The following is a 72,089-nucleotide window of genomic DNA, read 5'->3' on the forward strand; positions in this document are numbered from 1 at the left end:
ATTATCACAGTTGGTGGCTCCTCTCCAACTGTTCCAACAGCGTGGATGGACACACATGAGTGTGTAAAACAACCGCAAGGTTTGGCTAGATAAAGTCACTAAACTCACTAAAGTGAGCTTTAAGCACATGACTTAAAAGAGAGAGTCTGTGGTTTTCTGAAAACCACTTGCTGCTCTTTTAGGAAGACATGAGGGGAACTGTTCATTTAGTAGGTCCTCTACTGTCACGGACGAGGGAGATTTGTTTACAATCATTTACACTATGCAATTTGTAGTGTCAACTTTAAGTAAAACCGGATAACAGTCATACTTTTAAAGTTAAAAAACGAGTTAGTTTATTGATGTTGTTTCTACTTAGTACGAATCGGTCGATTTGATCACTAGATGATAATTTCAAACAGCAGAATGAATTCTAGATTACTGACCCTGTGGGAACACAAAAATTGATCAAATAGCAGAGCAAGTTAAGCCCAAGTCTCACCCACAGGATAAGAAGTTGATCCAAGCCTGGGGTTAAGGTTGTCAGACTATGGGTGGTTTTGGTGTCTAGGAAATTCCATCATAGCGCGGTGGTGGGCTGAAATGCCGCTGCCGGAGCAAGCATGCTGATTTCCACATCTTGCATGAACAAGTACCGGGTCTCCCCTTAATGAGGGGAAATCAAGTGGAAAGTATTCAATTTGGTGTATAATTGCAGTTTTGAGAGGTTTGAACACCGAAGTCTTACCCAAGGATTGTCTCTTAATATCATCTCCCAGAGGTGTTTAGAGGAAAGAAGGGAGAGAGGCATCCAGCTTAGTCACTGATGGACCAGCCGCTATATCTACTGGTGACTTCCCAGGGATTTAAACTTGCTTTGTTCAATTTCCATGAAATCCCATGCATAAAAGCAAATCATTAGAAAGCTAGAGAGAAGAGTGAGTTTACCATAAATTGAGTGAAGAGTGTAAATGTCAGGATAACGTACATACTGATGAGTCTTTAACTGTGAAATCACTTGCCAAATTGTCTTACATTGTTGCTGTACATCTCAGACACTAATCAGCAGAGTAGATACACCACAGGGAATTCAACACTTCCAGCACATTGTATGTAGTAAGGAATAATGTTCAACTTGTGTACTGTGTATACAATCGAAACAAATGTAATCATGTTCTGGACTCAAATTTATGGAAAGTAAAGCCATTCAAATTGTATTTGCTCAGCACATAGTTATAGCCAGAGACAAAAGTGCAGCACATTACATGGTAGTTTTTCCTTGTTGGTAAAAAAGTGCTAAGCAGGAGTTTCCTGAACTTCAATTCAAGAAATTGACGCTCTTAAAAAATGCTTTCTGAAATGGGCATTATTATTGTAAGATATTTGAGTAGACAAGAAACCTTGGACGGGGTGAAACTTCTTTCTTTTGACTCATGTGGCTCACCTATGGGGTGAGTGTCATTGCTGACAAACATCTGATACTAGGATATAAATAATAAGTTTCAACCATTGGTTTGAACCCCCTGGAGTTATATATTTCAAGGAGCTTTTAGGAAACATTATCCTCTGTGCTAAAACAAAGTTCACCAAAGAGCACGGTTCCTCACCTCACAACTGAAGAAAATAACAGCGACTTTTCGTCATCAGGCGGGCATAAAATGTCTCAATTCAGATAAAAAGTCTGAAATTTCTCATCACAGCAACCAGTAAATCATTGGTCTCCTTCTGTACAAACATAGAGTAAGGACCAGCAGGGTGTTTTTTTTCTTTTACAATCACTACACCTGCAGATAGCACTTTGTCCAAGCACCCAATAAATTAATTAAAGCATGGGAGGAGCATAAGGAGATTGAAGTTTTAGACAAGCCATTAATTTAACTAGCCCCTATCCAATTACAGAACTAATGTAGATGTGTAAACAACCAAAAAACCAAACAGTATAGCTTCAGGCTGTAACCTTGTTCACCAGGAAAGAAAATTCCTGGCATTCTGACAATAACTTGGTGTTATGGAGGTGTTCAAATTCTTACCAATTATTTCACACACACTCACACAAAAACCACACACTCACAAATGATCCATGGAAACTATAAAATGTCCCTCTATAAATTGCAGTATAAAAAGGTATTTTAAGCATCAAGTGCTTTACCCAGTATTCAATCATTAAGCTGACACACGTCTTATAGCTTGAATAAATTGCTTGAATCCCTCAACAGTCATAGAATAAGAAACTTCCAAGCGAATAAAAACTAGTGTTGAATTACTTCCTGAATAATTTATTTGCTTCGCAAATAAATTTCCAGGTGCAGTTACAAACAAAATAGTCTCAATTCTAACACAGAATATTTGCCTCAGATTTGGAGGTATGAATCTTTCGATGTTGCTATCCAAATGCAAAATTCAGTCTCTTCCAAACTATTGATATAGGCCTAGGTTAAACCACAGAGAAAGGGCCAACTATCCACCACATGCATTAGGTCTACGACCTACATTATAAAGGGGGTATGATATATGGGCACTTTAGGTCAAGCAGAAAATAAAAACCTCATGTTGCCTATTTTGGCTCTCACACTCTGTCCACATTTTCCCTCTTCTTCGTTAATGGGATTTTGGAACCTTTGACCTCTGCATTGACAAGGTGCATTTACAACCGATTAGAAAAACAGTAGTCTTTGATGTTACCATAGAGCAAGGTTACAAACGTAAAAAGTAAACCAGACAGAACAACTTGTTGATACAAAAATACAGTATCAAAAATATTTTCGGAAAATGAAAACTTTTTACCAAATAATGTTTGCTAATGTGTTTAAATGCACTTCGTTAAAAAGTTTTTACATTTTTCAGACAAATTTTTAATCTGATAAAACAAGTGAACGTATTTGCACCTGTAGTAACAAAGTCTTTGATCTATGGTTGATTGACCGTATTCTCGGATCCATATTAAGTTTTCACAATAGTCTACACCACTTCAAAGTCAATTTATGAAACGATAACTCGTTCTTTTTGTTTTTACATAGGTTCTTTGATCAAAGAATGAAGGGAAACATTTTCAGAAAAAACGAGAGGTGACGTAAGGTTAAGCTTCGGCAACCACCAGAGGGCTCAAGCCTACAGGTTTGTACTACTACCTAACATATGTTCTTTAAAATATATCTCTCTTATATAGAGAGAACAAAAAAAAGTCCTGGATATGAAAGTGTAACACGATAGCAAGGCTCTGCCCCAGGATCAAAGTCAAGTCATAATTTGTTTTATTACTAGTAAAAACAAAGGCTAGCATTCTTATTAAAATATGTCTGATGTCTGGTCCCTATCCCCAGGAGCGCCACCAGAAGCAAGTACTTACACGCATGAGCTGCAGAAGGGTCTCGCTATTTGATCTGGTATTCAACTCCTCAGATCTGAAACCAATCAAATAGTAGGGGTAGCGAGAGCGGTGTTCTTTCCCTTTCTCTTTGCACTTCTCTCTCCCTATAATGGTTACTACCGTCCCTGACGTTTCTAGGACAGGTCAATTGCACTCCCTGCACCAACCAATTCAGCCCCCCAGGCCACTAAAGTTTGGATCTACTCTAGTCTCCAGGAGAGAGCACAGAGAGAGAGAGAGAGCAACCCAGGCATCAGGCAATGAGAAATGAATTAAATTCCAGAGCGGTACTTTCTTCTGACCCACACTAGATTGGTGTCATTAGGATTTGCCTCCTTAAACCTGACGTGATTTGGCGGCGGAAGATACAAAAGTTACTTATTTTCCAGAAATTAAAAAACCAGCATAGCTGAGCAATAAGCAAATTAAACAGTCATTGAATGGGAAGCTATTCTGGAGTGATTAACACCTATGGGCTATGTGTAATTACGATCGCTCAAGGAGTAGACTGTACGAGCTATCACACGGCTCCTCACCAGCAAGGAAATTAACAAATTAAAACAGTCCTGCTTTGTCGCCTTACATCTCCCATATCAAGTGCAATCAATACAACGGTGCTCCGGGGCAAGATTCGGCCATCAAAAGCTATTGTGGTCCGCTGAGAAGCCTTTGAGATTATACCTCTAATTCCATCCTGAAATTGTTATGCCTCTTCAAAAACAACTGAGAGGCTCCAGTTTTTGGTTTAAAGCTGGAATTATTGTAGATTTGAGATCCATATTCAACAGTGTTTTTTGTCTTTAAATATCAAAATAACAAAAATCATTTACAACAAATAAATTGTTATAGACAAAATTATGGGTCTGAAGAAAAACTCAACGTTCTTGTTTAAATTTATTGTAAGGTACTTTTTGAAGTACTCAATATTTACCCGACCAACTGGACTTTCAAAGAAACCAATGACTTTTATTTGCTGTGGTTTTGATGTCAGAAACAAACGTGTGCTTTTATGACTGCATGTAACACACAAAAAAACACAATATAATTCCCACTCCTGCTTTTGCCTTGTCCCGGACTGGGTCGCCCAACAAAACGTGACTTAACAATCGCAGCCTCGCCTTTCACCTCTCGAGTTAAGTAGGCTCTGCAAACGCCACTTTTTTTTTCCTTTTTCCCCCCACACTCCCTTCTTTCTACTCTTTTCTCTTTCCCACCAGTACCCCCCTGATTGGGTATGCGGCCATAATTTCTCTTTTTGCGCTCCGGCAACGTTTACTCTTCACACTCTGCTATGAAAGAGAGATGCAGGCCGCCATAGAACCCGTCTGTTTTAACAGTGTTGCGTTGCCCCATCGTGTGCACTTTCCTCCGACTCGACCGGAAGTTATAGAAATGAACACATGCACCATTTGCAGCGGTACCACGGGTCCATATGAGAGGGATATCAGTTAGCTGGGTACTAGAGCACTGTGCGTGTTGGTTTCTAAAGGGGGGGCTGACTAAGACAGTGAAAAGCCCAGAGAAAAGGAGAATTAATTTCCCTCTTTGGTGCAATCGGGTAATCTTTCATCACTCATTCAGTAGAGGTGAGTGCTTTGTCAACATTGACTTAAGTGCATCACAATATAAGAACATGGCTGCGTGATAGCATATCGATGGCTTATTCTGAGGCTAGCTGTTCGATATGCAATCATCAACTCTAACAATCTAACGGAAACCTCCCCTCTCCTTCCCCTCTAGATGGTTTTCAATTCAACTCCTATTTTTACGATGCTGGTTATATTTTCTAAATTGATTTCACACGATTCGGGTCTTCATCATTTCCAATGTGGCGGGGTACCATTTGACTTTGTTCAACTTCAAGAAAAAGCTCTCTGGTTGAAGTCTTCTTCTTAACTTTCTTATTTTAAAGTAAAACTATGTTCATAATTCTGAAAGGAATATTTATTTCGTTGGTTATATTATAAAAAAATATGAGATTATTTTCACAGTTAACTGCAAAAGAAAAGAGAAATAGGAACCGAGATAGTGGGCCTAGTTAATCTGATATCATCAAACTCATTCAACAAAAACATTATCAGACTTCTTCTCTCAAACAAAGTAAAAGAAAAATTTTAACAGTAGAGTTACAGTGTAAACATTGTCTTATTCTGCGGCTCGACTTAAAAAAAAAAAGAGGGGAAAAAATACCCTGGATGGTGGTAAAATTATATCCAGTTATATTTTGATAAATCACAATTGTAAGAAATAAGAGGCTCTTCCGTTCATCCGAACTATTCAGCGACACAGTGCAAAAAGCGTTTCGGCGATAGTGGGGGAAGAAGGGGAAAATTGGCTCAGTTTTTACCCTACATAAACACTCGCCAAAAATAACAAATATCAAAATTGGTTATAAATGCCGGCCTAGACACGTTCGGGGGATTTGGGAACCGATTCTGCAACAGCCAGTTTGTGTCAACACATACTGATATCATATTCAACAAATGAAGTCCGCCATCTCTCCGCTAATGAAAAGGCTGTGAAGCGTGGATACCTTGTTTATTCAGAGCAAAGGATGCAAGCTACTTCTGCCTCACAATTTTTTTTTACTGATGGTGCAAGTCTTCTCTCTCACTCTCTCTCTCTCTCTCTCTACCTCATCGGAAGAGGTTTGAGAGACACAAATCATTTGTGATTCTTAGCATGTATCTCTGAGATGATTATTAATAGGCCGAGATCCAATCAAGGTCTTCCCAAAAACCAATCAATTGTGTTGTTATGATTGAATACACAATGGTTGCCCGGCTAGTTATTAAGAAAATTGTCTTGCAATGTTGGGACGTATTGCAACAACAAAATGTGTATTGTTATTGTTGCATTATTCCACAGGAGAACAAACAAAAATCTGCCGTGTACCTTCTTTGTTACACCTCAAATATGGATGCAAAAACAATTAGAATGCTTCAAGTGATTACACACACTACTTGGAAAGCATTTTCAAAGAACAAAACTAAACACCACAAAATTTATGTTTCCCGAACAACAACAAAATCTACACAGCCAATTTGCTGTCAACCCTAACCTAACAAACTTCACACTCGCTGAAAGGGCAATATTGATCCCGATGATGTGTCAATGAGCTGAATTGGCAGCCACCGTCTGTAAAGAACAGTTTTCCAAAACAAACAATCCCCAGTTGCTGGCATAATGCGGCTTTTGAGGGCTGGGTTGCCCCTCGCTGTACACCCCTTCAGCCCTCTGCAACGCGCCGCTGCCCACATCACAATACCCCAATTTCACAGGTGTGTGGCCACGTTGCATGACACTCTGCTAAAGTGGAAAGACATTCCTTAAAGCCTATTTTCTAAGGCTTTAAAGGAAAGGTACACCAATAACAGTAAAACCTACAGAAATGTCCATATTAGATTAATCAGGTAGTAAACTTATTACCTAAAATAAAAACAGTGCAAAAGATGACCACTTTAACCGATGCTAAAATGAAAAGCTTGTGTTAATAATTTAATAACACTTCTGTTGCCATGATTGCATGAGAGGCAATACTGAAATTCGCATAAAAGTGCATGAATCCATGGAAAAATAAAGCTGTGTTCACTCAAGAAAAAGTTACACGCCTTTGATTTTTGTTGAAATTGAGGAGGGAAGACAACTTTTTCGCAGACTATTTTTAAAACAAACAAAAAATATGCAACAGCTAAAAAAAAAACTTTTAAAAAGAACTGGGTCTTACATCAGGTATCCCCGTCTGTAAAAGTCAACAGCATCACAGGATTGGAGTAGGGCAATAAAGGATCAGGTCACAGGTGCCTGGTGGCATTGGACTTGCTAAATTAAAATGCCATCAGCGGCCATGGGGGTGACCTTACTGTACAACTAACCAAGGTTCCATCACACGTCCGTACACGGACAGCAATAGAATGAGCCCGAGATGAACACAGGCATCAACGCGGTGGACCCCGCAGCCATGAAATCTTGTCTGGCTCACACTAGCAGGTCGGCCAGCTTACAGTACTGCCTACAGCACAAGCGGTGTCAAAGTACACTCTTCGCTGTCTCCCGCATAGTTTTACAAGCTTCTGCAGCGTCCCAGCACCCCACAGAATGCCGAGATCAACAGTCCCTAAGATATCAAGGTGAACGTACAGGTATAATCACACACCAAAGCTAAAGGCAATCCCGGACTGAAGGAGAGAAAAAGAAAAAAAAACCTCGGACAACTCTGGAGCTCATGTATATAACTAATGATATCATGTAACTCCAACCAAATCATGAAGGTGCCGATGGTTCCCACTGTGGCACAATAAATGGCACCACTAGTCTACCCAAACCCCCGGGCGCAATTTGTGATAATTTCGCCCAGTCGAGAGTGATCACTTGTTAGGAGGCTGAGGTGTATCAAAAGTTTAATTTCTGGCTACATGGACTGGGGAGATAATCTGCAAGTAACTACAGCATTGGGAACGTTGACCTGAATATCTAGCTTATTGAATTATTGTGATTCATTCTTGGACACCACATAATACTGGCTGTCATAAAGAGAAACATCTGTAGTTAGTGTGACAGAGATTTGCTGGTGCTGTAGAAAGTCTGCCAACCAAACCAGAATAAAACATGTAGAACTTCAAACCTCAGTTTAATAGAAATTGAGATATATTCCACCAGGGAAACTGATTGTATCCCTCAAACTGCCAACCAAACCCACTAGCATCAGAAACATTTCAAAATAAAATGTGTAGTATTTCAAACCTAAGTTAACAAGAAACTAAATGCACCACAAGGGAAACTGACTGTATCCTTCCCAATGCCAACCAAACCCACTGGCATCAGAGACACTTCAAAACAAAAGATGTACAACTTCAAACCTAAACTTAAACAGATGAAGTAATACACCACAAGGGAAACTAAATTCCTCTCAATGTAACTTCCCGGGGTTGTGTCGTAAACTTGGGACCAGTTCCTAGTCACTTACAGTACATGGTAGCAGATATCAAATAAGTTGAGATTTCAGTAAGTAACACTTTACAATATGTATTACCTTTTTGGTACTAGGCCATTTCTCTTAATAATACTAATAATAACGAAGTCTTATATAGCGCACGTATCTACCAAACAAGGTACTCAAGGCGCTGAGTATATACAAACTTTCAGAAAGATAGTTATTGCAGTGATGAATTAACCAGATTTTCAATTGTCTCTCCATTTCTCCAATTTATTACAAACTACATATACTCCTCATCATTTCTCCATTGTGCATTTTGAGCTTTAAAGTAGCTTTCATATTGAACTGAATGAGATTTTAATCCAACCATGAGCTTGCTCCTAAGCAAAGTAGAAAGTATCTCAAATTGCCACTAAAATTAATTACCTCAGAACAATATCCTTACTTTTTAAACAAAACCGCTTATGAATACAATAGTCTCATGGAAGAAGGGCATTGTTTGTTTAATGGCTGTTGATGTTGAACCAGTGTTAATTGTGAGCTCAGGTGGTATGTCCCACATGGTACTGGCCGTGGCACGATCAACGAGCCATGCCGGGGCAATCTTCCTCATCGTCATTGACAACATCGACGATAGAGCTTCAAGCTTCAGTCTGAGTCACTGTGCCGTTCTGCCGCACTGATTTTGGTGTTTCATTTTTAATGGGGAAATAAATACAAAAATAGGTCATCTTGATGCAATATTTATCTAGCTTTGAGGGAGACGCTTGCCTCATCTAGATTGGGTATCAATAGCGGTTGTCTCTGAGATTAACATAAAATCTGGTTATAACATGAATCATTGCTTTTAATTGAAGGCAAAACAGATTGAGTCATGTTAGCAGTGAGAGGGTAAATCCTTTGAATTGAAAATAATTACTGCTTGGTGTGGTTTGGGAGTAAATGTGCAAAGTGCACAAGAAAACATTTACATTTTTAATGTGATTTCAAGTGACTTAAATAGGTTGACTATTAACACACTATTAGGTATACATGTAGGTTGACTACTGAACAATTGTTTGGTGTTTTCGGCACATCAGATAAATTGACTAGACCTACTTCAAAATAGAAATGTTATTAGCTTACATCAAAACACTTGATTTATTCCAGTTGTGCAATAAATGGCAGACATATCAGAAGCACTAACTGCTTGTCTTTTCTGTGAACTAAACATCAAACCTGGAAAATAGTTCATAAAGATGAATCTTTCAAAGGTTCAAGTAAAGATTAGTTTTAAAAAAGAAATTGTTTTTAAAATAGATTTCTCAGTATAAAGCTAAAGCTGGCCTGCTACTTTATTCTTATTAGGGGCAAGGTCGAAGCTGCGTTAATCATAATGCATGCTAGTAGGGGTGTGTCTGTGTGTCTTTTTGACACCCTGTTTTAAATTTGGACGCCCTGTTTCAGGTGTCAATTGTATTGTAATTGAACAATTTGGAGTCCAAGTTTTTCAATTTCCAGCGAATTTTTACACCCTTTCACCAAATCCAGGCTGGAATCGCGATCTAATGTCTGACATTGTGATGTGATGGGAGGCTCAGAAAGTCAATTATTATTTCAAACACTACTCCCACAAAAACAGTGTACATATAGACACCTAGACAAAATATATTGCAACACACAACCTCATAGAGTAAGGGCTCGCACTCGCAACATCAACACTATGTGAAAAGCATCAAAGTTCAGATGATGAAGTGTGATAGCAACGTCTGCTGCTGACCAACAGCCGACAACCTAATAGAACTGGGCCACAAAGATGACACCACCCGGCTTTCATCACTAGCCCAGCTTTCATCAACTCCAGATTCATTTTAGTTTTCAAGATTGATGACCAATATGGTGGCTGGCTGAATAACGCTACGTTAGAAATTAACCTTAAAGGTAATAACCCCCCAAAATCATGAACAATTTGTAATCATAACACTTCAAAAGCTTGATACCAACACCAAATATCGGCAGAAATATGCAAACATTTCCTCAAATTTCACCCCTACATGTATCAGAGTAGGGTTAGGTTCTTATTTTAGCCTTTGAGAAAGACTCTGCTAGGGTCAAAACATGAGGCCATGAAATTTTGTTAGCATTTATGCCTAGGTCATTTTGATAGGAAAGCAATCTTTGTTTTTTAGTGGTGCCGAAGTTGATACAAGTTTGAACAGGGAGAGGTGGTTTAATAAGAGGTAGGAGATTGGATTTGGTGTAGAAAAGTACTTCTTCAAGATCAAAAATTATTACACCTTTAAAGAGATGCTTATGATGTTACTGTTCAGACCTGCGGTTGGTCTATAGGTAAATATATAGATGTCTCAGATTTTGACATTTTTATTTTTTGACCGATAAAGATGAGTCAGAAGAATGAAGTGTGACACACACAGGAAGGACAAACGGTGAAGACTTGTCTGTCTGGTATTGTTCAAGAGAACAAAGTCAATCATGAGCCGCACCCATTGTTGACTCCAAGGGGGCGTCAAAAATTTCCACTGAATCACGAGTTATGTCCGAAATCAAATGGGTTAGGAATATAGTCACGCCTCCAAAGTGCTACATATGAAAGAAAATCTGGTTTGAAATTAAACAGAGTTAATAAATTTATTGACCTCCAATGTGCCACATTGAAATAAAATCTGCTTTAATATTCTGGGTAAAAAATTAACATATTTTCATCAAGAAACTCAAAACAAGTAAATGGGAAAAAAATATATTAACAAAAAAAGTATTTGAAATACTATTTTATTATGGCAAGTCAAATCATCAAGGTTTTTTTTTTTGATATTTCCAGACAACTGATGAAGTGGATATGATATATTCTCCCCTTGTGCTTTATTCCCTAACGATAGGGATGTCAACCCATGAAAATAGATATCATATCTACAGAAAGCCAATCTCTGGAATTACGGCAATTACTGCCAAATTAAAGATATCACCAGCGAGATAATGATCAACAAGGGAGTTCCCCAGTAAAGGGCTTGGGACTTCTGGCCACAGAAAATAAAACCATTAGTGAGAATACAAACATTATGACATTTCTTGGGCCAAGGGGAACACAGTACACAACCAAGTAAGATCGGTACACAACGATTTAATTTACGCGCTATCCATAAGTGCATACTGTGAGGATCGGGTGAGGAGGAGGAGGAAAAAAGGAGTGAGGAGTAAAAAATTCTTCATTGTGCAAGCAAGGATGTGAGACATGAAAGGGGGCTAGACCAACCACAAAAAAAAAGGAAGAAAAAATTGTGTATGCATTTTTAATGTCATTTCCATGATTGAAAATCCTGGCGCTAATCGTCTCCCCTGTGGGAACTCTAATGCAGCCTCCTGTTCATTAGGAAGATAGGAGTCTTGTTGTTCATGGCCCTAGCGCAATCTCTTCAGCTAGCAATTGAGAAAACCACTTCACACCTCTCCACAATGGTTGAGGGGTCATTTCTGAAGGAAACGGAGGGGGGGGGGAGGTGAGATGGATGTGAGGCTAACACTTTACCCGGTGTCCCCCACTGCATTTTGATTGGGGCTTTTTATGCTAAAAAAGGCGTGACAATTAACACTGGGGCAGCGGAGTCCCCAAGTCCACAAATCTTCATTCATTCGCGACGCAGCAGCAGCGAACGTTGTATGTTGAACAACGGGACAATGTGATGAGGTGCTAGGCTTTTGTGGATCGGCTGAATGCTTTAAGCGGATAAATCACACAAAATGTGTTCAGTAACATTCCCAGAATAACTGTCAAGAGTGTTTCGTAAAAAGACAAAGGTGGACGTGGTTCTGATATGGGGTGTGAATAATCATTATCAGGATAATGGATTGTGTTAACCAAATTAACATAAAAAAGTAAAAAATAGTGAATTGTTTCAACACCAAAACAAGAGTAAAGATGTTAGAAATTTTTGTAACCACACATTGTTAGATGTATCACTAATCTTTTAGGAAAATAACTAATCATCCATTTGTTCATTAGTACTATAGGAAAAACACTTTTGTTTTCTTTTTTGTTAAATTTCCACGTTTTTTCACCGTGCATTATCCATTAAACTAGTACAGTCTATGAAAGGTTAGTATGAACAAGAAAAGGTCTACCCAAAATTTAACTTAGTAATCTTTATTGCAGTGCTTACAAATCAACAGCTTCTTCAATTTTTCATTTTAGTGCAGGAAAATAAATGCAGCCTTTGGTCGAGTGCAACTCAAACTTAAAACATAACAATCTAGAAAATGAAGAAGAAATCTCCAACCAATAATTTTGTTTTTTAAATAGAACATAGAACATAGAGACAGGGCAAGTGAAGCAATGTTCCGATTTATGTGAGCGATATTACAAGTGTGTGTGTGTGTTCTGTACTCCAGCCAGCCGCCCCCCTCAAGTGCATTATCAACATCGCTGAGTGATTCTGGAGAATCGGAAAGGAACAGTTAACATCCAAGTCATTTCCTGCCCTTCTGACGCCCTAACATTAAGACAGTTTAGTAGAGCTCCAACAAAGCGTACGACCATCGAGCCTCAATATCCTGAACAAGTTAAGCGTGTCAATGTAGGCTTGCGTCTGCTCAATCAGCCTCTGTAGCCGTTCAGCTCACAACGTCGTCAGTCTCACAAGGCTCAATAGCATGACATTTACACTCAACACAACACTCATTTCATCCATAAAATCTAAAAATTGGTTATAGATTTCTGGGTGGGAGAAATAAAAATACAAACTCTACTGATGTGTGAAATAAATTAAAACGGTTTTGTCCTTTATCACCTGATTAATGGTAATTGTTTTTTATTTCTATTAAGCCAAACGACACAGAGGCAGTGAATTTGGAAAGCCAGGAACGATGGATGACAATCGGAGCTCGAGGCAACAAACAATTCTCATTCGGTTTCCCATTAGTGGCAAACTACTGCTCTCATCAATGTTTATCTTCATTTGCCTCATCAGCGGCGGAGGAAGTCAGCTAACATGATGCTATTTATCCACTTTATGATTTATCGCCGCACTTAAAAGCGTGATGGCACCATATCACAGCGGTTCCACTACCTTACGGTCCCGTACAAGCGAGGGAATGGTCGCGCTACATCCCTCTGCCATTAGCGGAGGGACATTGATAGTCCATCCAAACATCTCCCTGTGTGATTTGATACTGAGCTCATCACAGGCAATTCCAACAAGCAATAATGATGCACCGTTTATAACGACTTGGACAACTTGTAGAAACAGTGGAGTGGTGGGACAGAACCCCCAACAGCCCAAGGAAGCTGGTAATTTGTTTTCAGCGAATCAATAGAGGAGGAAAGAGATTGATATCTTAGTGTCAAGACAATGCAGTTTGGGATCAGTCAAAGACTAACTACTCAAACCTGTGCTGTAATAACGCTGTTGTAACATCGGGCAAAGAGGAGGAGGGGATCACAAAACAATGTTCAGTCCTTGCGAGACAGATGGTCACTATTTATATCTTCAGAAACTGATTTAAACAATATTGTAGATTTAGTAATAGTCCATTTATGCAAACTGGGATGACTAATGACTTGCAAAAACCGTTTTTTGAACCAGATATTTTGAATGGCCCCTTTATTGATTTTCAACAAAAATCAAAATAAAAACTGATTTTTTTTTTAATATAAATTTTTGTTTCAATGGAGGGGGAGGGGCAGTATTTTCTCAAACATAGCTGTATTTCTGAAGGAAATAACCTCAGGTGAGTGTTGTATGCAGAATGTAAGCTCTCAAAATATAAAAATAAATAATTGATTTGTTCTTCCCATTGATTATCACAGCTCTAGATTACCTTTAAGTGAGTGGAATAAAGGGTTCTCATTTAAAAACATGGTCATCCTTTGATCCGCATGACTTTGAAAAAAAAAAGAACTTTGCATATTTTTTTTCAGAAGGGAAAAAAAGCTGAAATTAGACAAAGGCATCTGCGAGTACTCAAAAGCCATACTTTTGGTGCATGTTATTATCACAGTAATCTCTTAGGATTGCTTCTTCTACATGGATGAACTGCAAGAGCATCTCACGTAGATCAAGCTTCTCAGATAAGACTTAATCAAAACACATGTGTATCAATCATCTCAATGGAATCCATTCAATGGATGTGTGCGCGTTTTTTGTTTCGGGAAACCATGAACACTGCAGCCACTATTTGCAGTGTTTATGTAGGGGTTTTGAATCTGAAATGTATAACTGAGATCTTTTTCAACCCTCTGGAACAAAAAGAATGTGTTGCCCTCTTTGCCCCATTGATGGAAAATCCATTGTGAGATGCGTCCATTATACACCTTGACAAATATAACACAAAGTAATCAAAGTATGTGCGATAAACTAAAAAATTCAGAGCAAAGTTCCATGACATTTCTTTTAATGATGCAAAATAATCTATTCCACATTAAGCAATAATTGTCTCTATCAGCAAAATTATTGTAACGAGGGGTTTTATTTGAAATTGTGAAGCCTTTTTATTAACAGTCTTCATACAGTGCATGAAGATTAAATTAATTCATTCAGGATCACAATACATGTTGTAAGTGAGCAAATGTAGAAGGACATTATTAATTAATCTCTCTATTTTTAACCTTTTCATATTACAAGATTTTGATTGCAAGTCAAACAATCAGATACAGGTTTTATTCAGTGAGCAATAATGGCATGTACCACTAACAACCAACAACACTATTTCAGCCAATTGTTCATAACATGCTATGTAAAAATCCCAAGTCGTTGGTGTCTAGGGCCTTGGTGTTTGAGTAGAACCCCGACCTTCCATGCAATTCTTTCCAATATTTACACTATTAAACCGGTATTGGGAGTCACCTACCGTTGCCGGCTGGCATGTAATTTGCAGTCTGTTAGCCAGCGTAATTTGCATTGGGGAAACAGGCGCATACGGTTCAACTGACAAAGGGAGCTACAGCCCCCAAGCCTACGCACGGCTGCATCGCTCGTAACGGGCTAGCAAAAAGATCTTAACATGCATGCAGCAATTAGAAGGGTCACCTGCGACCCGACTTATTACGGACTGTCATTTCGACCAAAAAAATGGCTACCGGGTGAGGAATGGTAGATCAAGCCTGACCAAACGCTGGTTCATGTAAAAGTGTCACATCCTCAAGACAGTGTATCCCTTAAAATCTATCATCCATCATACATGATGCTGCAGAATTAACACATTTTAGAATCAAGTTTTTGTCAGGGAATAATAATGATTGGCAAATCAAAACTGAAACTCTAGGCCTACTCAACTCAGTCATGTTTTAGATGACTTGGAACGCTTCATAGATTTTTAACTTAAAACTACAAACCTGCCAGACAAAATTGATCCTGTTAATGTATTTTAGTGACGTGATTGGATTTTAAGTTATAAACAATGATTCTCTTTACCAGTTTTCTTCTGGGTTTCGATTTGAATTAATTAAGTTGTGATTTTATTTGAAAGCTCCAAAGAAACATACATGTACCACTGTGAGGATTCAGAAATGCAATTGCATTTTTTGAAGTTTATATTTTTGAAGAAAACAATAAATAACAACCTGTTATATTTCAATCTTTGCAAAAATTCTTTCTCCGAGGCTAAAATTTCAGCTTTTATGAGTGAAAATCACTACATAGTTTATCGAAACTCACAAGATTGATTTTATTTGAATTACAGTTTTTAAAGTTTGACATGAGATTGCAAGTTTTTAAACACTGATTTAAAAAACTTCAAAATGTCTTCAAGCGAATGCCATTTTCAGACTGATCCGTACTAATATAGCTCTTCTTCGTCACCTGAATGACTTTCTACATAAAACCTCTTCTCTACACGTTAACTCTTCACCTTTAAGGGACAGCAGTTTAATATTCTATAATCAAAAAGGAAATGAGCTTATTATTGCAGGTATTACTCAGATTATCTTGAAAGCTCATAGTACGCCGTCTACCTACATGTATGTAATGTACCTATTAAATCTTCTACCTTTTTGTCAAGCCCTACATTAGAAGGTGTAAGGTTTAAAGAAGTGTATAAATACAGGATTGGTAGAGCTGCCAAAATAGTCACAGACAGTGTTTATGTTTTGCATGTTCATGTTTTGCAATAGAAAGTATGTGGAAAACTTGGGCTTTATCTGTTTTTATTTCAGAGGGAAATATTTCAAAGAAAAAATGTTTCTAGAATGAACTTCATAATCAGTAAGATTTTAAGCTAAAGTTAAACAATGATTTATTTTCATCCTAACCAATCCTGTTTAATTTCTTTGAAAGGTACTAAATAGCAATGGAAAATTATTTCGTTATTTTCTACGCATGTGTCTCAAATTAAAGCTTTTGACAACTTGAATATCTGTGGTTCTTCCTGTGATAAACCTGAACATGTGCAGAATTACACCACAGCGTCCATAAGTCTGCCGGTGATTGCCAAACTCAAATTTATTGCTTAGGAGTACACTTACATAAATGTGATTCCTCCGTCTTAAGATACTTATAACAACTCCCCCGACTTGAATCTATTTCTTAAATGCATCCCAAAGGAAACGGCATGAAATAAAAAACCATTGCTAATATGTATCAATCACTTTTATTAAGGCAAACAAGTCTTGAACCCAATGTTATTCTATGCAGAGGTAAAGAGATTCTTCAATTGACTCCCATTTCAAAAACAGCAGTTTTTTTAAAGACCGAATTCAATATTCCTAACTTAATTTTACTAGCTTACCCTATATGCGTAGTATCAATTGTTTTGTTCATAAATTACAATCTGTTATCAAGGTTTGCAATGAACACAATGTTGCAAGACTCGGCAGGGGATACAAAATAGAACAAAGGAGCCACTTTAGACAAACTACCCAATGTCATGAGACATCTTTGGCTATTATGACAAGCACTGCTATGACGACTCTCGGGCCAAGACAAGAGAGTGGGGAAGACAAGAAAGGGGGGAGCGAGAGCAAAGAGGAACGAAGTAGAGAGCAAGCAAAGAAACAAAGTCCCTGAGGAGACGGATTAGCCGTTCATCAGAGAGCCAAATGGACAGGAAGACAATGCCAGACAATGCCAGATGGGGAAGATCGTCCAAATTGGTGAGCAAAGAAAAGAACAGGAAAGGTAAACACAAGCCTCAGAGTCTAACACAGCTCACTCCCCTGCCTGAGTCAATTTCATCAGCATCTATTAGAAGCGCTCTAGCCACATGTTCGGCACAGGCTAATGGGCTTTAAAAGGACGGCCCAACAACGCAGGGCCCAAATACAAAATCCACTGCATTAGTCGTACGGGACACGCTTGTCATTTTAACGCACCGCCGTTGTCGGTGATGTCTCTTGCAGAGGGGCTTGTTAGCCTGCAGTCAAGGCTGTTGCAGTGTACTCCAAACTGCAACGAAAAAACCCACTTCAATTCAACCCTTGCCCTGGACTTAACAATAGGCTTTCACAATGACTAAAACAACCCAGCAGGTTACTCACTGTAAAAAGACTACCAAAGATTTTTCATTTTAGAGAAGATACACTGTCAGTCTAATATATTTGAACTCTCTTATTGATGAAGTAGTTCTCATTTTCAATAAGATTTTCTATAAAAAAGTGCCTTTTATCTTTAAAAAAACATCAATAAATAAAAGCTAGTTCATTACAAAAAGAAATTGTTAAACCCCAGATGTAAATTATGTTTTAATACCAATATGTTTAAAGATAATTGTGTTTTGTTGTGGGGGAGGGAAGGGGGGCTTAGTTTTTTCTCTTTCTTCGCATTAAGAATGGAATTGTTGTAAGAAAGTTCATTGGAACGTAGTTATTAGCAGCCAAACCATTCTGCAAAGTACAGCAAATGTACAATGACCTTTGCCGTGACCATCCAGCGCTCATTCTGATTCTAGACAATTTGATTCATAATTGGTGTATCTCAGGACCATCAAGCAGGAGAAGGAAATCCTGCCCAAGTGGTCAAACACCGCACCAGGAGACCATGAATAACATCCCCTCCAAAATATGCCAGTGCCCGGATTTTTTTTATCGGCAGGACTGTAAACAAGCGTGGCGATTAGTAGACGTGCAATCTCCGTGTCAACTCCGCTAAGACTGTGAAGACACCGTGCCTCATTTAGTGGAAGCTTTTTATGGATGGAAAGTGCTGGCTTCCCCTATGCCTAAACCCCGAGGGACCCAAGCCCAGAGATTTCACTAACACCAAAAGATCCTCCAACACATTTCCTATGACCTGCATGATTCCCCTCCTCCATCCCCCCCCCTTTCCAACTCTCCTTATACGAACCTACCCTTCTACTCAGATATTAGTAGGGTCGGTACACAATCAAGATGAGGTGCTTGTACTTTCCCATCTTTTATATTCGTAGAATTTGCTCTGGTGATCTTTTGCTTGAGACTCTTCGTCTGTTTTCCACTCTCCACTCCTCCCCCACTCTTTCGTCCTCTCTCTATCTATCTCAACACTAAGGGCTTTTCCCATTTTTTTTCTCTGCTTAATACCTATTTTTAAATTTCATTTCCTGAGTAAAAACCTTAAGAAGAGTGCATCTGGACTTCCCCAACCTTTTCACTCCCCGTAGACGACGTCCCTTGAGCATGTTTTTTTACTCTCTTCTGAGCTTACACAATAACTAGTGCACACTAATGTGGCTATGAAATTGCAGATATGATGCACTTATAATTTATTCATTGAATCTTTATTATGCAAAGTAAACTCTTCTAAAGTTCTGAACTGTTATTCCAAACCCAGTTGAGTCAAATCCCTGATCATCTTAATTCTTTCATGAATTTTCTTAAAACATTACGCTGTCTCATTAAAATATAAAATGATCATCTGATACTTATCTACAGTCCTATTTCCATAATTTTTGTTCGAGCCAGTAAAGGGGATTAGGGTGTTTCTTTTCACCTACTTACAGGGGATTATAAATTGATTCTTTACTTTACCTAGGATGGAGGATCCATGGGTTATAAGTAATCCCCTGCATTCAGACAACAGGCTGTAGACTCACCATAAATTATGAGGTTATTTGTTGACCAAAGCGAAGATGAGAAATCCAGATGGAGTGAGAGCAAGGCTCCCTCCGAAATGGTCAAAGCAAAGGTCAGAGGTGACTTTGCGCATTAAATTTAATTGAAGGAGTAACTGGATGGTTATCACCCCAATGACCAACCAGTCATTAAATTGACCTTGCGCCAAGGACAATCATATAATGTAAAAAAAAAAAAAAAAAATATTGAACACAACACAAACAATCTGTGTCCTTTCCAAAGTCTAGAGAATCAAAACCTGCGTGTGCCATCAGGAAATTTAGAAATGCTTCATGTCATACCAAGGATGGTCAAAGAAAACAATTACTAAATATTACAAAACATTGCAATACAAGTGGGCTTTAACTTTTTTTTACTTAAAAAGGTTCACATCCAGGTTTTTTTCAATCAATCAATCATTCAATTAATGATAATGGCGCAGCTTTGGTTACAAGTGTTTTCTCACAAAATATACAATTTGAATAATCCAATAAACTAATGTGGTACCATTCCCTGGTATCACACACACACACGACCAAAATCAGACAAAATTACATATTGATTACACCTCCTACAAACTTTGTTTTACTCTAAGTTTCATCGTCGTCATGTTGAGTACAGGTCTTGCACAAGGGTCGAAATCTTCACAATCACAACCAAAACATTCAAACACATCATTTTGCGGTATGAGAACGATCTGTCAGTGTTTTGGCAAAAACAAGGTATGAGTTACATGAACTGGACCATCATGTAGCTAACCCAGGTGAATGCCCTTGCCTGAAAACCCAATGCAGGTGGTAAAGTAAAGTGAAACATGAACCCACAGCCTAGGACCCTGGCCTGGTAAGATAGGAACTTTTTTTTCCAAACGATGGTGTTTCGTGCTTTCAAAAGAAACATTTCAACTAGTTGGGGTTGTAGTGGAATTTTTATAGTGGTCATGGTGGTGGAATATTTTTGGTCACGTAATAATAGAGAGGCGACGAGGTCTTAATCGTTCATTTAAAACCAGCTGGGTTGTGGCCGTGTGATTTAAAGGACTGGGCCGAAGGCGAGGTCCTTTTTTCGCACCGCAACATACCTTCAAGGTTTAAACAGAGATTTTAGATCGAGTCACAATTCTTTTTTCGTAAAAATTGAATGTTTGAAATTTAGAGAGAAAAAGGTTTTGAGCGGAATTTTTTTGCAGTTAAATTAAATTAGGCAAACCTCAATAATTCTAAAAGGGATAAAAAGTCAATGGATTACCATGGAAACAAGTTACAAACATTAATCCATTAAACCACAAACACATATTGAAATACGCTACAGTAGCATTATGTATCAACAACTCATAAAGAGGTTTCCGGCCCGACCCTAAAATAATTATGATAACATTATTCTTTCAATTCCAGTATCACATTACCAATTACAGATTCAGGGTGTAATTAGCTTTCAGATGCAAATGAAGTCCGCAACAAGGAAGGGGGGGGTGTTGATACTGGTGTATACCCATCCCTACAAAGCTAAGCCTCAGCAGTGCAAGCCAATTTCATGGCGATTGCCAATGAGGCAATTCAATTAGCCAAGAAAGAGCCCTGGATAGTGCAGCCCATCAACCACTGGAAATCCCCATCAATAATGTATCCAGCCTATCTCTCACGTCCACCAATGGGAACAACATGAGGTGACCTTTGACCTGACCTGACCTCAACATTATTCTGTAAGAAACCAGCAGTGTGAGTGGGCACCTCATCAACTGCAGGAGATTTTTCATCAATAATGCAGAAGATATATCCTCCATCATCAAAAAAAAGCCAAGAGGAAAATAAACTCAGGTTGATTGACCCAATCTATGAATATTTGATGGCAATAAATTCTATAGCGTGCTTGAATCATTAATTGTCCGCCAAAATTAATTGATTTCTTAATTGAAAAATCATAATTTCTGGATCGTGTAACTTTGCTGTCCATAAGTGCATCATGGACATAAAGTCACATGAAAGGTCTGTAATCATCAAGATCAAAAATGAAGATTGAATTTCCTCACAACCATAAAAATATATTTACTACCAAGCGTGCCTTCTACACAAGCTAACTAAGAAATACTACACATCTTTTCCCCCACTATCTCCTCAATGCAAGTCACATGAGGACACCCCAACAAAAAGTATCCATGAAATTTCAGCCCACCCGAACTCCTTTGACAATGAGTGGATACTATCAAGCGTTAAAACCTAATTCCGAGTCTTAATCTCGTGAGTCATCCTTTATTTATAATGAGTGTTATGAAGAGGCAGTCTTGACAGTCTTGTCTTACCACAATCTCTCTCTAAGAAATCAGGTCTCATCATCCACTTCAAATTATGCATGAGAACTGATTTCCTGTCTAATATCCATTTCTTTGGATGTTGTGAGTTTGTTTTCTTTCTTGTTACCTAATTATTGCATCCTAAGAATTTGTGAGTTTTGTTTTCATGTTTTGAGATTGTTCAGAGTTTTGTTTATGGCTTTGTCAAAGGGCAGACAATGCATGTACCACTCCTGCAAGTTGCGAAATTCTTACAACAAATAAAATTACGTTCAAGCTTGTAGGGACTGATATTTGAGAAATTACATTTCCATCTTTTCAAGAGGCCAGGTCAGATTTTTTTATACTTCAGAAACCTCCTCTGGATGGCACATGTGAACCATGAACTGTCCAATCTAGGAAGAGTAATATGATCTTCTGTTCCACCGAGTAAAGAGTGCACCACCAAAAAATGATGACCTGGGCAGAATGCTCGGCCAGCCAGTGGGGAAGGTGGTGGTACAGGGGCCCTTCAAGCTTTCTTTCTTTCCTTCGTGTATTATAAGGCCAACCGTTGCCGTCAGCTGTGTCAACTAAAAGTCTGTGGCCTTTATAAGGTTTGGTTTCTGTTCATGAAAGGAATTTATTTTCAGGAAGGTTTATACCAGCAGGTTGGGATAAAAACAGCGAGCTGTGATGGGTGGGACACTGGTAAAAGTGCATCCAGAAAAACAATAACGATGCTTGGTAGTCGCAACGAGGAAACCTCCCACTTAAAAAGCCTCTTACTCATGTTTGATCAAGTCACTTAAACAAGTGGGCCAGCTAAATGAAAACTGTAAGTTTTCTCAATCAAAATAGTTTGGTTGCGTGTATTCACTCTTTGTAATTTTTCATCATACAATTTTCACAATGTGTCTCACTGATGACGCGTAGTAAAAGATAAAAGGTTTTATGCATTAACATTAGCAACGCTCCCCCAAAAATAGCTGATATTGCATTTTGTTGCTCCTTTTAAATGAAAAGTATTAACTGACACAACCCCTAAAACAATTTGAAGAAATTTAAATCAAACAAAGCTTAAGTGATACTGTTTTGGTTATGATGTAAAACTACACTCAAAACAACACTGATTGTCTCAATTGAAGAAATCCAAGATATTGACACGGCTTTTTACCGAAACGGAACAATCTCCGATGATAACAACAACCAATAACATCTATCAGTTCCAATAACTCTCCATATATTTCACATTTATGAAATTTGCGAGGGCATAACTTTACTTCCATTATAAAGAAGGGCAAGGGGAGTAAGGTTTATGCCCGGGACTTTTTTTTTCCAGGGTCTCTCTCTGCTAACCACATCAGTCAGACTATCTAAGACCTTGTTGCAGAAATTAATGGGATGTTTAAACAGTTATAAATGCTGTGTACTGATGACTTTCGGTTCATTGAACCTCAGAGAATTAGGTTAGGGTTATGCTTAGGTTAGTTAGCAAGCATGGAAAAACAGTTTATCCACTCGCTCATAGAATTGAAGGGTGGAATGAAAAAACAGGTAGTTTCTGTAACAAGATTGAGAAGTCAAGATGAATCAAACTGGATGGTTGAGATTGAGTCTGTATGGCAGAAACAGAAGCTCTAGGAACGGGGTCAACAACAGGGATGGGAAATCAGCTGTTTTGGGACATGGATGTCCAATACACTATGAGTGGCAATGGAACAAAACAGGGGCGGAGCAAGGTTGCAAAAAAGGGGGTGCAGGAATTCTTCACGAAGGCTGAATGTAAACTATATTGTAAGAAAGACACAAGGGAAGTTGAAGGGGATTGATCTATCAATGATTTTATGACTCAAAGCATACATTTTCCAAAGAAACTTTCTCCTGAAGAAGAGAAGAGTAAAGTGTTTGAAGCATTGAGACCAAACCGGCTCTTTTCACAGCCAACACTCCCTCAACAGAGAATTGTTACATGGTTGTACCCGCTAGTTTACGTTTATTTATAGTTTATTCTTAAACGTTGATTCTCCAATGGTATTAAGAGGTTTACTACTGAGCGAACTCTACACAGCAAACAAATATACTACAACAAATGGCTCAGCCTTCGAACCCAATCATCAACCCCTCATCATGACTAACAGTTTGCAATTAAATCAATAGCATTTCCAGCATGTCATAACCTCATAGTCTAACCATGGTCTAAACTCAGTCCATGTGAGATTTACACATAGCAGTGTGGGTAGAAGACGCCAAGATCTCAGGTAACAAAAACAATGAGAAACCCGCAGAAAAGCTATTTTTAAAAAGAGAAGAAAGTTTATAAGTTCTTACCTGTCAATGATGACTGGATCGGAGGGAGTTTCATTCCTGTTTCCACAGCTCTTTTTATCACAGCAGCGACTGAAAGAAAAAAAATTCACAATGAAAACCAAACTCGTTTAGGATTTGTTGTTCAGTTTTAGATGTTGGAGGAAAAACCTCAATGGGTACAACACTCACACAATCAGAGCACAATTTCATGGAGCTGCTTAACCACAAAAAGTAGCTAAGCGCAACAAAATTCTGCTTACCGACATTTACCAGCCTAGCTACCATGTCATGTACAATTTTTTTTCCTGGTATCCTGCTCATTTCTGCTCAGTACAAATTTGTTAAGCATTTTTTTCTGCTTAGATGAAATTGAGCCCTTGTAGGGACTTCCACATACAAGTCTCCTGTTTTAGGTGGGATTCTAACCAGGGTTCATAGAGCTGAATGTCCCATTTGGAACAGTGTATAGAGTTAACGCATGCGGGTCAAACAAATGTATCTTTAAAATCAAAACAAATGTTCTGCAACCAAAACTGGTACATGGTAATGTATGGAATAATTTTGTGAGTACTTTCTCAACAAGATTATAAATCTTTGAATTATATTTGTGTGTGGAATTTAATTTTCATATATGCATGTCACAATTTAGCTCAACTCATCATTTTCCCCAGAATTCTCTTGGTTTTTTTTTTCTCTTCAAACTGACTTTATTGCATTTTTAATTTGCTTTTGTTTTACATTGAGATTGTATGCAGAAAATGATCTTTAAAAAGAGGCAGGGAGGATTTTGAAAACTTTCCAATAATAATCCATGACACTTAACATTATTTGCTTAATCTGTGTGAAGGTTAACTGGATTGATAGGCCGAAAGGCATCGCAAGCATTTTGGTTTAAGCTAATTCTCTATTCTCTATTCTCTACTTCTCTACTTCTCGTTGTCTCTTGAACAACATAATAATTCATAATTATATTTTTTTGAGCATCTGACCTGAAGACGACTCTATATTCGCAGTTTATTTTCTTTGAAAATAGGCACAAGTTTTGTAATTCCTGCAATGTTTACCCATTTGATGTTCAAATATAGTCCAGTTATTTGTCCACTTAAGGTATTAATCAATATAACAAACGAACGGCTTCATAATCAGTGAATAAATTCCCCGTTGCGCAGAGTCTGGTTGGGGGGTTCAATACAAATATTTGGCCTAGGGCAGGTATTAATGGTGCATATGCACTGATTTATATGAGTCTACAGTTTCTGATTGACTAATGCTTCCCTTTTCAATTTCTTTACCAGTTCCAGTGCTTGGGATTAATTCTTTGTTTTTTATAAGCAGGGCTTTAAGCCGCTTAATCGCATTCGCTTCTCGAGGCGAGAAACTGCATCCGTGGATTAGGAGCTGTACACCCCGAACACCGGCAACAAAATAGATATTGTATTGCCATTTGAATGGCCGATAATAAAATATGATAGGTGAGCTTAAAGCAATCATCGTGATGAGAAGATTGTATCAGTAGCATGATGCCTGAGCAGTGTCGTGACACACTCACCCACTGATGAGGTGAAGAGATCCCCACAATTGACGGCACTTTTGTCCCCATCGACATTCAATTTATCTTTAACGATGACACAAATTGAGCGTAATAAGCTCTTGCCAACACTAGCTATTTCCATCATGCCATTGAGGTCCAGTGAAATGGAAACTTACATAATCTCATTTCCTATTTGATAAAAGAACAAAGGGTGCTGTGCGTACTTTACAGTCGGCTTAGCGATCATTTCGATGCCGCAATATGAATGAATTGATCAATATAACGATTAAGTTATTGAGTGTCAGGTATATGACCCATGTATTTGAACTCTTTTGGGGGCAAAGTGATACTCGGCTCTTTCAGATCTTAGAGAAATTGATTCTCGCAAAGCAAAACACTCATTCCTTTTGAAATATAAACCGGCTGAATCTCTCACAACAATGCAGCAAATTTGCAATGCTTAATACCCGCTCCTCCATACCTATAAAAACATACTGTAAGTCCATTTTGAGCAGTTATCACACCCCATTTTCCGAAAGACTGATATTCTGAGGACCTGTTTTTTTCAAAGTTTAGAGTGTAGATCTCTTGTCACTGGTCCCAAATAGAGCGTGAAGTGGAGGTCTCTAAAAACCTCCCATCTTTCAGCCTACATTAGAAGCCCCCCCCCCTCCTTTCTTGGTCTCAGGTTAATCACCCAAAAGTTTGTACAGGGCAACAAACAACGGCAATCCGCGCATCCGCGAGGGGGCAGAGTAGAAAGGCGAGGAAAACCTCTTGTGGTGCCAGTGAAGCGCAGACAGAACCATGCTCTCTCCTCGCAGGGACACCTCGGGAGTGTCTCTCTGGGGGCTTGTTGGGGCGCTACTGGTGATGGAGATGTGATGTCTTGTACACTCCGCCCGTCTTCACCCATCAGACAGGCTAGAGTGCATTTTCTAGTGGTTGCTTGCTTGGTGTGCAATGGAGAGCCAAACCAAGCTATAGGGTCAAGTACAGTGCGAATGCGCACACAGCATTCCCGTGAATTATTCAGCAATCGACGGGCCCCAGCTGAGGGGGGAAGAAGGGAACAATCGCAGCCCTTCAAGTTATGCCTTGTGCCGCATGCAAGGGTCCAACACTGACAACGGCAAGCATTGATGAGAAAATCAAACAAACCGAGTGCTTGACGAAGCAGTTTGTATTCAATTACAGGAGGTTTGGGGTCCTTTCCTCTCTTCAGGAGAGAAAACTTGTATTAAAAAAAACCTGCAGTAGATGGAGTGTGGCACCCCTCCCATGGGGTTTGCATATATACATGCCAGATAAGGCTGACTGAAAATGCTCTCACGAAAAATAAATGCATCTACCAAAATCTGCGGTTTTTTTTGCGGTTACCTAATGAAAACTCTTCCCATCCCTACAACAACAAAACACATCTTAGAAAAACAACGAAAAAACAGCGAATTACACCAAAATATTGTTCATATGTGAAGTTGGTAATTGTAGCATATCGCCATGTTGTACCACGAGCGTATCTTTTTTGAGGGGTGTTCCCTGAAATATGAACATTTTGTGTCTTAAATTTTCTACAAGGCATTTATTAAGTTTCATTTATCCCTTCCCTTTGTCTATCTTTTCTTATAAATACAACTATTTCCAACATGTTTGCAAGAAATACATGTCTAAGAGTTGCACTGATTTTTAAATGCATCGTGCGCTTCAAACTAAAGTGCATTTGGATGGCACACATGCACATGAGTAATATTTCATTCAACAGCGTTTGCTAATGGACCTCACAATCTAAGTGTGCATTTCATGTGAATTTGGTTCCACTGCGCTGTTAACTTTTTTTGTATTTTGTTAAAAATGCTGTTTTTCTTCAAGAACCCGACTGGAAATCCGCACCATAAGTTATTGGCTTGATTCATTTGTCCTTGGATATAATTGTGTAATTTGTTACTACTTCGTGACGTGTTTTCTTGTTATTTTGTTTTATCGCACCAAATCAACTCAAATCATTAATGCTTTCAAGCGCAATCTCAAAACCTATTTGTGTGTTCATATTGCTGATGTTGTTTTTGTTTGTTTTTGAACACAATGACTTCTGATTATTCATGACAGCCTACCAGTGAACTAGAAATATTGATACTTTCTCAGAAACACTTACCTGCACATGATCTCATGGGTGAGTAGCACCCTACACATTTCAGGATTTTTGTCTTGCCCCTCATACACAATAGCCTGTAAAGAGAGATAGAAAGCAAAACAAAAGTTATCACATTGTGTTACTTGAATTAAACTCAAGTTCAAAATCAATGCACAAAAACGGACAAAAGAATGGAAGAGATTTTGATGAGAAAATTATTGAATACATTTAAAGATGATAGAACAATGCACCCAAACTTGCCAAAATAAATTTTGATAGAATGCACAGAGTGGGTTCTGGTCTATGCTTACATGTATGTTCAAAAACCAACGCTTGCTGTAAACTGCAAACCCCATGTGCATAATTTGTTCAACAAGATCAAAACAGGATTGTAGTAAGGGCAAAGTAAACATTGATTAATTTCCCATTCCAGTAAATTTGTAGATAGTTTAAAATTTTACTTTTTCTCTTGCAAGTACATCTTTCTGAAATTGGGCCCTGGTTTAAAACACAATTTAAACGAAACATATCAGCGCTACATTTAACTACAAGCTTGTAGATTTTAAATTGTTCAGTTTTCTGGGAAAGTGATGCTACATAAAGAATGACAACCATAGCCTCATCAACCTAACTATCTATACATCAAATACACGCATATGGATAACATTAGACATAAAATATTAAATTCTGTGTGAAGTCCGTCGATGATGTAGATTAACAATTAACAATCTTTAATGGCTCGGATGACCCTGATGTTTTCAAAATCCAATCGTTTCTTCTCATAACGACTGTCTATCGTTGCAATGAAAACAAAATCCTTCATTTTTCTAAATGTATTGCCCAACCTAAGCATCATCATAATCACTAGACTCAATACACAATGAAGCTCCATAATTATGAAAAATACTAATGCAAAATGTAATTCCTGTGTGCTATTTCCTAATCTAAAAATTTTCATTACAGAATTTGAGTTTGTTTTTTTTTTCCCTTTTTCTTATATGAGTTAAAAAACAAAGCTTCATGCCTATACTAATTTGTCTTGAAACTGCCTTGCCTTGACAAATTTTTTTATTATTTTTTTATGGAACAACAGATTATTGCTGTCATGTTCATGTATGTTGAATATGGCGTAATAATAATCAGACTTGTGCTAGTTAGTCTAATGCATCAGGCATGCTTGATTGTCAACCATCAACGCTGTTATTACAGTCCCTACATTAGCTATATATTTCATTTGATTTAACACACTATTAATAGCATTGGGGGTATTCGTTCATCTCAGATGATGGAATTATGCCGTTTGTGAAATGTTTTGTTTGACTTGAGCGATCGTCTGGGGTCGTCAGGTTGCATTGTCGGGGTCAGATGACTCGCAGAAACCTCTCGCAGCCTTAATACAGACAAGAGCCGAGGCTTAGTCAGATCCCAGAGACCTTTAATCCATCATGAATGTTCATCCCACCATGAACACAGCGTGGATACCGGACTGTAGGCTTTACAGTGCCAGGTAGTGCGATATCGTAGACCTGTCTGTCACATTTCTCCCTTTTTTTTTCTCTACTGTGAAAGACAATGCTTTGTTTACCTTTAATTATTGCTAACAATCAAAAAGTTGGACTGTTTCTTTACTTTTTCACTGTAAAAAAAGGTATAAATATCATTGACATGAAATGTAAAATGGAAAACATATAATCAACCTACACTTTTACAACAAAAACCTGAATCAAATTTGATTATTAAACCTCCATCCCCTACACATGCATAATATACATTTATTCTGGAGGATTAAATAAAATAATAGTTCAATTACAAGTCTGAACAGTAGCCGTGTACAAAGCTTCTGTATTCGTGCATTTACCCTACAATACAAAAACCATCACAAAGCAATCACACTTTGTTTTCCTTGAAGGCATTTTTGGCTGTTTTATTCAGTAATTGGTGTTATTTTTCACGCGCTGCCTTGGGGTTGCATCAAGTCAGATACTTCTATTGATTCTACAGTCAATCTAGAATGCTAATCTTCAATACACTCAAACTGATGCAGTCAATTTTATTCACACTTTCACAGCCGGGAAGGAAACCGTTTTTAAAAACAAACAAATAAACGCAACAATCAATGTCTCTGTAATTGACATTAATTGAATTTCATTTCACAAAGGAAAAAAGGCAGCCTGAAACCTTAACGAGAGGTCAGAGACAATTGCTCCCCACCAAAGAGCTTATCGCGATTCCCGCCTGGCTGATTTTTCTGAGTTGTCGAAAGGAATTGTGGGAAGGTAAAGGGGGCTTACAATGCCCCCTTTTCCGTCCCACAATGCCTTTCAACAATTACGAAAAATCTGCCAGGCGGGAATCGAGGTGCCTTTGGTAAAAAACTGCCTTGCCCCAACAAGCATCAGACATAATTGTATGACAAACATGAACAACATTGATGATCTTCAAACATTTATATAAAAATGTGGGGTCAGGTTTCTTTCTTCTTTTCGTTTGCAAAGATGTGCATTATTATAGCCGTTAATTTATTCATGGGACATCTTGGGCAGAGCGAGTTTGTATGCATTGCAAGCAAGTCATGCATTTTAATGTGCATTTAATTTTAAGTGCCCTCAAAAGATTTAATTTGGTTTAAATTGCGAACCGAGACAGCACATTTGCATAAATAAAAGTGTAATTTATAGACCTAGCTAGACTGAAGTAAACACTTGTATTGCTATTGTATTATTAGTTTTCGACAAAATCGATGATCTTGTCATGTCTTGGCTATCCAACACATAACCCTGAATATAGTTTGTGTTTTTTCAATTGCTACGATCACAAAGTCTCAAACAACAAAAGAGTTTTACAATCGAAAAAAGGGTGTTGATAACGAGAGAATAATCTGTCATGACTTTGTATCTGAATCACCCAGACGCAAACAATGGTTAAAACAATACACTTCTAGTACGGCACCACTCCAAACTAAACAAGGACATAAATTCATCGTCAGGCATTGAACCTTTCCGATTCCGTGTCATTTCTTTACAAATTCACAACAAAACAAGCATCAATATCAATCAGTTGTTAGTCTTTGAAAAGCTATAGAAATCATACCGTATCATTCTGAGAAAACCGGCAACTGTGGGTAATTTACTTTTCATTGCATTGTCTTTCATTCGTGTACGATGTCAAACAACGTGCAGACCGCCTTGCACGTATTACTGCTTTTAATTATAGTGATCGCACCATACGGATACCTTTTCCTCATTGGTCAATCTTGCCACTTTATTTTCAGTATTTTGGTTAATTTGATATTCAGAAATTTAACTTTAAAATATGAAAGCAGTCTTTAAATAATAGTTTTACTTGGAAACATTTAGGTATGTGCAAGAAAAAATACAAAATGATTACTCATCTAAATTTTAACACAAACGGCAACAAACTTTCAACCATTTAAATGTCGTTTTTGGGGAGCGATGTCTGAATTTAAGTAAAAGGCGGTTTATTAAAATGACAGGTGAGCAAGCAGGTGTGGAAGCCATCTTGGAAAGTGCTGAGTGCCAGTTTGTAAAAGAAAGTTTCAAGAATGGTAAGTATATCAATGTTTTTTTTTGTTTTTTTTTTAAAGGGGGGTACACTTTTTCTAATTCTCTAAGTTTCAATTAACAATGTACCTACACGAAATAACATTTTATTTTGTTATGTCTTCGTAACAAATAGAAGGGTTGAAGTTTGTAACTGGCATGAATTTAAAACAATGGCACACCGTACAATACACTTTCACTATGAACGGTGTCCTGCCATGCGCTAGCATTAGACAAGCCGACCTGTGTATAACAGCACCGCTTGGACTTGCACAGGGCAAAGCGTCCACACACTGTGATAAGGAAAAGAAATCGTTCTTTGTTTCTATCTGAAAAAAGCTTTAAAATTATGCTTTCTTAATTCTTATGCTTTCAAAATCCTTGAAAAAAAAATGAATATAAAACAGCGATCAACGTAAAAAGTAGTCTTCTACATAAACTAACTCCCTTTTTGGGGTTGAAGGAAAGGTCAATAATGTTTGCACGTTTTATTGTCTACAACAAGTTCGTTTCAATAAGACTATTGCATATTTGAGTCTTTTGTTGCCTACAATGAATACTTAAAATCAAATGAAATTCATCGGTTAATTTTGTATTTCATTTCACAACTTATGTCATTGCACACCACATCCAACGCAATTCTGTAGTAACTCAGGAAGGTTAAAGATTAATTATTAGGTTAATTGTATTATATTACAAACAGCACGGGACGCGAACTACTTTTTCGCAAATCAAATTAAAAATTGTGCCCTTCCCAACTTAAAACTGTTCAATAAAGCCAACAGCATTAATTTCATATACTCAAATCGCCGGTTGAAGAGGCCTATACAAAAAGCAACCACATTGAAACATAATCAACAATTTTTCTTATGTCTCAGAAAAACACACAACAACATTTCAAATTGATATATTTTTACAATACAAACGGCGTCATTTCGTAGGAGGGCTTCGAGCACGTTTACTAATGAAAGAACAATATCACTTCAAACTGATAGCCTCAGCTAGCCATCCCAGCCCCGGGCAAGAACGAGCAGTGCTTGGTTATTCGTTTTCTTTAAGTTTTTGACCATTAAATTCTCGAAAAGCATGAGTAACAGATTTGCCCATTTTGTAAACTTTTCATATATTGAATTATATGCAGTGTATTGATATGTTAATCAAACTTTTTTTTAAAAACTGTCAATTTAGTAAAGGCATGCTGTAATGTTTAAGGAGCAAATTTTCTGTCATCTCCAAATTATTTTCAAAATGAAAAAAAACAAATAATCCATGATTGTTAATATTGAGTGTCAAGGTTCAAATGTAGACAAGATCTTGTTGCAACAATTTACGAAACGTCATACTTCCCCAAACCAAATATATAAATAGCATAATAATCTTTAAGATTCCATCCGTGCATTTGCCCTATTTATATCAAACAACTGGACCTGTTCGCTTATCCCTGTTAGCTGTTGAGGTCACATGAATGTTTGATAAACTCTAGACAGGGGTGGTTTAAGACATGGATGGTTTAAGACAATGATGAGAAGCTAGCGGGCTGGGGCAGCGAGGTGTACGTGACCCTCAGCCTGATCAGAGTACGTGAGTGGTGTCACGTCCCTCATGAGTTTCAAAAATTTCTTCCAAGAGATTAATAAATACAAAAGGCCGACTTAATTTAGAAAAACAAACTTGTTTACATATGATGAAACTCAATTACGAGCACAGTAGAATTATTTAAGAATTGTTCTTTCTAAAGAGTCCAATTGTTCGTTTAGTTCAAGTTTAATCACCAACTTAAAAAATGCATAAAGCCTTTAGTCTGTTTCTGTATAAATCAATGTTAACCACTAGAGCTTCTTGAAGTGTCAATAACAGAAATGGAATTTCGGTTTAGATCTTCACATACAAACGTAAAAACAGTTCACGTCACAGAGTCTCATCTAAGCACGTATTTTACCGTTGACTTGTTCACTTCAAGATTTACTCAGTCTCATTCATTTACCCGGCTCACCGCAGAAAGTGTAAGTCTGAGCACGACGGCAATATCCAGAGTGTACCACTTACTGTCAAAACCCGCCCGGGATTTGAGAGCAAATGAACGGCAGGACAAACTGTCAGCAGACAGTCAGTAATCACACGCAGTTTACACAATTGATCTGATTTCAAAATGATTAAGATCTCACAATGTTAACACTGAATAGCAACCTTTGTCAACATTGATGAAAACTCAAAGGGATTTAACCTTGACAAATTTCACGATCTGCCAACGGCTGTCATATGCCTGTGTTTACAGTCTCCATCTCAAAAAATTGACCCTTTTCACGGGATATAGCTGAGGCAACCGCTCCCCGGCCGTCCCGTGCACGACGCGTATACACCCGGGTGATCGCGCCGAATCTCCCCTGACGATTTTACCCGTCAAGAGAAACCGTCTGTAATAACGACACCACGACGGGCTCACTGTGGAGATAACGCTCAAGCACTGAATGAATATCGTCTCGCACAGAGACCGTAATGACGTAACGCGTGCGATTGGTCTCCGAAGATTCGTTAACTAGTTTACCGGACAATTTCTCGTGGAATTGGACCCCAGAGAAGACCGACTCGCATCTCTAGAGTATTAGTGTTAGCGCGTCTCTCAACGATAATTGGCGATGAGCGCCAAATTGAAATCTCTTTCACTGTGCATGCGTGTATATGCAATTGCTTGTATAGTGTCACACTCATGTCTAATGGCAACAATGACATTGCAAACCCCAATATCAAGCCTTGATGAGAAAATGAGGATGTTGTGTTTACGAATCTTGGCGACTCTAGAATGTGAGTGCATGACAAGCAAATATTCCGTGTCAGTGCATGGTTAGTCTCGACTGCTGAAGAAAATTGCTAGACTTGATGGATTCAGGTTGCTCCGAACTGTGAGGTTTGATGTTGCATCTTTTGCTTTTTATCGACGTTTTAACCATCAGTTTTTTTAAAGCAACATTTTAAAGGTCTTAAGGCAAGATTGTTTTTTTTACCGTTTTTATTTAATTTTGAGTTTACATAATAGTTTCCCGCTTGTTCTGATGATCACTGCTTATTAAAAAGCCGTCAGGGGAAATTATCGGTCTAGTTAACAAACAACCACGTCGACGTGGGATCTAATTAGTAAGTACTTCACTTTCGCAGAATCAACATGATCCCAGGTGAAAAACTGGCGAGGCAACTGTTGCCTGTCGCAAAAACAAACTGTTTCAAACACAACCCCTAAAAAGGAACAACACATTTATACTTGTACATCCCAGTCTGAAAAGAACCGCAACCCAAAACTGATTGGTGTGTGTGTGGAACGTGCTCTCACCTTGGCGTTCCTGTTTTGTGGAAGGTTGGGGTGATTGAAAAGATCTAAGGCCTACTTGGCTAGACGAATGGTTCTTTCCGGAATTATATGGGCCTGGTTCCAAAAGTAAAATGTTTAAATATTTATTCTCAGAAACATTACCTTTATGAGGATGTCGAATTTTATTTAGACCAAGTGTGGTTGAATCATTCCTTGTTTCTTCTGCCGTGCTAAGCAAGGGGAACCAGGTATCGTGTAGTTCCATGTCCTATCAGTATTATGTTTATCTCTTAACAATTCATGAGAAAACAAAAACATACGGTTTTTCATGTTTTCACCCCAAAACGGGACCACACAACATTTTGTACGGGTTGTTTGGGTTTTTATTGCAATATGGAGCATAGGAATGAATCACCTATCCCAATCCAATGATATTTTAACTTGTATGATATTTTTGATATTGTTCCAATCTTATCGGCTACTGATACCTTTTTGTGACTGAGATAAACCTATGTGTTCAACACGATTTAAATATTCAAGAGACAGACGAGTCTCTGTAAAGTGATACGTATTGTGTTTCAAACCCATCAAGTAGCACGCATGCAGTGTCACTAACAATAGTTAACAATTGAAATGGCTTTCATATTCACTGAAGAGATTGGGCAGCATTGGTTACACTTTCCACACAAGAAGGGAATGCAGTGAGCTCGTTTTAATATAAAGTTGAAAACAAAAAATTAAATGTAGAAATTGTCCCAATCTTGGAGGCGGCTTCCGCTAGAACACGAAAACATATGATAGTATTAAATTTATAAAGGTGCGTGCGAGGCAACTTTCGAAAGTATGGAACATTACAAAACATGTAGGGTGAACTGCCAGACTTGTGCGCATATGTTTTTGTAAAAATGGTTCTCGTAAGGAAATGATTAACAGGCGATTTCTATTTCTTTTCTTTCTTTCTTGTCCTTTTCAAACAGAGATGTGTGATTGGATATAGTCCTTTACAATGTCAAAAGGGAATATTTAATTGAAATTAAAATAATCACCCCACAGAAACAAACATGTTGATTTCCACCCCTCGGAACTTAAAATTTGAAGATTAACTGAAAATACTTCAAAACTCTTATCAGAACATCATATAATTGCCTAGTCTCCTAGCCTCCACCTCAAAGCTTCCGCTGTCCCGTCTTACTCCCTCCACATTTTCATTCAGTGAATTAAACAACAAACCCAAGTACACTCCCCTCGTGCCTTGCTTGACTTACGGATATTTGCGGTTATAAAAAAAACTACGGCTAGCTGTTCCCTGTTTAGGCGCACGTCGTTGGGATTACTTGTTCTTCGAGCAAAGATTACAGAAAGTTGTGACATACATGACTCTTGATAAGACGAGATTTTCTCGCCTCTCACGCTGTAGGCGAGATCCGAGTTACATTTACTCCCCATAGGGGTAACGTCAGGTAACGTGAAAGAAAACAAACTTGGAGTGTCTGCCGTTACGTTGTGAATCTGATTAAGAAGCTATAGCTATGTACGCGTCAATCTCACAATAGATGGTACGCGTCCATCTCACAATAGATGGTACGCGGCAATCTCACAATAGATGGATGGAAAAGACGGGACCACTGTGAGGTAACATAATAAAGTTCTTCATGTTCAGCCGAACAAACCTCCTTTGTTGTAAGTGTCCTCCATGTAAGTTGTAAGTGTCCTCAAGTTGTTTAACGTCTAATTATATATCGATTTGGAGCACCGAAATGGCCATTTACAGTTAAACAGAAACCCACAATAGGGACATGCCTACACAAGGGTGTAATCTCACCCATTGTGGTTAGACGAAGGTTTCGTGCGAAGTCCGAGGACAGCGGTAGTGGCTTGTTAGCTGCCGCCGGGGCAGCGAGTGGCGAAGCCGGGTTGTGATCAGGGACCTCGTTCAATGTCCCGTGTAAACTTAACAAGTCCTTTTGAAGACGTGTGGCATTGAGATTTTTGGTAATACACGAGTTTGATTCCTATTGGGCAGTCGTTTCAATGTCTCGAGGAACTTTTTCAAGAAGTGATTTGTATAAAACTGTTGAACGCATGGACACGTTAGGATGCATTTGCAGAGTAAAAACTTTTTTAGAACAACAAATTATTTCAAATCCCGTTTTTTTTAAGTCAATCTCAAGAGATAGGCCTAACACAGTAATATTCAAATATTTTGAATGCAAAGTTAGTGTATGATACATGAACTGTTTTAGATGAGGCCTACTCGAGAAAACTATGGATGAACATTTCAAAATTTCAAAACTATAGTTGCACGAAGCCAACTGTTCAAAAATCACAAAATAATGGTGAAATGTTTATAAAAAGATGGTTTTACGACGAGGGTCTTGACAAGTGAACTACTTAAAAGAACATATTACTACTTCAAACTCCCGTCCCTCATACACCATCTTACAAACTTACTCAAACTTCAAATATTTGCCGTTCATAGTTAACGCGGAGGCTTATTCATAAAAACTTATTTTCAGACTTTATCTTGACAAAAGTCAATCAGATGATTTCCTTTTTTTGTTTACTGACAGCAAAGTTATTGAGCTGTGGTTAAAGCTGATTGGTTTCACATGTACACCACGTACATTCGACTAGCTTTTTATGGGGGGGGTAACAAAACTTATAAAATAATCAAATTGTATCAAAGTTTTAAATAAAACTTTAGAAGACGACTTTAAAAAACTCTTCATCTCGTGTGCGGAAATTGTATGTTTTGCTCTACAAAAATTGTCTGGAAAATGATATGTTGTTAACGGACACATATCATATTAGTGTTTGGTTTGTGTGGTTTTCTTTTTAGTCAACTAATTCCGTACCTCCAGTTTATTTAAATACATACATATTGTACAATCAGCCTGTAATTAGTCACGTTTAATTGACCAAAACAAGAGGTATTTTCATTACTTTGAAATTATTTCAAACAATTCTCCCCCCAAAATGAAAAACTATCGAGTTTTCAGGTTGAATCATGTTTGGTGTATTTTAACTGTTGAATTTTGTAAGATGGTTAGAAGCTTTAATGGCCAGTTTGTTTTTTCAATTGATAACAAATAACAATTTTCATGGGCAACCGTAAGAGGGCACCCCTAGTTTTAACTACGGTACGGTATGGCGGAGGAAGGAAAGTATACACTTGCCATACAACAATAAATTATTATACTATCTGTCTATAGTTCCTGTAAACATACACATCATTAGTACATAGTTAACTTCTATTTAAATTAATTACACCCAAACATGAAACGCCACTACATTAGTGTCTGTAATACCGCAAACAAAATTCACAATAACAGTTCTAATATCTCAACAAAGTCGCGAACCATTTGACAAAGCATATATAAAGGACACTATATCGATGTCCGCCATATTGTGCCAGCAAGAGATTGTGTAGATCTAGCAATGGTACTTGATCCATACGCAGTGGCAACGTAGACACGTAACTTTTTTTCGTCTCCTTTCCTCTGATATGATACAGTATATCTGCAATATCATCTGCTATTACACGTAATATGTCCTTATCATACCTTATCTTAAAATCAGAAGAGATGATGCAAACACTGCAGTTTTTTTTTCCTTCGTGTGAACAATAAAAGTCCAGGGAGAATGTCGTATGCCTTACGCCACTAACATTGTTATTTGGTTATCTTATTCGAATTGTTACAAATTAACAAACACAGAAACTGTAAAGCGATTTGCGGAGTGTAAATTACAGATTATGCTTAACAAACAGAAGCGAACGCGAACTACTGGGGCTATATTTAGTTCTTGATGAACCATATTGTCCTTTCTCTTGATTTATATTTTATCAGTTTTATCTCTCAATTTGTCTCCGGTGTTTTTTTGTTCGGATAATGGTTTGCAAGAGTCGGGGTTATATACACAATGCTCTCTGGCGAGTTATGAATTTATGTGACCTCATATTAAATTGATGTGGAAAGTGTTTGAAACCCTCAATTCGCACACATGGCTGAGAGAATGTAAGCCAGTGTAATGTGTTATATGGTCACAGTTTGTACCTTAAAACTTTACTAGTTTCGTTGTGCGATCAAATAAGCCATGCAGAGCGTTATTATTCATAAATAGTGGACATTTAATTTATACAGATGTCTTATTGTATATTTAACATTTTGTGCTAAAGAAACACAATTATGACACAAGGTATTTCAGGAAGACTTATACAGGCATGAGACATATCATCTTGTCAAATTACTGTATAGCTTCTCTTTTTAACATAGAAACTACACTGTGACCATTGTTTTGTTGAGCTTTGTGGAGATGTATTTAAGGTATGATAAATGACTGGTAATTATGAAAACAGCCATTGTTAAATAACTTATATCCTCTGATCAATTGTCCTGCTAAGTAATTCTGTCATTAGCGAGAATATTGTTTCCGTGAACATTTCCACGAATGAAAGGCACAAAATCGCTCACAACAAATCATCAACTGTTACTCACAATTTCAAAAAATTAAAACCACAAAGACCTTACTTGGAAAAAAATACTCACGTGTGCGTTATTGTTATTATATTGGGTGTGTTTGAGATAATTTATTCAGTTGTTTTAACTATACTCAACGCCAATCTTGTATCACCTTTAACTACTCGAAGGGTTGTACAAAGTTGCAGCGTGACGTAGTGGTAGCCATTTTGTTTTGTGTTTAGTATGGAAACAGTGCGTTCGTCGCCTAAACTCTATATTCATTACAACTCGGCATGGCATTATTGGGCGTCTAATTACCAAGAAACAAATATATTCAAAGGATAGAACTTATTAACAAAAAAAGAAGAAGTCTGAACTTGCCTGTTTTGTCATCGAATCAATGAGTCGAACATACAAATCCTGCTCTGTCCGGACACCTGTATTTGAACAAATAATCACAGGAACATATTAGATTTTGGATCGGGGTTAAATTTCATAGAGGACTGGCATGGTAGGATGCAAATGTTAATATTGATGGCATATCTGAATTCATGGTCAGCACTCATGCGTGGTCTTAGTGGAAATAATATCCAAATAGTGTGTCAGTGTAGTGTGCATTTTGGCATTTCTGTTTAAAATTATCTCCACTTTTCCGATTTATCAAACTACCAAAATTATTTGAATTTTGTTTATACAACCGTGTTAACTGGTCTACTCTTAAAAATAATCGCCTTAAAATAAAGAGGGGTGCAAATGCACTCTGCAGATGTTCGCGATTCCTAATTTAATCGTGAAAAGAAAAGGATTACCATTTTTATGTTCACATTGTATCGCAGAAGAATTAGAAACTAATATCTGGAGATTTAGAATAATTAAACTTTGGTACAAGGTTGTTTTCCTTGGTCAATTTTTTTCATAATATTCGCATTTTCATGCTTGAGACCCACTGATGGTAGTCTGGTCTTCATAATCAGCCCTAATGCATCTCACAAAACACCAAGATATGATAACGCGGGGTCACTCAAGCGTAACGTAAATCCAATCTAGGTCCGGATTCCCTCGCACTTATTAATATAAGCGTATACTGTATTATTCTGCTCTTATGTTGCCATGCTGCGTAAATTCTACGGCAAAGGGGGATTTTTTTTTTCTTCTTCACCAGCGAGCGATTGAACATTGCGGCCGTGAACGGCCCGCGGCCCAACGGCCGTGCCGATTCGAGGTTTTACGGACGTGTATTTTCCGGGAGCGGTAAGGGTTTGCGAGTAAATTCGACAACTCTATCTTGAGATGAAAGCTGTATACTCGCAGTGTATACATGCGTGTTCATCTTCAAGTGCTTGGAATCTAGGTTGTATCAGTGTATTGAGCTAATCCTATTTTCGCGGAGATAGGGCCCATTCGCCTGCAAATTGAATAACAAGCTTGCCACAGCCCCCTCCTTATTAAATTGTCACAATGTGTGCTGGACGGGTTCGTCGCGAGAGGAAAATACTCGACTAGTGCGAAGTCAAACATTAGGGAATCCTTGATTTTGAATTTATTCCCCAACCGTTAGGGATCATAACATTAACTGTCAACAGTGTTACATGTCTGACACTGTTGTGACAAATATGGTGAACTAACACCAGATATAGGTTTATGTTACTGGTTATTTTAATAGGCATGGCTTGAGTGTTTTTAACATAGCTCTTACGAGAGTAACAAACCACAATTGTACATGGATAACGTATGCAACTTGGTTAAATATAACAGGTTGGTTTTTGGTGAATTCGAATTTGATAACCTCTAAGTAAAATACCTAAAATTTACTCGTGACACCGATAAAATATTTTGTGTTAAGCATTTATGAAATACAGACTTTGCATAATATTTATAAATATCCGTCGACACTCTGAACACAGTTTGACACATGTTTGTTACAAAATTAAATCCTTTTTCTGAGTAAAATATGATAATTTTGATTAACATACCGTTATTGTAGAGCAGTTGTAATCTGTAGTGGATACCATTGTTGGTTTTTGTGCTATCCGGTTCCTAAGAGACAATAGAAAGAAGAACAGCAAAATGAGGCTGCATTTAGACAACAGTTTACACATCACAAAATGTCTGTGAGGAATTAAATTAATTTTGGTGGGCTAATAGTTGCGTGTATGGTCGCCATGACAAATGCTATTAATAATAGTATTATCGACATAGCCGCTGGCCGGTCCCATCAGCTGGGAAATATTGGTGATTATAGAATGAAGGTCTACACACGCAGACAGAAAATAAAAATGGCCGACTCGCAGTCCAGATGCGAGGAAGACCTTGGATTAGAACAGCTAAATTATTTTGATTACCAGGGGTTTTGGTAAAGTGTGTTAGCATAATCGCATGGACCGGCTACGAGGGGCACATGTGGTGCAAACCCAACGGGAACAAAACGCCGTTTGAGCCGTCAACATTACAAGGGTCAACTCGCCGAATGGGGATTTTCTCCCCGTAGATTTGGGAATAAGAAGTATAGAAATGGAAGTTAAAACATGGACTTACCCGTTCTTTTTCGATGAAATCCAGAAACTGTGTTCTCTCTATCTCCACTGGTTGCCCGGCGCGATCGTACAGTGCAATGACAAAATGGAAGAAGTTACTTTTGCGGAGATTACTTGGTGGTTGTTTCTCGAAATGAGCACGAGCCAGCCCGCATGAACTGTAGCAAAATGAAAACACACCAAGAAACAAATACTTTAGCTCTATAGTAAAGGTACACACAGACACGCGAGGGAGAGTGCGGAAGGGGAAATTACCGAGTATAAGTGACCTAAGTCGGGGGTCTTACCTCATTTGATCCCAAGGACTCTGCATAGAGCTGCCTGGGTAAATTTGTTTTCCCTTCGGTGTTCGGTTTGTGCTACTGCAGCACGGGATCATCGCGGCTAGCAGACGGGCAAGCACGCACGCACACACGGCGTACGGTAAGCCACGAATACTACGTGCTCATCGAAACGGCGTGTTACGGAGGGAATTGAGCAACTGAAGGGGAAAACTGACATCAAAATTGATTTTTCTCTTGACGGTTTGGATCCCATGAGTACCAAGAAAAAAACTTATCGTGAAGCTGAAATGAGTGAAAATGAGATGGGTGAACAAAAAATGTGGATGACCACTTTTTGCGCCAAACGCCGCAGCAGAGGAACTTAGGGAGGTTTACCTGGACCCTTGCTCCACCATGGTCGGTTGCATCCAACTGCGTATGGATCCTACTTGAGCGCTCCCGGAGGGCTCTTCTTTGAGGTTCGTCGTGCCTCTGGTGAGGGAATCTTGGATTCCAAACATGAACCACTTGGTGTTGTACCGAAGCCGAGCAGAAATGCTGCCAAGGAGCACCAGAGGTTTGGTCCGGCACTACAGCTGTATACTCAGTGGGTGTTACGAGGTGTAGCTCTGGTGGCTGGCACAGTGATAGACGGGGGGCAAGCAAGGGTGTACGAAAAAGAAGATGAACGGGGAAAACAATTGGTGGTTATGGGGGGACTAGTAGGTCAAGCCACGGTGGTGTGAGGGCGCGTGGCTCGTCTTCAACTCAGCTATCACTCCAGGGGTTGACTGACTCCGACACTTGACAGTACACGGAAGAGTTCACAGCGTGCGTGGGACACCTTGTGCTATCATCCGTCCGGCAAGTGGGGAATCGCTGTGGCAAGTGAGAAAGTAGCGCGATCGTGACGGGAAACTGGCACGTCTTACAAGCATCCCCTTGTCGGTAGCTCTGACTTGCACGAGCTAGTATACAGGTGCCAAATACTTGTGGTGAATTTGCTCCTCGAGTGGACGGGTGCTGCACCGTTGAACTTGTACCACCGTCGTCGATGTGTACACATAGACACTGACCGAGAAAATATATATTAATACAATGTTGATGATGATAGTACTACACGACCCAATGGATGAACAGCCAACAGTTAAGTAAAGTAAGTAGCTGAGCGTGTACTATATGACCGCGCCAATGCTGGAACTCACGTGAGTAACAAACTAACGTGTGGTGTGTACACTGTCACTGAATTGTGTTCGAAGGGAGACCCAAACTCAGCAAAGCCAATCTGACTTCTGGTGGGGTTTCTACTCTCTCGGGGCTGCCTTTTGTTCCGATCAAGTGCTCGCAGTTGAGCGTACGCGCGGCATCCCCAAGGACTGGAGTCCCCCGCGGGCTGCCTGCTGCGATCCCACATGGGCCAGCCTCGGGAGCACACGACAGCGAATCAGCACTCTAAGCCACGCCTACTTCGGACCATATATGGCAAGACGGTATGCAAGGAATGCCCTCAGCGGCCAATGGGAGGCGTGAGCCTGCACTGCTTTTTCTGATCAGTTTCACTGGAAATATCATCAAGTGAAGGTGTTTTGGACTGGCCTCGGTAGTAGCCGTGTACATCGGTGGTTACGAGCGTGACGGACCCACAGTGATCGCCGGCACTTCACGCCCACTTTGCATAATTGAGCCGGTCTGAATAGTAAATAAACATTTGTTGATAAACAAACAAAATGTGACCGCGATTGGCAGTCTCAGTTCCATGGTCTCAGTAACCGGGTGATGGCTCTGTAAAAAGTGAGGTCCATGCACTATTAAACCATGGTAATAAGGTGGAACACCAAACTTGGAGCCAAGAAAACAATTGAACACATGGGGGCCCGTGATTCCAATGGCTCGTTCACCTTACGAGGAAAATGGTTCCCTTTTTATCATAAAACAACATGGTTTTATACCTTGTGCACGTTGAGGTAATGTGGAAAGCCACGAATGAAAATACCAGCATGGGGCTTCTGGCCACATAGTGCGCCATGACATCCTACATGTCCACACTATTTAACTTAATGCATATCAATATTTCCCCACGTACATAAACCAGTGATTCCTTCCATCAAAGTGGGAAAAACCGTCACTGTAAGTAAACATTTCTTTTTCAATAACTGCCTCACATAAATAGTCGTCTTCCCCAAGTTAATGTGATCACACATTCGTGTTAAACCATTTTTTGTTTAACCTTTTTTTATTGCGACCATGATAGATGTAAACCAAGTGTAAACATTCAGTTATTGGTTTAGAAGTTGAGCTGTAAATAGTATGTATCCATGGTATCTCCTGTCAAATTATCGGATACTTTTCAAGCTGTGCAATTACCTTCCATTAAATCATCAATTTTCATTATATTATAAGTACTACCGGTCAGTTTATCTGGCTTGAATGAACAAATTGACATGAGTAACAATTTCACTTCAAATTCTATCATCTTTGAAAAACAAGAGAAACAAATTCGCCCATCCTGTCTTTTTTGCACAGCATCTTAAAAACCTACCGTTAAAATGTGTTGAAAACTGCAACACATGTGCCGTGCACTGTGGCTGCGTCAGCACGTAGTTTAATGCAAATTGAATCTAGCTTTGTTTTTATACATCTTCGAAAAGTTTAGGCTAAGTTAACATAACCGGTTTGAATGTATTGCTCTTACTCATAAAAACCATTGTATTTTCTTGTCTTTACGGCGCTGGAATCGTTTGATAATTACTCTAAACATATATTAGCATAAAAACTAACTTCGGTAACAAGCAACGGAGAGCTGTTGATAAAACATTGCCAGGAGTGACTCTCTAAAGTAACGTAGTGAAATTAGGAAAGAGGTAATTTCCACTAAACTGTTTGAATCTGAGAAAGACTTGAAATTTGACAACAATGTTTTTTCTTTCATTATTTTCTTGCAAATTAGATGACCAATTGAGCCAATTTTTTTACAGATTTGTTATTTTATGCGTGTATTGTTATACACAAAGTGAGAAAAATGGCCTTTGAAAACTACCAAAGGTGTCTAGTGCCTTTAAAGCTTAACAAATTGAAACAATGCCCTCCCTTTGCTTTAAAGACACTGGACACTATTAGTTATTGTCAAGGACTAGTCTTCTCACTTGGTGTATCTCAACATATGCATAAAATAACAAACCTGTGAATATTTCAGCTCAATTGTTCGTCGAAGTTGCAAGATAATAAAGACAGAAAAACCCTTGTCACACGAAGTTGTGTGCTTCCAGATGCTTTTCGAGACCTCAAAATCATATTCTAAGGTCTCGAAATCAAATTCGTGGAAAAGTACTTCTTTCTCGAAACCTACGTTTCTCACAATGTTTTATACCATTAACCTCTCCACATTACTCGCTATCAAGTAAGTTTTTATGCTAATAAATATTTTGAGTAAAGGTGTAGTGTCTTTAAAGTATCTGGAGAGTCTGTACTCAAATAAAGTCTTCAGACATGTTTTAAAATTCTCAAGCAATGCAGTACCCGCCGATCAATCAGTCTGTATAGTTTAAATCATGCCTCCTTCTAGAACTTCGGAAATAATTCTGAATTGATTTCCTTCCTCGAGGTATTATGACATAACTTTCAAAGGTATTGAACCTACATGTTTTTTCCTTTTTCTAAATTATTGTGATTATTTCAACCCATGGAGGTGAAGTTTTGAGTCAGAAAAAAACCTAGACATTTCGTGTTTTTTAGTGTGAGGGCGCTTTGGACTGACTCCCCTGAGCGTTATTCAATGCATCACTTTACATTCAATTCAGACACACATAAAGATCGACATTAATGGTTTCGCTAAGTAACGGTTTGTAATTAATGCAAAGCCTTTAGGAGCATTATATTTAATGTGTTTTATGTCCTGTACGTATTTTATTCAATGGAACAATGTCACAAAAACTGAATGTCTAGTTTTATCATTCATTTTTTACGACATTTATTGTCTTAACCAACTACCAATATTTCATGCAACAACGATGGTAAAAAAAAGGCACAATAAACCTTTTACAACAAATCTTCTCTGACAAAACTCATGCCCATAAAAACACATTAACTTCCATTCCTCTATATAAACTGTTCACATACCTGTTTAAGTCACTGCCTGATATGACCCCGCAACCATAGAGTTTACAGTTGAACATATTTGGTGGACAAAGAGTAAAATTGTTCATCTATCATCGGGAGTGTTTTACAATGAAAATGCCGCGTCCTTCTCAACATATGAGACTGCGATTGCCATTATGATTCAAACCCGTTGACAGACAAGCGATGTGGTACTTAAGCGGTATACTTTGGCCCTTGTGATGTTGGGGCCGTTGGTCTGTAGTATCATGGAGGAAGAATCCTCCATGGTAGTATGTACTAGTATTTATGTGTCCAATGTCATGTACGGATAACTGCTTGGCGTGTATTAGGGCTGTACCTTTAAATCACACCCAAAAGCCCATTTCACACGAGAGCAAAATAATTAGCAAGGGTCCCTTGCTAAATTGTAGCGTGGTTGTAAAATATTAGGAAATGTACCTCGTGTGAAAAGGCAACCATTTTTTACTGTCCAAGTCCCTTGGAAGTTCTTGTCAATCATTGTAACATTTGACAACCATGCTAACACTAAGCAAGGGAGCTATATTAAATTGCTGTCGTGTGAATAGCGCTAAAAGGTAACACTTGAATGTTATCTTTAACATAATGCACACTAACTTCAAAATTATCAAACAAACTCAGGTTATTGGCTTTATTTATGTAAAGTTGGTACAAATCAACCTGAATTTAGTGCCGCTTGATGGGTTCCACCTTTGAATAAAAAGAATGACACCGAATAGACCCAGTGTCAAAAGTACAAATATTTGAAAGTGTGATTTATTGATAGGCTTTTGCAAATGGCATAACATGGCAAAGTGGAAATTTGTTAACCGTTACAAACTGTTAAACCATCTTGATTTAAAGGTGTTAGAATGGGATTGTCGTTGAATCCTTTTGCAGGACAGCTTATATTATAAGTTCCTGATATCTATTGATGTTAATGTTGTTTTAAATTACTCCATTGTTCGACGTTTCATTCAAAGGCCTTTATCTTCATAAAAAATAATCCCGAGACACAGTCCCCTGCTAAATTAATTTGTTTGGACAACTTTTAAACATATTGCATGCTAATTATTCCAGTTCAAAAAACCATGAGCAATTTCTGACTTTTGAACACCTTTTCACGCGTCTTTACAAAGGTGGTTATTTCTCTGACTATATCTTTGTCTTCTCCGAAATCAAAGATGGCGCCGCTTTAAAAAGCCAGTCACGTATACGCTATCATAATTATGAGAGTGCTGATCAAGTATCCGTGAATAATATCCAGATAAAACTTTCTACAACTACTTGAAACTAGACACCGCTATTATTTCCGTTGTCATGTTCCATTGAATTCAAACCGTGACCGTAAAAATGTTTTAAGGATTATTTAAAGGCACCGGACACCTTCTGTAATTGTCAAAGACCAGTATTATCACTTGGTGTATCCCATCATACATACATACAAAAATCATATGCATACAATAACAAATCTCTGACAATTTTAACATAAGTAGTCATCACAGTTGCAAGAAAGTAATGAAAGAAAAAAATTGCAGCACAAATTAATGGGTGCTTTCAGATGCTTCAGACCTGAAGTCTTTTCTATTTGAGTGCGAAATATTACCTCTTTCTCAAAAACTACGTTACTTCAGAGGGAGCCGTTTCTCACAATGTTTGCTACTGTCAACAGCTCTCCAATGCTCGTTACCAAGTAAGTTTTTATGCTAACAATTAATTGGGTAATTACCAATAGTGTCCAGTGCCTTTAAAAAGAATGGCGTAGTAAAAGCACGCATACCAATAAAATAAATTAAAGATTAATGAGAAAATATCATAAACTGAAATGAAGTGAATGATCGGTTTTAAACTTTTCCCCCATAGTTACCGCGCCGGGTGTCACCTTTTAAACTCTTCCAGATATATAGTATTTGACATCTTAATAATTATGTTCACTTTAGAAGTAAAATAAAACCATATCAAGTTCGGGTAGAAGTATTTCATGCCTCGATATTGTACCCCCAACCACTGCCCTCCTGACTCTACACCTGCTTGTAAAAATAATTTATTGATTAAGTTAGTATCGGCACCCACCAAACATTGCACTGGACCTGAACCATTTGAATCATCTCCCCTCAACCCAGTAACCTTTTAACACGCGGCTGGAAATTGAAGACAAATAAAACTCCATGAAACCGAATATGTTGAGTTGATGTTAACCCGTTCATGATACTGGAGCGGACTAACTTTATGTTAGTTGGTTTGAGTTGAAACATGTACCAGAGGCGACACTCAATCTTGCACCCCCCCCCCCTTAAACCAATTTAACCAAATCGAGGTTTGAAGGGCAAATTAGTCTGGGCCCTTATTGGTAGACAATTGGTATTCTTGACTGCTTCTGTAGACAGAGAACGCGACATCCTCGTCAGATCCCCTATCGCAGCGATAGCCATCAAGGGACCAGACAGACTGCATCAACCAAGTATATAGTCAAACGATAGAATGAATGAGAAGAAAAGAAACATTGTAGATTTTCTCTTGAAAAAATGACTCAATTCCTTGAGTTTTTTGATAAGCAGTTAATACAAGTGGGATATAGGATCTGAGGTATTCCATGGTGAGTTATCAAAATACATTTGGTTTGCGGTAACACCATGTGCGTATCTATACTTGCCAGGTAGAGTTTGTTCTTATTTAGAGAACTGTCTTTCTTTATTCTAGAGTAGATTTAAGTGGGCTAGTTAAAGAAAAAACACTTGAGTTCCTGACGTCTCGTTGTATTTGTGCACATTGTTCTTAAATGCATATAAAGAGTGGATTGTGTCAAATCAAGAGTCACTTAGGTTTAATAGTCTTTAGGAATTAGTATAAGAGACAATTCCCAAACGATGCTTCAAAGACAAAAAAGTGGAGCGCAAAGATTTGGTTGGTTTGTAAGAATACGTCTTCGGTTGCTATAAATATAATTCGATTTCAATAGTCATATCCGTTCGCTCTTTACAGATATTTCTATGTACGTAAATCAAGCGGAGTATGGTTTGGTTTACAATCAAATATTAAACCGCAACCCACTCACATCCATCACAGTTGACAAAAATACTTACTGTATTCTTCAAACTCATGTCATTTATAAATTTCTTCAATAAAATGACCTCATAGAACTGTGGTGGTAATGATAATACAAACAAGTATTTTTATCGGAAAACGAATTTGAATTATGGACTATATTTTGCTAAATTTGGGGCTAGAACTGACCACCCTTTGAGGTGTTTCCATCTCGAATGATTAAAGCTGACTCGTTGAGGGGGAAGTGAAGAAAGAGGGGGAGTGGGGGACAATCGATCCCTCGATTTTCAAATATTCAAAACACAAACCGCGTGATAATTTGAAGAGTGCTTTTTCGTGCAAAGTTTTCTATAAAATACAAAGAAGATATGCCTTAGAGGCCAGTTGTGTGCACAAACTTCGCCAGTCTACTTCAAACTCAGCTGCAATATGGCAAGCGGTGGAAATGGGGGAATCCCCACCCAGGTGTCGCCACTGCTTCTAAGACGTTGAAGTATTCCCGCCCCTATGGTATCTCATGGGTTGAAGATAAGGGCTGTCTGTGTATCCGTTTCAACCGAGGACATAAAGAGGATCTGGGCAGAAAACCAATGGGGACGTCGCTAAAAACAAACCAAAGTCCAAGCAATAATAATGGAGAAAAAAGTTCTCGATTTGCCGGATCGACAAAAATATGTCTTTCTTTCAATGTGCAAAGAACGCTTCAATACATGAAACGGTGTGGACTTATGTTATATTTTCATTAAAACTTTTTCCCCATTTTAGTTTAAACTGGGGGTTTTTTGTTTGTTTTGTAATCCTTCCTGTACAAATAAAATAATATAAGGGCTGCTCTTTATATACCTCAATCTGCATAAGTAATGCAACTTTAGAAAGTATTAATCAGTTTTATGGGTTCAGAATTGCACTTATGTAAAAACAAATTATCCATCTTTAAATCAATTAAACTATAGCTTTAAAAGCAGATGCATATATAGACATTGTTTTTCTTATTTATTACAAAATGTATTGGGGGCGTCAGAATTCAGTCCAACATCAATGAACGGAAAGTTCTGAACTTTAAGAGGGGGGAAACACTAACTGATGTGTTTGTTTTTGTGTAATTCGTTTTCTAAATACTCCCTTCATCTCAAAAACTTTTTTCCGATTGACCTGAATGTCTTATACAGGTGCCAATTAAAACTACAGATCGACTGAGGAAGTTACCATGTGAGAATAAATGAGCGAAATTAACACAAATGAAGGTGCCTCTCAGTATTAAAAATTAAACAAACTACAATATGACCAGGAAAAACACAGAAAATACTTTTGATCCTATCAAAGGTGGGCCAACATTTGTTGAAACTTAATAACATCAGTAACCGAAAGGAACAAATACCAATGTTTTGATGGAGTGAAAATTTTCATTGGTTTCACCAATGCACAAATAGGGATATAAGGTACTGGAAATCATGCTCGTAATGTCCCTTTTCTCTGTAGTTATTTTAATATATATATATTTCACTAGTGCTGAACTTCACTGAAGGTCAACCCTATCCGATATTTAACCAAACACCTTAATTTGACATCTCCGACTTGTTACACTAAGACAAGACAAACCCGTCCCATGGACGCGTCTGAAACTTCTTCAAGGTGTCAAGTTGCGTGCGAAAGCCTGCTGACATATCGGAAATTACACTTGAATCCTTGTGCCCCAAGCACTACCGTACACTTTGCGAAGCTGTCGTCGGAAGGGGTGGCCAGCCCGATATATCTGTCATTTTCACATGCAAGATCCAGTGCATTTTGGAATTATGCTTTAAAAATTACCACCCGAGAAATGTAAATGGTTCAGCTTTTTAGACTATTGGGTGTTTTTGTATGTATACCCGAATCAGTCTTGAAACAATTTGTTTAGTTTTCAACAAAGTTTGTCATTTACAAGGCTGACACTGACGGGATACCAGTGTCTGGAATAATAAGCTCGCAGGTAAAGAACTAAACAAAAAAAGGTGTAGTTCATGAATGGTATAATAGATGTTAAATTCATGAATGGTGTTATTGCCTCAGATGATTTTGCTATCCTGTACGAAATTAACACCATTTATAACGGAGAGCAACACATGCATGGGTCTAGTGGTAACAACCACAGCAGTTTCCATGCTGCAGAATATGGCTTCTCTGGTGATAGAGTTACGTTTAATTTTTTGATTTATCCTGTCTAATTTAATTTTGTCGACCGTATTATGAGAGAGTATAATCATTAAGTCCATAGCCTAAAATACAAACAAAAAAATAGAATACGAAATTTCTTTGCCCGCAACTGTTTTGTTGCGTCCCTTTGTTGTAAATAATGCTCACAAAAAGACACAACGCAGTTGGAATATGGTTGACAATAATTAGCAATATTTTCTTTCTGAAATTAACTGCATATTTTTGAAAAATTCGCGGACAGAAAATCAAATCAAAATCGCTTTCAAACTTTGGAAATTTGCTTTAAATTATGTTCACGATAGAGTTGGAATGCGGTACATAATAAGCCCTATTCTTTCTCTCTGAAATGTTTTGCCGGCTTATGAAATATTCAGTAACGGACAGTGAATTAAATAAAATGCTTTAAATTTTCGTTTTACGAACAGCCTGCATGCTCTTCTACATTTCAGAATAGCACAACACAAGATTAAATCACAGTAGTTGTGGGGGACAGCGTTTCCAACAGCGACTCGATCTGTCCTCATTTCCCGGGACACATAACCATTACATTGGCAAATAAATTGAAGTCCACAGTGACGGTTCGTCATTTTGACGCGCTGCATAGCCAGATACTGGGCATATTTCCCTTCCAAATTGTTTTGTGTTCTCTTGCATTTGGCGCATTAACGCCACTTCTGTGTAATCATCCATCACCAAGTTCAGTTTCAGAATAATGCTCAGCTATTATGTACTGTTTTCTTTCCATTTGTCGTTGTTTTCAACGTCCCTGTATAGTAAATAAAGGTTTATTTTTTGGGGGTCTTGCCATGCAGGCATCGCGACTACACACAGACACGACGGGCCCTGTCCAAGAGAGTATACACAAGGTGGAAATTGCGCGCCATATGGCCAGCGTTGGGTCCCCGACTCGCGGACTGCGCCAGGCGTAGAGTCAGTCGGCCAAGTCACAAGTGATAATTGATGGCGATCAGTTCTAGTGAAAAGAAACGGCATGATTGCATTATGCCACGTTTGTTATTACCGTCGCGTGTCACTGAGTTCTATCCTATGAGCATCCTGACTAAACATAACCCTCAATATGCTAGGATTGAGGGAAAATCGTGTATATAGTTTCCCCGCATATAGGACCATCCCATCTAGCATCATCGGCATTTGAGATATCTACCTAATAATGATAACATTTGCCGATATTTTTTTTGTGGCTACCGGACAACCTAAAGCCCCTCACCCGTGCACTTGAGCCGATTCTCCCACCAAAGTCACCCACTGGGAACAACACAATCCTGGGTAACACTCGGGTGATTACCGCGCCATAAAGTGATTCTTCAGAACGGTAATCCGCAAGGTGGGGGAGGAGCAATGCGGCTTGCCCCATGAACAGTCGTTCGCGAAAGCACTTGAAAATTTAAAGTGCAATTTCAAGCAAGGTTGATTTGTTATCTTATGTCAATTAAGGGAGGCACGTCGGGTTTTTTCTTTCGGACAACAGTCTTTTCTGAGTCCACATGGTTCGTGTGTTATTTATATTCTGAGCTCAATACCCTCTTTGTGTACCAGCCATGCCCCTTAAATCTTGCATAACGATAAATAAGCTCTAAATCGACAGATTGACAACAAATAGGTTCGCAAAACAATTAACTTGCAATTATTAAAAAATGCAAATTTTTGCCTAATTGAAAATGTTGTACATGCGAGAATGTTGGGCATCATTTTGGAGCAGAGTGTTGTGTGCTGTGTCTCATGGTTTGGGGCATGAGCTACCGGTGTTTTCCGTTGTATTTATGTTGTTATCATGCAACTGATTTATCTCGCAATGTTCCTGACTAGAGTCTGGCTTCTATTGGTAAATATTTCACCCAATGAAGTCCTTATGAAATTAACAGCAATGTTGTTATGTTTAGCCATAAGTCGTCACGCTCGCTTGACTTTGACAGAACAACAGTAATGTCTTCTCCGTTATGTTTTTACTTTTCAAGCATGCCTGCCCATCATGCCTAACCAATTTATCTGACTGAGTGCTTGAAGACAAGTAAAAGATACCCACAAATCTCGAGGTTAAGTGTTCAGTAGCCTGTCCAACACTTCCTCACCCTCTTGGGTCTACACGTCCTAACCGAAAGATAAAAGGCTTAATGGGCGGCCACGCCCCGGTCCATGCGCCCGGTATCCCCGCCACCTTGTACCCTCTCGTGAGCTCTAGCAACTTCAGCAGTGCAAGCTTCCCCCTGGTGAACAAAAGTGTTTGCTTTTAACGCTGTTAAGTGCTGACGATTATCATATGTATACAAGATGTGGGCAAGGACCTTTAGGGATAGAACGTCAAATCGGAGGGAAGGCTTGAGCTATGGTTCTGGCTCTGGTAATAAAACAAAACATTATTCCAATGAAATGGCTTCTGAAGAATGTGACGAATATGAAGGTGGTTCACGGGATGATTTTGTTCGGGGGAATACATTACAAGATGCTGTCCATTTTGCTGCATGAGCTGTGTGGGGTATAATATTAAAAAGTGATTTTTGGAACACCCGTTCATTTTAAGCTCTATGTAAAAATAGTGAATATAAACATTATTGTATAAGACAACAGTCACCCATCGCCTTCAGGCTAATGTTGACATTGCGTTGTTGACCATTTCAGACTCAAACAAGCAAATATTTATGCAAAATTGAAAAACATTTATAAATCCCACCCATAGCAATACAAGTATACAGTAGCCTAGGCCTGTAACATAAACTTTCTATCACATCAAAACACTAAGTCGCCGGTGTGCCTTTTGGTGTGTCAAGTTTGAAAGTTAGTTCACACGTGCTTAAAGGTAACGAAGATAAACTGGGAAGGCATCAATATACAAAATGATTGAATATATTTTAAATAAGCTTGTTTGTATTTACTATTATTCGGAATCAATGCAGACCTGGACTGTATTCAAACTTATCTGTAATTTATGTACGGTATAACTAGGCTGTGTGATTGATAAATAAAAGACAGAAAGAAAGAAAACCTGCTCTGGTTTGAAATTGTCATATTAGGTGAGAGTGATGTTAGTTCGGCAATAAAAAAAGGTTTTGTCTGGCCGGACCATTTGGGGCATCTGGTGCCGGAAATTCGTAACGAGTTGACGGGTGTGATCACTAGCCGTGTCCCGCTAAAAAAGGGAGACTGAAAGGTCGAGTTTTCTTTTTCTAGAATATCCGCACATTTGTCAGAAACCCTTGAAAAGAATCAAATTGTATATCATTTCCATAATTGAGGATTTCGGGGGCTCACCGGTTGTCTTTTATCTGTTGCTGTTTTTAAATGTGTGTTTTTTCCCTTCACTTTCCAAACCCAGGATATGAGGGTCTATAGTTTGTTCCTAGTCGAATACCAATACCTGAAGACAGCAGCTAAATTGCTGCCCGCCGTGTCTTTGTTACATGCCCAGTGCCTTTAGAAGATGACCTAGCGAGTTTATAATGCACACGGCACGGCGGTACGGCGAGAGTACCGCCGCCGGCGCTGTGGCCCATCTGTCGGTTAAACCCGGCCCGATCTGCGTGGTGCTAAAAATGAGTCTCTCGTACTAAGTTCCTATATGTCATGATGGAAACTATTGGCGACGGGACGGTGTTCATGGAAGCCTCAAATAAAATCACGATAGGATAAGGGAGAGGAAAAAACAATATCCTTGAAATAATAGTTGAGATTTTTAATTTTGGGATAGGCCTATATAGCTTTGTCCGTCACACATCGCCCCGGTTTTACATGGAATAAATTAACAACACTTTTACAACGGTAAAATCCTGATTTCAGCATTAACAAGGACATTATCACCAATCTGGAAGTACATTCGTTTTTGGTTTTTGTTTTTGTTTTTTTGTGTGGGTTTTTTGAAGATCTGTATACAAGATACAAATGCGATACGTTCACGAGAACTAAAACGAAACCTATTTTATAACATACCTTTTAATTTGCCATGCACCTTCTGCGTTTGGGCTGACATCCTGTTTTACCATGCCTTTTCGCGGAATAGAAACAAGAATACCAAAATCATGTTATGCCTACCCCGTAAGTTTATGTTCCCGGGAACTGGAGATCTTGAATTGAGTTGGAAGGATTAAGACGTAAGTCCATTTTCTTGACAACGAAGACTGTCAGGCTCTGGGTGTACAAATCATTAATAATCTGAATATTATAACAAAAAGGGTTGTAAAATAAGAAATGATACTTATAGGACTTCTTTTAAAATGTTAGATGATATTTGGATTTGTTCGATTACACCTGTTTCATTATCCATACTTGTTGTTTTATCTCCCCCAATACGCAAAGACAACCAACAACTATAGACATGTATTCATTTAAACGTTAACACCACAGGTTTCCACAGACACGATTTACAATCGCACCAACCATCAGGGACGTCAGGACATCTATATAGCATTCCAACGTGAAAAGATAATTAAGACTATTTTGCAAGCGATATCAGTATATTCCCCACCATTATCCCCCCGTTAATTGGTGACCAAGACGCACACGCTGCCACTCACAAAACGCCTTGGTAATTAGGCCCATTCGGTTTACGTAATAGCCACATGGGACACCATTTGATACGGCACACGTGGAATAGAAACGGTATCCAATTGTCCACAACAGATTGCCCCGCGACAGTCCACAACTTGTTAGAGTTTTTTTACCTCATTAAAACGCAAATTATCCAGTCAGGAATCAAAAAGTTGTTGTTGGCGATTGTCTAGCTATAGCGTGCTTGTTTTTTGTTTGATTTTTAATGAAAAAAAAAGAGTCAGATTAGACTGAAGCAGAAACTAATGATCTGTTTTTAGCCAAATTTAGAATAATTAGTTGCAACAAGTAGCAAGGTTTTTCAAGAATTGATTGTGGTCTGGAAAAGACAACTGGCAGCGAATTATCACAACGATTGGCGACGTTCGCTCCACTCTAAGATTTGTTGATATCGTAATTGTCGAAGTATTTTGATTGTATTGAATTTACCTGTAGGCCTTTGACAAATCTCAAGTCACCCAAAACACACACGCGTTTTGAATCTTTGTAATTATATCTGGCCATGTCTTTACTAAATTCACATCGTGACGGCAGTGTTGCTTCGTGCACTCATATTTGCTCGCTTTATAGTTTGTACTTGGTTCACAGTTTTACTTCTAGTACTTAAAAAGACAATCTCCATACACTGGTGCCCCAGTGAAGTTTCAAATTGGATCCCCTAATAAATAGGGCTATTCCATCAGTTTTTGTCGGTGATTGACTTGTTTAAAATCGATTTCATGAGTTATGTAAACATATTATAGAACCAAAATATTTAGTGACTAATAATTATTGACTGTTTTTATGCTGAATACAACAGTGGAGGAACGAGAAGTGGTGGAAACAAAGGGGTTTTAGTCTTGTAGACGTCTTATCAAGAAGTGAGGCTTAAATCATAGAGCAATTGTCCTTGCTGTATATAAACGGTTTGAGTTTGTGATTGCTGTAGACCGCTATATTGGCAAAGTCATCCTCAGGTATAATTGTTCTCTGTATATTTAATCAAATTGTTCATGTTACATCATAGGAAAATAACCTATGCTCCTGACTGCTACCTTGGGGCAAGGTTCCGAAATTATATTCTTAATACCTGAGTTCAGAAGCGATGGTTATATTTCGACGATAATCAGACTGAAGTGATCAAAACACGCAGTGATACCAAATCACTCATTGCCGACTTCTGTCGCTGCCGACCCGGGTATAAGACAGCATCGTTAGTGAAGACGGTCCGTGGTTACATAAAGACACCAAGAAAGAAAATAAGACAAGAGGAGAGAGGGAGAGAAAAAAGATTGCGGTGCGAGTAATTTTGGCGGTTTATTTGATCGTTCCTTCTAATCCCAAGACGAGAAACCAACACTGATGGGATTTTTCGCACACTCTTAAAGGTGCATTCGAACGACCATTATTCTTTCTTAAACCCCTGAACCCCGATCCATGCTGTCCCCGCAGGCATTCCTGTCGATTGACGTTGACAAATGACGTCATATCTCATTACTTACACTATAACACCACTGTTATAATTGCAAATATGAACATACGATGTATTGTTAATAGGAATCCACTCGGCCTTTGCAGAAAAGTTTCAAGTTGCGAGTGCTCCTTTAAGCCCGGCCGGTGTGATTTATCCATCAGCACGTAATATGCTAAAGCGCGTTTTAATTTCCCCATGGTAGCTGTTGGAACTCTTGCCGATGTGTTGTAAGGCGGTAATCTCAAAGCCGAAAATTAAACTTAAAAAGCTGATCACAACTATGTACACCTTCATCCAAAAGTCTTTGCAAAAAAAAATCGTAAACAAAATTTCTTCCAATTGTGTGAAATCGCATTAGGAATTCTTAATAACCTTAATTATTTTTATTGTCCTAATCTTTTTGTTATCGTCGTTTGCTTCTGTTGGTGTGTTTGAAGTTTATTGTGTTTTTGAGAAAACATTTCGACAAACCGCTTCTTTAGTTGTTCATCTCTATGACCCAAATCAAATCATCTTAAAAGGAAAATAATAAGATTGGTCAAATGTGAGTAACATGGCTGTCTCTTGGCGAACTGATCAATTTTAAACATTCATGTATAAATATAAGCCTATTAAGACAATAACTACCACTGTGGGAAAACATAGGGCCTACTTATAAAACCACGCTGAATGGCAGCATCTCAAATTGTTTCTCCAGTATTAGTTTTTTATTTGTTTTTTATTTGTTGATGTTTTTTTCAACTCAAGTTGATAAAAGGTAAATGATGATCACTGTGTCAAAACGAATGAAACTGGCCGTGTGTAATGCATCCAACGATCACTAATATCATAGACCCTATTTCCGATGTAAACTTCCCGGGCCTGGTGTTATTTCATCATCCGCCAAAAATGTGATTTCTCAGTTTTGGGGATTCATTCGTCATCAGGCATTACGCTCCATAACAAGAAGTAAATTCAATCTATTCAGTTAAAGAGACTGAGACTTTGGCAGATATTATTGTTCTGGTGTTTGTCTAGAAAATAAAAACATTAACAACTTTACATTGAAAACCAATTCGGTAATGACCTTTTTTATCAGATTTACAACCTGTGGTATGTACAAAACGTGATTTTATTGATATAGCATGGAAACCTCGCATCCTATGAAGAAATCTAAATCAATCATCCAAGGCTGGTGGTACAAATTGATTTAAAACATACAAAATTGTGTCCTTCGTTCGAACAAATCATCACATATCCTTCAAGGAAGTCTTCTAATAATAAGTTTCTCGGATCGCGCGGGGCATGGACAACTCTGACCCCTGCAAATAGAGAAGCGAGACAGAGGAGCGATACAACAGAGACCAGAGTCCCCGGGCAAGTTGGGTTCGATCACCCGTACACACACCACGGCTAGAAAGCAATCACTCGCCATTCACCAACAGTCAATATTACTACGTGAAGCAGAGTCCACCAAGCTAGTTTTTGACTGCTATGACTCCGACCCCTAATAGCCCACGACACGGTCCGTTCTCCCCCGCAACATTTCTCTGTCTTTGCTGCTTTCCCTTTCCCCCTCACTCCTCAGTCGCTGCGGGCAAAATCAACCAGCTGTTCCCTTTTTTAAACCGCCTTTTCTAGCCTATAAGCCACGAGTTTCCCCCGGAATCATACCCACCCACTCCCCGGCTCCCGACCGAGCGATACGGCAAGTCGCAAGCCGGCCGTGTGCCGTTGTTGCCCGTTCGCTCCATCATTTAACTTCAAAGACTCCGTAGACACATCTCCATGATGACTGGAGATATGTAGGAAACACGCCCGATTTAACCCCAGCCCTCAAACGGGGGAGGGAGGATGCTGAACTCGAGTATGTTTATTATAGTGTCGCGATGGGCCATGACTGGCTTGGCTACGGATGTGTGCTTTGCAAAGGAGGGGTGACCATGAAGAAGTTTCAACACTTCATCCGGTAACGTAGGAGGAGGAGGAGGATGCGGAGACTGCCTTGAGGAACAAGTCAAGATGAAGCCTATAGATATTTTCTTTTTACAAATCATAGTGGATGGGAACTGATGGAAACAAAAACAATCTATGCCTATACTTGTCCGTATTTCTCTGCCCGGGGTGTTCTTTCGATTGTTTGTATAAAATGTAATGTAATTGATAAATAAAATAAAGCCATTTCCACTATGACTATTTCAATGACATTTTTGTGAAAATAAGTCAAAGCGGCTAATATTAAGATCTTAAACCAAAAACAATTTTACTATCATAATGTGATACAAGGTACAACCATTATAAAACATGATACGTTGGTGAAGGGCTAACTATGGTATAACTTCTATTCAACCCATGTTTTGTCGAGCTGAAACCAGCCCAAATTCCCTCAGGTATACCACTTTATAACTGGTTTCCCACTAAATGTTACTTAGCGGATTAATGTTCTGCTGATCATGCAATTGGCTCAACCAGTATTTAAAGCGAAGGCATACGTTAGGTAATCACTCTCAGAGCCTTCGGTTAGAAGCCTATACAGCAGAGTTCGGTATTATAAAGCAGGTTTAAAAACATTTCACTTCGAAGTAATGTGGTTATGTAAAACAAGATATCAGTTTTTATGGTTTATGGTTTATGGTTAATTTAAAATCATTCAAACATTCGCGGTCAAACGACCGAATTGCATTATGAATTTACAATTTTTAAAGACATTCAAATCACACAAAATAAAAGATTAATTTAACATTCTTTACAAAAGGAGAAACATTGCCCGAGGGCATCAAAATTGGGTTGTAATTTGTTATTTTTTTTTAATACCCAGAAAATTGAACAAATTGTGTATTCCTTTCAAGGTTCTTCCAGCGTGGTCATTATTCGCTCCAGATTCGGCGTTATCTCAAAAACGCCACAAAAATGGACGCAACCTTTCGAAAAAGAATTTCTAAATGTTAGTTTTATTGTATACACCTATACATTTATATAGGATTAAAACAATTATAACGATTCCAAAACCAAAAAGCATATTTAACTTTACTATCACTTCACTCAATCTCACATGCCCATTCTCAATCTGCCAGTGCATGTTTTTATTTATTTTATTGACAGAAAAGAACATGTATGAAAGGGACTCGAACCTCACCTTCAAGAGAAATCCGAGACTGGGTGGGTTGGCATTCACGTCTACAAGTCATCGTTACTCAGCGAAAGTGACGAAGGCCATATGGCAAAGGTAAATTGGCAAACACAATCAAGTTATTTGGATTCTAAACTTTTCATTTGAAGTAACTATTAGTTCTCTGTTGAGACGTATCCCCATACTTTTGTTTGGGCATTGGCCTGGTGACCAGTCTTTTTTATTTGTCTTTTTCTTCCACTATGTGCTTTTTAACATGTGTTCTGCGCCTTTGATAATTTTGTATGTAAGTGGCGCAATATAAATTTCAAATATTATTATTATTAAGTCGTATGTTCAACTGGTTGTTGGGCAGATATATTACTTACATAGTGTTCATTTTGTTTGTGTCTGGTGTTTGTTTGTTTGTTGGGTTGTTTTGGGATGTTTCTTTTTGAGAGGTAGAGACTCGTTCTACTAGATGTATTCTCTTGAGCACGAAGACGAAAAATAATCATCAGTTAATCTTATTTATGAGCACAATAAATAGGTTATATATATATATATTTAGACAAACAATATACATGTCCTCACATTAGCACATAAATTTCACCAAGACTCAAGATAAACATGCGCTTGAAAATATCGTATCACTATCAACGTTCTAGTTTTTCTTCGTTGCCAAGTCTATTAACATAAGCAATATTGAACATTTTTTAACATTTCAGGAAATGTCAACAGGTTGTACATCTGAAGTAGGCCTAATGCAGGATGAAATTGAAGGGGGAAAAATACGGGTGTAATTTTAAATTCAATGAGTAAGAAAATATTAAGGTCCGTAAAGGGTAGGGACAAGAGAGGGATTGGGCATGTGGAGACGGTTTAGGGGTGGGTGCATCCTGAAAAATCACAATACACGTCCCTCAAATAAATACACGGATGAAAGTTGCATCCCGAAAACGGGGCAAAAATACCATGTCACAAAAAACTGGGCCAACATTTCTTCTAAGGCCTACAACAGTATAACAGTTAAACAAACACAATATTACTGCCAAAATGAAAGTAATGGGCATTACTTGTGGTCGGCACAATCTGTTAAAGTATTCCTGAAAGGTTACAAACGCTACAGCTGTCGACAAAGGGAAGTCATGTTCAATAACCAGGCCCAGGTGCGATCAGGCCCAGGTGGGAATGGGCAAACTCGAACTCACTGACTCAGCTATTGGTAAGGGTCATAAAAGGCAGGTAATTGGAAACATTCATCAGATGGGGTGGGGGGGGGGGTAAGGGATCATCAGGGTCTGATATTCCTATCCATCTATCAACCAATGCATTAGAATAAAGGGTATAAAATATACATAAATGACCGCTGAGACTCTGTGCGGTTTGCACTCCAAAGGGAGATACCGAATTATAGATAACTGAAAAAATGCCCATGAAAAGTTCCTCAGAGCATAATTGACATGAAAAACAATTCAGCCAGTACACAGTAGCACAACGCACACCAGAGACTGCGTAGCATGGAGGGGAATATTGTGGTAGTGTAAATGAAGATACCGCATTTAATTCAGACTTGAGCATTGGCTTTTGCCTTCTATCCCATTGGTGTTCATTACTTTCCCGGCGGCTTAACAAAGCTTGATTCTTCATCTGAATGCTCTAGTTTGGACCCAAGTTTCCACTAATACATGCACACGGGTCCAATAGTCATACCACAGCCACAAGTCTAGTTAAGGAAAATAACGGTTACTCCAGATTGCGCCCTCAACATCCATTTTCTTCATTTTTTCACTTCACGTATGTCACGTGCATTTATTGGCTTGATTACTAATGTCATACGCAACGACCAAACTATTCACCAATCATATCAGATTCTTTGTCCAGTTGCCGTAAAGCCTTCTTCACTTGATGTCTCAAAATATCAGTAACTCCTATATCAGGTTGGCGTTCTGCCTAACGTGTATAATTTTACAACGCGGCTGGATTTCTGCCGACATTTTGTCTTCCTTTTTTATATTTTTTATTGGAAGAATTTATGCACGCTGGCAATTTCCTCTGCCATCCAAGAGTCATTCCCAATTTGGCAGCAAAAATAATAATTACAGAGGGTATGAAGCACTTCCGATTGTGAGCAACTAATCCTGGGTATTATTCAAATTTCGGAAATCACGGATTGAAGTACAAAGTGAGGTTGGTGTAAGGGGTGTGGCGCTGGTTATTAAAATGGGAGTCGAGAGCTCAAAATAAGTCATTTATCTACTTAACACAGTATAAAACTGAAGAGTGGAATTAGTTTTAATGCGCTTCGAGGCACTCACTCCCGTATGAAACAAGAAAACTGATCCACTGGGCGGGAAACATAAATTCCTGTTTTCTGTATTGCGCTAGTGACCCGCATTCGCAACCCGATCCTCAGCACGGGAAAGAACGGCTTGGCGACCGACCCGTCGCCAGAGCCTCGCCAGGAAATGGGTCCAATTTCCCCCCGGCTGAAGTGTCCCAACCCTGGGACTTGCCGGGTCCCACCAGGCACAGCAAGCAGGAAGTCACGAGGGGACCGTCTACCGAGTCGAGGGTACTTGTGCTGGGGGCGGGAGGCTCGATGGGACCGGGGAAGAAGCGAGTCGCGATGCCGCAATTAAACCGTTCAGGGGGAATCACACTGTCCGAACCGAAGATGACCGGGCGGCTTGTCCCTGCCTCTCTTTGCCAAGCAAGCGGAACGATAAAATCGCTGGAAAAACACTCTCCTCGGTCGGTTGTCCCCACTTCAATCTCTTCCACTATTTTCTTTTCTCTCTTCCTCTCTATTTGAACAAAAATTGCGGATCTAAAATTTCCACGGTTCTTGAAACTTGCGCATGTGTGAAGAAGTTATTCAACCCAGGGAATTAGGATAAGTGCTTAAACTGCAATTTTACAGAAAAGGGAATAAAAGTAAAATTGAAAATTCATTCGCTCTGTCTTTTTTAGCAGTGCCAACTTCAAAATTGAACTGGATTTAACATGTCACACCTCGTAATAACACAAGCGTACCAACCAGTAGCTGCATATATGAGTGCAAATAATGTATTGCCATTATAAGAAATGTAACTTGTTTTCATTTTTTACTCAAACTTCAACACTGAAAAAACACCACGACTGAACACTCAAGGGAATTCACTATTATAGTATATTTAACCAAGCATCTCGTTTATCTTATCAACAACATGATATTGTTTTAAAAAATAGAGTTACTTTTGTGTTTGTTGTTTCTGTATTGATGAGTTGTCATTTATTGATCTTTTTAAATGAATTATAGTAATTTTTCTTCAAATTCACAGAGTACTTTTTAAGAAAATTTTCCCTTCAAAAAGAGGTTACTGCTTCAGTCACAATATTAATAATTACAGTGATTATTCTCTTTCTCTTTTTTTATACAATAATCACACCCTCATCCAGTTCTGAAAACAACACTTTAAGGTTATTGAAAGTGGGCACTGATGTGACACCGCCCCCTCCCACCCCTTGCCTCACTCCCCACCTCCGGATGACCGTATATAACACGATTACATTGCCTTTGATGTCATACTATTATACAATCTTCTGTTTGTTTGTTTTCATTTACTCAGTAAAAATAAAGCGCATATCTAAAATTCTGTGTCATATTTGACCAATCATAGAGACCCATAGATTATACTATAAAAATCAACATTACTTTGGTCAAAAATTAATAATGTGATATTACGAAGTTTGAAGTCGAGTGAGAGAAGAAAAAAATATTGAAAGTGCATCGGTCTCGGTGTGTCTAGTGTAACATGTGTCACGTGCATTCAGCCAGACCGAAAAACCAATCTGTCATTATTGTTCACAAGTTATTAGATCATCATGCAGAACAATGAGGAAATAAATTAACCTACATTCCTCACCACTTCAGCATTATTCCATTCTTTACAAATTCAATGACTGTAGTTAAAGCGCAGTTTGATCATCCTTTTAAGATGTCTAATTTGCTTTTTAGTTCTTTTATAACCCATCCATGTAACCAAAGCAAGGCCGAACGGGGGAAAGTGTGTCCACCCAACTTAATTTCTGCTGAAAGTATTATTATTTTGACAATGCTCATACCTCTATAGATGTATGCACTTGCTATATTCTGGGGAAGCTAATAATACCGTTGGTGGCGCCCTTGTCAAGACTAAGGACTCACTTGAAAGAACTTTAAGACGTCTGGAAAACTGATAACATTGTATGGTTTTTATCTCCCTATATTTCTGTGCATATTCGCTGTCATTCTTGAATGCGACTGGAAAGTTCCTTTAATCTTGATATTGCCAAGACCACTGGTTGCTTACGTGCCACGTCATGAACTGTCAGAACAGAAGCACTGGTACTTCATCACGCATATCCCAATGGTTCACAGTATTGTTCTACGATGATGTGTCGTTTCCTGTACAAGCTCGAAATGGGAATGAACTCTAGAGACTCTATCAGTAATGACGCAACACTAGCATGCGACAATATAGCTGGTATTAGTCTGGCAGGTAACGTGACACCATGGACAATCCCACGGCTTCTGTGATACACGGTTTATTTTGGAACATTGACCCCCCTCCCTTCCACTCCCCCCCCCCCCCCCACAGACCCTCCTCTCTTATTCATGTTCAGTGTTGGGGAGTTGACGTTGAGGTAGGCCTAGCAATGCAGACACTGTACTCGTCATTTTCCTGAAGTAACCCCAGTTTACCCACCACCCCCAAAACAAGAAACCAAGTCACAGGTCCAAAAAGACCTCTTTTGCATTATGTCACAAACTGAAAGTCAGAGTAACTTTTTGGCGCGTTTTCGCGTTTCCCCTGTTCGGAATTCAAATGGTTGCCTGTGGGTTGATTGTATTTTGGCCCCTAACGAATCATAACTTTTATTAATTAATGTAAGTCCAAAACCAAAATGTCAGGATGACCAAGAAAATATCGTCTGAATATAGTGACCCGTCTTCAATTTTATGAAGTTGTGTTTAGCAATCAAACTGTTGGGCGTACAAACTACTGACCTCGTTATTTGAGTGCTCTTTGTGGAGGACTTCCTCTGTTTATGCTCATGGCTCTAATCAAGCTCCGATGGCCCTCATCCCAGTGAGCACAGAATGGTGTCCACTGGATGGACGGAGCAGGATGACCCGATTAAAAGTGCACGATTCCCTAAACGATTGGGTAAGCATACTGGTGAAAATTGCTCAGTGGGATCGCACATCCGGGTCGTAAACCCATAGGCCAGGGCCCAATTTCATGGCTCTGCTTACCTTAAGCACAGAATCGGCGCTTACGGAAGCAGGGAGTTCTGTGCTTACGGCAAGCGTATTTCACGGGTAAGCGGTGAATTTTGGCTTCTGCGCGTGCGTACTCCACGTTACTAGCGTTCTACGCTTACGAGGCTAGCGCAGAAATTCGGCGCTTGCACGTAAGCGGGGAATCGCGATCGGATCGTAAGCGCAGAATTCGGCGGTATTAGCATGCAGCAGAGCCATGAAATGGGGCCCTGTTGCCTGAAAAGGTTCTGCCTTAATACCTTTTGACATCAGTAACGTGGATAGAAGAAAAAGAGTAAACCATGTTAATGGAATACCCTTTTCTGCAGCGATACTGTCTCTAATATTCCCCATTCCTTTTTAAAAATACCCCAACATTTGCCCCCTTCTTGTGAACTTGAGTGATCTTTAAGGAAATTTGTCCCGACATTTAGAAACCCAATGGTCTTAATTACGGCAAACCGAACTGTAACACCCTTGCCCACGGCTCTTCAACTGGATGTCAAACTAAAACAATAGCTCACGGCAAAAGACTTTGTTGTACCACTCGTCGAGGATTACAAAAGGATTACGAAAAATGTGTTCAGCTCGGCTTACCTGACTTTCCCGCCTAAACGCTAGCTTGTCGTCTGTTCCGGCGTACCTCGATGCGCCCTCTGGAGTGTGTGACTCATCCTTGCCTCTACTACCTGTTGCGTCTTGAGCAATACTTTCTCTCACTGCATGTGGTTTTAATTGTAGAGTCTTGGCTACACCTGTCTTTAAACTTGGATCATCCCTCCATCATTGCTGGCAATCTCTCAACGGCTTGTGGATGAGTAAAATAATGCTATGTTTCATTGCCGCTCCTCAGCCAGCCGCTGGCAAATCAAACTGAGAACAGACCCCAAATGCCGCAGTATCATCAGTCGAGAGGGCTGTACTAATAATTGTCATTGCGGGGGGAAACTAATAATTTTCAAAGAATGGTATGTTCGTGAGATGAGAAAGCTAACATTTTGTGGGGGACACTTCTGATGAAGAAGGGGTTGCTCAATGTGCCAACAAACTTGACAAGTTAGATCCAGGAGTGGTGGAGGCCGTCATAAGAGCATGATGGGTCATCCATCCATTGGCATGGTGTTTTTCTTTGTAGTCCTTGCCCCAATAAACCCCTCTAGCCCTTTGTTGGTTGATTTTCCATTAAAAAGTAGACAAGATAAAGAAACAAGTTGATTAAAATTGCACCTCTAATCCTCTTTAAAGAACTCCTGAGATTCCAAGCAAACATTAACCACACAAAATGGGGTGGGGGGGATTCTTTATACTATATCACAATGAAAAAGAGTGGAGGGAAGCCCCACCCCTTCTGTGTCAGATCCATGGGGATGCAGAGGGAACAATGCCCAAGCCACCCCCCCCCCCCCCCATATCTTTTACCTTACCCCAGTTACCCATGGCCTACTGTTGGTACTCAAGTTTGGAAACGCTCCTCTTTATTATAAACCAAAAAATTGTCCTCAGTTCAAATTTGAGCCCAATTGCAGGTCCAAAGATGCAGAGCCGGATCAATGCAACAACCCCCCCCCCCCTCCACCCTTTACCTTAAAAACAAATAATTGATAACTTAAGCCAAAAATGATAATCAATAGTCAAAGCTCAATGTTGAAGATTTCATTTTTTTATTCCAGTCATTCCATCAATATCCATCACAAATTTTCACTTTTACTACCCTGCCATGTAAAGGCCGTCACAAAAAGCAATTTACAGGTTTACGGTTATGCAATTCCTTAGAAACACACACGTGACAAGGCATATTTCCGTTCTGTGATATCTTACAATAATTATATCCAAATTGTGCATGCAATGCAGTTGGTTGATCGGGAAGTTGCCTGTAAAAATGCCTTGTGTGACAAGCTCGTTACCCTTCAAGTAGCGCCACTAGTTTGACTACATCTTCACCACTCTGTAATAGTAGTGATTACAGATCTTGAGAACAAACACCAGTACTGATCACACGGGCATTAGGCACATGAAGGCCAGATTTTCACTTCACTGGAATACTAAAGGCAAAAAACAAATGTGACGTTGACCATCAAGTCAAGCACACTGTTTTTCTACCTATGAACGAAATAATTTACAAGATATGCAGTAGAGTAGGTCAGTAAGTTGATCTCTGAACTTGTTGCCCACTTTGGAATTCATCTAGTGCCCCCACCATTGTCAAACTCTTTCGTTAGAAACAGTAGTCCAGGGCTGAAATAATGCACAGGCCTTGGTGCCCTGCACAGGCCACAGAGGCCTTGGTGCCCTGCGCAGGCCACAGAGGCCTTGGTGCCCTGCACAGGCCACAGAGGCCTTGGTGCCCTGCACAGGCCACAGAGGCCCTTTAAAAGTTTCCCATTTACTTCAAGATTTTGCAATGAAAGTGGCCTTTCAAAATGAAAATGGCCTTGTACTTTCAACACGTTCAAAGATGAAATTACAGGCCTGGTAGTCAACAGACTAAAATCACCCTGTCATTGAACAAACAATTTGCCTTTCCTCAGGACTTGTAATAATATTTGCATACACACCACCCACAGGTACAAAGCAAGAGGTAAACTCCTGCTTGCCCGGTACTACTCATGGTAGCACTACAATCAGCATACATTAAAAATGACGCATAAAGCCATCTCTTAATAAACACAGTTACAATCTACAACAGACACGAATATATAAAACCAACTCATGGCACCACACATTTAAAAAACTACCACTTTACAATCAATGTACATACTCAGATCTTTAAAGTAGAAATGATTTTTATTTTAAATGTAAAAGTTTCCATCCCCTGAGCACTGGAACAGTCATGGCTGACCGTGTGAAGACTTGAACTGGAAATCCATTACAAAAAAATCCAAGAGAAAATCTAAAAAACTATCTTATTTACATTTCACCTAATAAAGTATCAACTTCACTTTACAAACTCTATCATCTAAACAATCATCAGTAGAAACTATGTAATTATAAACCCTTGGTAATAAACCTCCATTAAAAAGCATTATTAAAATTGCTACCAAAAAGACCATTATCCTTCAATAAGAAATGTTTTGATTGTCGGACATTTCTACATTTTCTCATATCGGTACTCATCATGTTGCACGTTCAACTTTTATTTGAAATATAAAATAGTCAGTTTTTTGTTTTGTACAAGGTGTACTTAATGCTTGACAGGTAATACAGGACCCATGTCTCATGTGTCTCCAATCACTGCTTCGCAAACATTAAGTAGTTAAGGGTGTTAAAGGAACACATTGCCTTGGATCTGTCGAGTTGGTCTTTGAAAAGCGTTTTTAACCTTTTGTTATACAATGCATATGGTTGGAAAGATGTTGTAAAAGTAGAATACAATGATCCAAACAAACATGCCTCGAAATTGTACGGTTTTCCTTTTACCTCGTCGACTAACACGGTCAGCCATTTATGGGAGTCAAGTTTTTGACTCCCATAAATGGCCGACCGTGTTAGTCCGCACAGTAAAAGGAAAACCGTACAATTTTGAGGCATATTTGTGTGGATCATTGTGTTCTACTTTTACAACAGCTTTCCAACCATATGCATTTTATAACAAACGGTTACAAACGCTTTGTTATAGACCAACTCGTCCGATCCAAGGCAAGGTGTTCCTTTAAAACGTGGATTGCTGGTGGTACATGCTGGTCAAGTTAATGACACATTTTGGTCGTTAATTTAGGCCGTGTCCGAAACGACGACTTCGGCTACAGCTACGTCTAGATCAGCGCGTCTACCAGTGTTGAAGAATAGGCAGACGCGCGCGATCTAGCCGTAGCTGTAGCCGAAGTCGCCGTTTCGGACACGGCCTTAATACCAGCATGAATAGAATACCCCTTATTCTACAGCTAAAAAAATCGCATTGGGCACCAGGTATTTTGGGAAGTAGTCTATTATTATACATGTAACTCCCGGTCTAAGAATGGGTCACTGTTTCTGCAAGACTTTACTTTCACTTCTAATCATAACAAAATAGACTAGCTGTGAACAATCCTAAAAGCTAGTCAAATGCAGGCTTCAACCTAGCAACAGCGCACTTCAGTCAGAGCCAAGATCAGTTGCAATTTAAATGACAAATGAGGCAAACTATGCAAAGCGGTTTATCAGGAAATAACACAACATAAACGTACCAAGATTTAAGCAATTTCTGGAAGATTGCATTTTCCCCCACTAGTACGCCTACATGTCCAGCTTCATGGCACTGCTTATTTTATACACATTTCTGAGCCCTAGAGCAAATTTGAACGAGTTAAATTTATCTAATGTCTAGTATGCAGAGAAAGAAAATAATAGAAATGATTTATTTTAACACTAAATGCACTTTCTACTGGAATGCACCCCACTTAAAAAGTTTAATATAAACTTTTAAAAAATAAGCAAAGAAAAACCCCCAAGGTTTCGCTTTTCCAATTTCCTACTTTTCTCCCGCGTTTATCAATGCCTCTTGTTGGGGGTGTTTTAAAATCTGTTACTAACAGTTAAAATCATAATTTAATAGGAAGAAAATGTTTCTTTTCCCCAATCCACTAAGGTACAAACAAAAATGCCATGTTCTTGCAAAAATGACTAAATTTACCTTTTAATTAACCCGACACAACATTGTACGTTTTGAATTAGTGGTAAATCAGGAATGTACAGTTAGAAATTTCAGTCACTTCTCAAAAAAGGCCTTTAAAAAATTAAAAGTTATATTTGAAAAAGAGGTTATTTTACAATATTTACAAGAGTCAAGCTTTATTTACACACATTTAATCTTATGCTCTTTTTTTAAGTATAGTTTTGTCGTCCTTAAAATATTATTCTTAGTTTTTACGTTGGTCCAATTAAACTGCATAGTAATTGACAAAAGACCCAAAATCAAGTGACTTTGGCTACAGCTATGGTCATCAACCACAACAATGAAGAATATGAGTTTTTGTGTTCCAGCCATAGCCACTTGTAGTTCCATGAATCCGGCCTAATATCCTACTCACCACTTTTGACTTTCAAAGGCATCTTACTTTTTGATGGTTCCTCGGCGTGTCTTCTTGGGGCTCAGGACTGCGACTGCTGCCTGCTTTTTTTGTGTTACCTTCTTGGCCTTGGGAGTTGGTTTGGACGTTGGTTGCCTGGTGCGACCAGATCGGCTGACCTTTGGAGTGACCACTGGTGATTTTGGGGTCACGGTTTTCTTGTTAGCAGCTGGCTTGACTGCTTTCTTTGTGGGGGATTTTTTGGGTGGTGCTGGCGAACTGATAGCCTTTCTTCCTCTCCCTGATCGGGTCTTTTTGGGACTGGGCTCGACAGCAACAATATCATCAGCTTTTCGTTTTGTTGCGGAGGCTTTCTTTGCAGTTGATGTTTTCTTTGCTGAAGCGGCTTTCTTGGCTGGTGTGGCTGCCTTTTTGGGTGTTACCATGGGCTTGGTTGTTTGTGCAGCCTTCGCTGGTGAGACTACAATTACTTGCTTTTTGGCTCGCCCACGCGTTTTCTTTGGCGAGGGTTTCACTGTAACCTCTGGAGTAGCTGGTACTGCTGCTGGTTTTCTACCTCGGCGTGTCTGCTTTTGGGGAGTCTTTACCGGTGATGGAACCTTCTTAGCTGGGGTCTTTACTTGTTTTGTCGTTCGCCCACGTGTCTTCTTTGGAGATGGTTTCACTGTAACCTCAGGAGTGGCAGGTGCCACTGCTGGCTTTCTACCTCGACGTGTCTGCTTTTGTGGAGTCTTTGCTGGTGATGGAATCTTTGCCGGTGATGGAGCCTTCTTAGCTGGGGTCTTTACTTGTTTCGTCGTTCGCCCACGTGTCTTCTTTGGCGAGGGTTTCACTGTAACTTCAGGAGTGACAGGTGCCACTGCTGGCTTTCTACCTCGACGTGTCTGCTTTTGTGGAGTCTTTGCGGGTGATGGAATCTTTTCTGGTGACGGAGCCTTTTTAGCTGGGGTCTTTTTAACAACTGACTTTACAGTAACTTTCTTCGTTGCTCGCCCCCGTGTCTTCTTTGTTGTTGGTTCAACAGAAACCTCAGGAGTGACAGGTGCCACTGCTGGCTTTCTACCTCGACGCGTCTGCTTTTGAGGAGTCTTTGCCTGTACCTTTGCTGGAGATGGAGTTTTAGCATTCTTAGCTTGGGTCTTTACAGCAGCCCCTCTTCGCCCACGTTTCACTGGAGTGGCCTTCTTAGTTTCTTCTGTGGCCGCTTTTTTACCTCGTGTCTGTTTCTTGACTGGAGCAGGGGATTGTGTCTTGACAGGAGCAGGTAAAGATTTCTTGACTGTCTTTTTGACAGGAGACGGTGACTTCTTACTTGGGGTTGCTACCTTCGGCTTCACGGGGGTAGGAGCTGTAATTTTGACTTTCTTAGGAGATTTCTTAGCAGGTGTATTGGCCTTAGTACGTTTTGCAGATGGAGCTGGTGCAGGTGAAGCCTTGCGTTTTGTTGCTTTCTTAGCGCTGGCCTTAATAGCAGACTGTACTGGGGACACGAACAGATCTGGAATGCCTTCAAAGTCTTCATAGGGGTCAAGTACTTTAGTTTTGGGAGTGGAAATGATCCGCTTAATGCCAGTCAAACCCATCGATTTTCTGCCTGTGGACTTGGCACTTGAAGCTTTGTTTTTGGGAGTCTTCATCACGCGAGCAATTCCAGTCAGATCAGGTGACCCAGCCTCACTTGACGGC

General features: G+C 39.0%; 2 protein-coding genes across 2 annotated transcripts in view; both read right to left on the minus strand.

Moving 5' to 3' along the window:
• Positions 1-5,143: 5,143 nt before the first annotated feature.
• Positions 5,144-44,463, minus strand: LOC117294655 (transcription factor COE3-like). Its single transcript, XM_033777159.1, has 7 exons — positions 42,055-44,463; positions 41,397-41,553; positions 40,835-40,898; positions 39,243-39,298; positions 27,559-27,632; positions 23,897-23,965; positions 5,144-5,216 (listed from the first exon to the last, which is right to left on the minus strand). Exons 1-7 carry the CDS (start codon positions 42,177-42,179, stop codon positions 5,144-5,146), a joined length of 618 nt encoding a protein of 205 aa, XP_033633050.1. The 5' UTR covers positions 42,180-44,463.
• A 24,709-nt stretch (positions 44,464-69,172) lies between these two features.
• LOC117294484 (proteoglycan 4-like) overlaps positions 69,173-72,089 on the minus strand; it is a 15,285-nt gene continuing 12,368 nt past the window's right edge. The window contains exon 10 of the mRNA XM_033776911.1: positions 69,173-72,089. This exon is cut by the window's right edge and continues 956 nt beyond it. Coding sequence (XP_033632802.1) covers positions 70,427-72,089 — 1,663 coding nt within the window. The 3' untranslated portion in view covers positions 69,173-70,426.

This window comes from Asterias rubens, chromosome 9, assembly GCF_902459465.1.
Source record: "Asterias rubens chromosome 9, eAstRub1.3, whole genome shotgun sequence".
Taxonomy (NCBI): domain Eukaryota; kingdom Metazoa; phylum Echinodermata; class Asteroidea; order Forcipulatida; family Asteriidae; genus Asterias; species Asterias rubens.

Coding starts and splice junctions, on each gene's coding strand:
- LOC117294655 (XM_033777159.1), bottom strand. CDS start 42,179: ATGTTTGGAATCCAAGATTCCCTCACCAGAGGCACGACGAACCTCAAA. Junction 39,299..40,834: donor ACAACTGCTCTACAATAACG/GTATGTTAATCA, acceptor GTTCAAATACAG/GTGTCCGGACAGAGCAGGAT. Junction 27,633..39,242: donor TTGATTCGATGACAAAACAG/GCAAGTTCAGAC, acceptor CTCTCTTTACAG/GCTATTGTGTATGAGGGGCA.